General features: G+C 28.6%; 3 protein-coding genes across 5 annotated transcripts; 1 reads left to right on the top strand and 2 right to left on the bottom strand.

Annotated features, from left to right (window-relative positions):
* Positions 1–25,027: 25,027 nt before the first annotated feature.
* Positions 25,028–40,435, bottom strand: LOC129292740 (uncharacterized). 3 transcript variants are annotated; one of them, XM_054930369.1, is made up of 5 exons: positions 39,971–40,435; positions 39,764–39,880; positions 28,905–29,317; positions 25,605–27,190; positions 25,028–25,528 (listed from the first exon to the last, which is right to left on the bottom strand). In XM_054930369.1, exons 4-5 carry the CDS (start codon positions 26,392–26,394, stop codon positions 25,035–25,037), a joined length of 1,284 nt encoding a protein of 427 aa, XP_054786344.1. In that variant the 5' UTR covers positions 26,395–27,190; positions 28,905–29,317; positions 39,764–39,880; positions 39,971–40,435; the 3' UTR covers positions 25,028–25,034. The 3 variants fall into 3 exon arrangements, with proteins under 3 accessions (XP_054786344.1, XP_054786345.1, XP_054786343.1); XM_054930370.1 differs by having other exon boundaries at positions 39,764–39,842; XM_054930368.1 differs by lacking the exon at positions 28,905–29,317.
* Positions 26,654–27,588, bottom strand: LOC129292324 (L10-interacting MYB domain-containing protein-like). Its single transcript, XM_054929897.1, has 2 exons — positions 27,310–27,588; positions 26,654–27,190 (listed from the first exon to the last, which is right to left on the bottom strand). Exons 1-2 carry the CDS (start codon positions 27,586–27,588, stop codon positions 26,654–26,656), a joined length of 816 nt encoding a protein of 271 aa, XP_054785872.1.
* A 6,904-nt stretch (positions 40,436–47,339) lies between the features above and the next one.
* On the top strand, positions 47,340–50,588 carry LOC129292626 (uncharacterized). The gene is made up of 4 exons (XM_054930206.1): positions 47,340–47,471; positions 48,782–49,062; positions 49,418–49,741; positions 50,411–50,588. Exons 2-4 carry the CDS (start codon positions 48,801–48,803, stop codon positions 50,569–50,571), a joined length of 747 nt encoding a protein of 248 aa, XP_054786181.1. The 5' UTR covers positions 47,340–47,471; positions 48,782–48,800; the 3' UTR covers positions 50,572–50,588.
* The last annotated feature ends 21,501 nt before the right edge of the window (positions 50,589–72,089 follow it).

Raw genomic sequence — 72,089 nt, 5'->3', positions numbered from 1 at the left:
ATACTATATTAGCAAACAACAATCAAACAAGACTACAAATTAAACAATCAAACAAGGAGAGATGAGATAAATATCCAGTACGAGAGGTCACAGTGATAGAAAAGTAAAAGGGGATATTTGATTAATTTAGGTGCTGTGTGGTCCACATGCTCTTTGCTCCTTCCCTCTCTTAACGTTTCATAATCGCTTATCATATAATGAGAGAAAAAAAAATTCCCTTTTAGTTCGACATTCTTCTTATACCTTCTATAGCTACCAAATATTAGTCAATATAAGTTGTTAATCTCTCTCTCACACCACAATTTTTTAGTTCAGTGTATCATATTTCACAAGGTAGATTCGACTTAAACTCAGATGGCCCTAGCACTTAAAATCAACTCAAACCCACAAACCAACAGAACGATCAAGAGAGAAATTACTATGCGATTAATGCGAGAGCTTCAACGGCAACTCCTTAAGAATGAACTTCAATCAGCGTGTCGCACTTAGAGTACTTTAACTTAAAGTATTTTGATGAGGCAGAGAGAATGAGTACAGGTTAAAAATGGCAATGATGAAGAGCGGTGCAAGTGTTTTTTTGGGTTAGCTTTAGTTTTTAATAAATAATAAATTATTAAATTAATTACAAATTTAAAAATAAAATATATATCTATCTCAAATTTAAAAAAAGGCATAGAAACATGATGTATTTTTCATTACATTCTTAAATAATAAAATAATAACTTAACTAAAAAAATTATAAGGAAAAAAAATAGTGCCAAACTGAAAAGGCAAATGGCGCGCAAGCGGGAGTATATTTTCAAGATGAGAAAACAAAGAATGAATATTTCTTGAATAGGGGACAATTGGCAAATGTTACCTATTTAATAACTGTTGCTTATTTTGAAAGTTATATTTCAACAGTTCAAAAGTGTTGCCTGTGTTATCAGAGGCAACACTTTTGAACTGTTGGTTAATATATGTATTCTAAAGTTATGATTAATGGCAACACAAGAAAAATGTCCCCTATTCATTTATAAGGCAACAATTTTAGAACTGTTGTCCAAAAAAATGTTGCCAAAGACTAAAATTGTTGTAGTGGTTCCTAAGAAAGATGGATCATAGTGCATGTGTGTAGATTATAGAGCTATTAACAAGATAATTGTTAAAAATAGATATCTTATCTCTAGACTTGATGATATGCTTGATGAGTTACATGGTTCCTACTTGTTTTCAAAAATTGATTTAAAAGTGGTTATCATCAAATCAGAATGAAAGAAGGTGATGAATGGAAAAATGCTTTTAAGACTAAAATTAGTTTGTATGAGTGGTTAGTAATGCTATGTGGTTTAACTAAAGCACCTGGCACTTTTATGAGTCTTATGAATTATGTTCTTCATTCTTTCATTGGAAGGTTTGTTCTTTTTTATTTTGATCTATAATATATCCTTAGAAGAGCATGTTGAACATCTAAAAGTTGTCTTTGAAGCATTAAGATCCCAAAATATATGTAAATCTTAAAAAAAATGTTCTTTTTGCATGGATTCTGTTATATTTCTAGGATTTATTGTTAGTGCGAATTGCATAAGTGTCAATTAAAGCAAACTCAAGGCTATAAAAGATTGGTCTACACCTACCAACACCACTGAGGTAAGAAGTTTTCATGGTTTGGCTAGTTTCTATAGAAGGTTTGTTAAAGACTTTAGTTCCATTGCAACACCTTTGAATGAGTTAGATAAAAAGAATGTTGTGTTCAAATGGACTGATGTGCATGCAAAGGATTTTAACCTTTTTTAAGAGAAATTGACCAGTGCTCCTTTACCTAGCTTGCCTAATTTTGACAAAGCTTTTGAAATTGAATGTGATGCTTTTGAAATAGGCATAGGTGTTGTTTTAATGCAAGATTCTAAACCTATTGCTTATTTCAGTGAGAAATTTACAGGAGCTAAATTGAATTATGCTACCTATGATAAAGAACTCTATGCTTTAGTTAGAACCTTACAAATTTGGCAATGTTATTTGTGTCTTAGGGAATTTGTCATTCATATTGATAATGAGATTTTAAAGTTCCTAAAATCATAGGGTAAACTTAATAAAAGGCATGCTAGATAGCTAGAATTTATTAAAAATTTTCCATATGTTATCAAACATAAAGCAAGAAAAGAAAATGTCATTGCCGATGCCTTATCTAGGTGATAATCTCTACTAACGTCCTTGCAAGTTAAATTGCTTTGTTTTGATCTTTTAAAGAGCTTATATGCAAGTGATATTGATTTTGGAGGATTTTAAAAGCTTGTGAGAGGTTTGGTTTTAAAGATTTTTATAAACATGGTGAGTTTCTCTTCAAGAACAATAAGTAATGTATTCCAAAATGTTCTATTCAAGAGTTACTTATTAAAGAAACACATGGTAGAGGTCTAATGGGTCATTTTGGCATGATAAGAATCTTGAAATTTTGAATAAATATTTCTTTTTAGCTTGGTGTGAGACATGATGTTCAAAGCATATGTGATTCTTGTATTTCTTATAAACAGGCTAAATTTAAAATTCAACCTTATGGTTTGTATATGCCTCTACCTGTACCTAGTCATCCTTGGATTGATACTTCTATTGACTTTGTTTTAGGATTACTTAGGTCTCAAAGTGGTAAGGATAGCATTTTTGTGGTTGTTAATAGGTTTAGTAAATGGCTTACTTTATTGCATGTGTTAAAACTAATGATGCCACCCATATTACTCTCTTACTCTTCGATAAGGTTATCTGTTTGCATGGTTTGCCTAAAATTATTGTTAGTAATAGGGATATTAAGTTTCATGGTCATTTTTAAAGGACTTTATGGAATAAGCTAGGAACTAGAAAATTGTTTTCTACTGTTGCTCATCCTTAAACTGATGGACAAACTAAAGTTGTTAATAGAATTTTAACTCAATTGTTGCGTGCAATCATTCAAAAGAATTTAAAGTGCTGAGAAAATTGTTTGCCTTATATAAAGTTTTCTTATAACAAAACTATACATTCTACTGCATCTTATCCTCCTTTTGAAGTTATTTATGGTTTTGATCCTTTAACTCTATTAGATGTTTTACCATTACCTTCTCATGAATACACTAACCTTAATGGAAAAAGGAAAGTTGAGTTTGTGTAGGATTTCCAATCCAAGGTAAAGGCTTTAATTAAACAAAGAAATGAGCAGTATGTTAAGTAAGCTAATAAAGGGCATAGGAAAGTTGTCTTTGAACTTGGAGATTAGTTTGAGTACATCTCAGGCCTAAGAGATTTCTAAATCTAAGAAGAAAAAGTTGCATCTAAAAGGTGATAGAACTTTTCAAGTGCTAGAACGAATTAATGACAATACCTATATGATAGACCTCCCTAGCTCCTTTAGGAATGTATCGGCTACATTCAACATTACAGAACTATCTTTATTTGATACATATGATTTGAGGGTGAATCCTTTTCAAGAGGGAGGGAATGATAGGAATCAAAGGATGAGTCAAAATCTAACATTCAGTACCTTTGATTTGTTATAGGGAATTGGAGGACAAATGACTAGATCTAAAGTGAAGAAAGATAAAAGGAGCCCTATATTCATTAATTAATTAGGGATGTTCTAAATGATCAAGAAGTTCTAGAAGACCGAAGAAATACTTTTTGTATATTAGACCTAACCTAAGATATTCACACCCATGAGTCCAATTAGTTTACTTATTATTATTTTCTAAAATGATAAGAATCAAGGGATGAGTTAGAATCCAACATTTAGTACCTTTGATCCGTTGCAGGGCATTGGAAAACCAATAACTTGATTCAAAGCTAAAAGGATGGAATAAGTCTTAAATTCCTTAATTAGGGATTTTCTAAATGATCAAGAAGTCCTAAAGGAAAATGGAGTTCTAGAAGACCAAAGCAATACTCTTAGCATATTAGACCCAACTCAAGATATTCAGGCCCATGAGTCTAATTAGTTTAGTTATTATTATTTTATTAAGTTTAGAAAATTTGTTTATTTTATTTTATTTTATTTTAAATTTAATTTTATCAAAATTAGTTTATTTTGTTTTAATTCAAATAAGGATAAAATATATCCATTAGGATATGATCTATCCATTTGGAACTCTAGATTAAATAGGATTGTGTCATTTAGATTTTTAAAGTCTATTTAAATAGTTAAGCCATTTGTATTTTTTTAAGACTTAAATTTAATTATGAATTGAATTTTTTCAATTGTAAGGATAATTCAATTAGTATTGCTCTCCGTGAGATAACACACCATGGGATTCTGAGTTATTGTGAGCTATTGTTTGATTTCCCTATATCATAGCCTAAAATAAACACCTGCATCAACATTGGACAACACTTCCCAAGGTTCTAGAACTTCAATAAAGTCTAGAAAACAAGCTAGAAATTTGGATAGCATAACACCCAAGACAAAAACCGCATGCAATTTTCTAATCTTATGGTTTCTACCATAATCTTCAACATCCAATACAATAAACATCCAAAAATCAAACATTTCTTCTATTAAACATGCTTGGAATTTTTGGCTAGAGGGAGATCATGTCTCTGTAACTTACATGCAATGCTTAAATCAAAGAGGAAGTGAAAGAAAAACATAAGGAGAATTATAGTTCCCTTTGATCTTTGGCATTGATCCTCCAAGTTCTCTTCTCTTCTTCTCCTACTCTTCACACCTTCAAATTTCTCTCCCTCCATTTGTTTAATGGATGACCTAAATGAACCAAATAGAAAGGCAAGGGAAGGGCTTCTCCTTATAGAGAGAATAGGTGATAGCATCCTTGTAAATATGCACTTGCATGGTGACCAATTTTTAAGTTATTTTCTCTTACATTTTCTTAATTTAAATAATAAAATTCTAGTAATATCCTTACACCACATGTCATGTGGCATGATGCAAGAGAAAGGGTGTAGGATTTACTTTGACTTCTTAACCCAATTTTCAACTACGGGGCTACTTGTCATCTTTTGCCAGATACATTTGGAATCATGCTTACAAATGTATGTTTTTTCACTTACTTACACAAAATTTGATTCGGATAATTTTTCTAGAATTTTATTCAAGTTAGACCTTACCTTGTTTTGCTTGCCAAAGCATTGTGTAAGTCCCTATTGGAACTTTTAGGTGCGTTGTAAAATATATACTTATATTATGTGCATGAAAATAATATTTATTTCTCCTTACTCATACACATTAATATTTATCTCTTTGCATTGTATAACATATATTAAATTCTATTTTCTCATTTCTTGTTAATTGCTTGCTCATAAAGCATGCACTCTAACTTTACTCATCTTTATGTATACTGGAGGTTTCTCATAAGGCTTGCAGTCACTTGCAACTTACAGCATAGAATACTATACTTTGGCACATTTGTGCCTTACTCTAATGCATTAAATGTAAGGTGCTACATTTCTACCCCTTAAATTAAATTTCATTCTCAAAATTTAAGTCATATCTCATAGTGATAACTCTGGATACTTTCTCTTCACACTTGCATTTGTTTCCTAGGTAACCTTTTCTAAACTTAGGCTTATTTCAAACAACTTTCACTAACATATTTCCCTGATTTTTTAATTTTGTTAACCTTAGGTTAACTATCTACTATGGTATAACCTCATAAGAGAGATTCTCTTTTACTTCTATTATCTCATATTCAAGGATATGAAAGGCATCTGGATAATACTTTTTTAACTAGAATACATGAAATACAACATGTAATTAGCTGAAGATAGGTCGAAGAGCTATCCAATAAGTTATTAGACCTTCTTGGTAAATAATATAAAATGGTCGGATGCACTCTGAATTTAACTTTATGCTTATTGACTGACTTTTATTTGTAGTAGGAGAAATTTTTATCTCCAACCTAAAACTCTAACAACATATGTCTCTTTATTAGCGTAATTTTTCTATCTTCTCTAAGCTGTGAGTAACTCTCTTTTTAGCATTTCTACTTTCTCTAAAGTCAAGTCAATAATCTCTAAGCTATATAATTTTTCTTTCACCAAGTTCTATCTAACATAATGGGTACTTACATCTCTTTTCATAGAGAGCCTCATAAAGAGCCATCTAAAAGCTAGAATAATAATTGTTATTATATGTAAACCTTACTAATGGTGGGTGCAAATCCCAATTCCCCTTAAGCTTTAACACACATGCTCTTAACATATCTTCAAAGTCTAGATTGTTCCCTTGCTCATCCCGTTAGTTTATGGATGATGAGTTGTGCTAAAACTTAACTGTGTGCCCTTAGCTTCCTACATGGCTATCCAAAAGTTCAATGTGAACTTTGGATCTCTATCTAAAACTATACTCATAGGAATGCCGTGGAGCCTTACTTCCTCTTCTTCATAAAACTAGGCTAACTGGTCCAATGTAAAGGTAATCAAATAGGTCAAAAAGCCCTACTAGCTTCTAATACTCCATTATAGCTCTTGGGCACATCAAGCACTTAACCACAAACCCTATTATCTCCTCTTTTATACCAAGCTACCAGAGCAATCTCTATAATTGATTATACATCTTTATGACACCTAGTTGTAAAGTATATATGCTTTTATGTGCCTCCTCTTAATATCTTCTCTTAAATATAGCTTTAGAGGGATATAAGCTCTCTACTTGAATTTAAAAAGTTCATTATCTCCAAGTTCAAACCTACATTGTTATCTTTCGTTATATTTTATTTTATCAGTTTAACAAACTAATCTCTCAATTGAACTTCTTTTACCCCAATCTCAAGATCACTTATAGGTTTCATCTCATGAAAGCTTCCACCTCCCATTTATAACATTCATGTGAGTAGCATAGATCATGTTTATATCTCTAAAATCCTCAAGAAATTCTTTTAATTTTTGTATCTTCATAGTGAGATTGGTTATATTATCTCCTCTTAAAAAGAGTTCTCATGACATTAGATTTTGAGAAGGTCCTTACTAGAAATAACTGAGATCACATGCCTCTTACTCTTGGCATATCTTTGACAAAAATGTCAGCACCTTCTCTTATAGGCTTTACTAGCCTAACTGGTATTAGATCAAACTTTCTAACATTCCTTCTATTGAGTCTTCTTGTAGAAGAACCTCCCTGCCTTACATAACATCTATCAATTTGTTCCTCTAGTCACATGTATCTTGTAACATTAGTTTCTTCTTATCTTTATAAGAAACTGCAAGAAATAATATCAATTGTTGCATTAAACTTAAAGAACTTCTATATACATTGACATTTTAAATAGAGGCATCTCTGACTTTATGACTTATTTGAACAATAGCCACTAAACTTTTAACTTTAAGACATTCTTAAGGTTAGTTCTTCTTAATACTTTTACCCTCTACTAACCTAATCAAAGCAATGGTCTTAGCTATTTGCTAAAACCTCGCTCTAATACCACAAATGACATATCTTACCTTTTATACTCTAAGCTAACTAAGAAATAGAAAGGTAGGGTTTTAAAGAGTAGTTAAGAAAGAAACTTATTTTAAAAAAGTTTTGTTATGGATGCTTTGTAAGTGCTCTTTTATTAACCTCCTACTATTTAATAGCATATTTAAAGTATAAAAGGTAAGATGTGTCATTTAGCATATATGCCCCATTCAACAAAAATGACTCTTTCACTTCTGTTTTCTATTATGTTGTGTTTGCACATTTCTATATGCTTTCATTCTACATAAATATCTATTTTGAAGTTCTAAACATATTTTCTACTATTTAGGATCCCAATCATTCTTTAAATGATTTATTTTTATATTTTTAGTATTTATGAATTGTAGTAATTTAGGGATACAGACTCTTAAGTACTTTTGTGTGTTAGTATGGTGATTAATAGTAATGTCAAGGTGGACATTATACCAAAAACCTTCTAGCTCTTAAAGTAGAGCTTCAAGTTGGGGCCTAAGCATAATTATAATAAGTGCAAGCATAATTATTCTTCAAATCCCATTTCCTTAACACCTTAACCAATATTTCAAGGTATCTTTACCACTATGGATGTCTTTAATGAGTGCAAGCTACTGGGTAGACATGGTGAAAGAAAGAAAAAGCAATGTAGATTTCTTCAAACAAAAAAAAAGTATAAGTTGGAATAGAACATGTATGGCAATATATAGGATGCAAATGGTAGGAAATGTTACTTTTAATTTGAATAAGTAAGCTACCAATGAAATGGAAGAAATTAGCATTTTGGCATAGAAGTTTGACACAATTTTTAATAAACATGGTTGTCGTAATACTTATAGTTAGGGTGTTTATTGAGTAGAATCATGTGAAGAAACAAAAAGAAGAAGAGGCATTGACAAAGTAGGGAGTGGTTGTCAGTCTACAAAATGCACAATGTACCTTTGATAAGCATCTCGTTTCTACTACTTAGACAACCTTGTTCCACCTAATTTACAATTCGACAACTAATACATACTAGGAAAAAAAGAAAGAAAGCTTTATCTTAAAACTAAGTTGTTCCAACACATTTACACACATTGTAGATAAAAGCAAAGAGACTAAAAAATATTCATAAAGTCCCAATTAAACACCAAAACATCTTAGTAAATAAAAAGATAAAAGGAAAGAAAAACCTTTTTCCATCAAATGTAATCACAGGAAACTCAAGAATAGTGATGCACTGACACCTAGAAATAAAAACAAAGTAAGAAGAAAGAAAATCATCCTAGAAATATGCCATTTTTTTGGCTTAAATGAAGCTTAATGTAAGAATAAGCATGCCACTTCCTAACTAGGCCGTTGGCAAGAGCATTAAAGACAAGTACTCTACTAATAGCCAACTGCTCCACAAATTGATAAAGTGCAAACTTTAGTTCCCAAAATAGGTCATGACCTTTCCAAACCTCACTAACTTGTCAACAATGCCTTTTACCTATAATATAAGAAACATTTTCACAATTAAAGCATGAGTAACAGAGCTATATGTCTCACTAAAGGTTATACTATAGAATGTAACATCTAAGTAAGAGCTTACAATATCCATTGGAATACAAAAATTGAAATTATCAGCACCATCAAAATAGCCCGTTATACTTGAGTAAATTCATATAGATACAAAAATTTTCAAGTGTTGTTGACAAGGATGTCGTCTCTGTCATTTCAAGCAATGCCCTCTTGATTAATATGTGTCAAAAGGAGGTATCTAACCTAACCACTAACCAAATTAACGAGAAGTGATATTTGCTATCACTAATCCCTTAGATAATACCTTAGAACACTCCTCGTACTACTTTAGATCTTCTCACTTTCTTCCCCCACTTACTTAGATCAATTATTTTAGGGAGAAGTCAAGATAAAGAGTGAAAGAGAAAGAGACAAATTCTCTTATAATGAGTGAGGATTAGGGGGTGCCGGTGACTGTTGAGATCAAGACAATTCTATTGAAATCAAGGGTTAAAAATATTTACTCTTTTGCAATTGAGTGATGAACTTAGACTGAAGCTACCGATGGAGCAATAAATGCATTTATTTCATGCATTTCGAACATAAAGACTTAAGGATAAACCATTAAAACAAGAAACCAAGGAGACTCAAGAAACTCAAGAACATATACTAATCAAATGCAATCGAATGCTCTAAAGTAGCTCCAGTTAATGGTGAGAGGGCTCTAGCATTTATGCCATTGATTTTGAATAATAAGAGGATAGGTGGTTGCTCAGAGAAGAATTAAATGAGATAAGGGAGATGATTTTCAAAATGGGGAGAAAATGAAGGAAAGTATAGTTTAAACCTATGGATAAAACCTAGCATCACAAAGTTAAAGCTAGCTGTAATGTTTACCTTGACATTATCAGAACAACACTCACACATCATTGTAATAATTAGGATTAAATAAAATCTCATAAAGAAGTTATCACAACTGAAGAGTTTAAAGATAATTAGTTTAAAATATTAAGATCCTAAAAAACCCTTTTAAAAATATTGTTTGAGCTTAAACCATGATTAAAAATTAATTTAAAATAAATATAAAAATATGGGAAACAAACCATATTAAAATTAGGCTAGAATGCCATTTTTCTGTAAATTTTGGTCCGTTCACCGTGGCAGATGGCACAGAAGGGCAAGCCCCTCAAAGGCCCCATGCATCGTGGCATGACAACCACGTGCTGCAGCATGCACTTACTATCATGACAATAGATGATAGCCCTTCAAATTTCCGGAACACATTGTTTCACCATCTGACGTCCAATTTGGGCGATTCAAGTGTCTACACAAAGCTCTTTGAGCCCTCTAGCTAATGGCACCAGTTTCTTACTTAAACAGTCATCCATTTAAAAGATGATACCTAAATCCAAATTGGTTTGTTTTCCCAATAAAACACACACTAAGGTGTCCAACTCATAATACCAAATGTCATTAGCCCCAAAGACACTCTGACCACCTCAAATGGACCACACCCAACATAACAATTCATTTATATCATACAAATAAGTAGTCTTACTCAAAATGAATACCAAAACCCCATTTGGTAATAACACAAAGGGGTAGATTGTATTTAGCACACACATTAGCTTGGTCATTTTAGCCACATAATTCACTTCAAATTTATCACTTATAATTGTAACTTGGCCTAATACACACACATAATCCACACATTAACTTTAGACCAAGATACGCACACTTATAACAAGTCCATACAAGTGGTGTCCAAAAAAATGTCATGTTCCTAAGTTGACATTATATATTGACAATATTCATTACAATACCCAAAAAGGAAGAAAGGGAAGAGCCATACTATGATGCTTTTCACTCTTCAAATGCCCTTTCTTTCCCTTTGCCCTTATCGGAGCCCTTACTTGTAAAATATAACCATGGGGTGAGTTAAACATCTCAATAACCAATATAGTTTATCAAATGTTTATTACCACAAATAACCATAATAAAGTATAAAAACTATAGTAATAACAAGTATACCATATTTATGAGATAAGTGCATCTTTTCACAATAGTTTCACACTAGCATAATTATTTAACCACCGAACTTTCAATACTCCCCGATATAAAATCATAGGCTCTCCTGGATCAACCACTTGTTGACCCAAGCACACTTTTGGTGATAGAAACACCCAACTAAATGTAATCTAACCCACCTATAGACTATGATTTGTCCCTCTTCATACACTTGTGATAGAGACATCGTTGACTTCTAATTGTACCCTAACAGGTACTAGAGAGTTGCCAAATTGCCTAGATATCCCATGGTAATAGTCCCATATAATGCTATATCAGATGTCCCATGGTGCCAGCCTGACTATATGGATTTTTCACTAACATATCTCTACACACATATATCCCCACATATCTCAAGTGAGCTCCTACCCCCTATGATCATGCTCTTTCACAATTTCTACTATTTTTCTTCACATTTCCATATCACAAACTATTATACATAGTATATACATATCAATTAAAATCAATAACCTTTTACAAATCGATTTTCATGCTAAAATCATTTACAATATCAAATTATACACAAAACTCTTTAAAACCATAACTTTAACATTTGTAATTACTTATACATACTTATAACAATTAATAAACATAATAATCGATATGGTTATCTCAACCCTTTGTCACACAAAAGGGTTACCATGGCTCAACATTAGTTCCACATATTCTATATACGCAATAAGGCTCGAGCAACGCTTAATCTACACAATCAAATGACAATTATCAATTATCACTCTAGTTAACTCCGAATTCATTAGGTTCTAAGTGCCTTTATCACTCAATTTTCTTTTCTCACAATATCAACCATTTTTAAATACTCTAACCATCCTATTAAACATCCTAACATATCAAATTCACTAACCAATGTTCCACATTGTCTCAAAATCCTTGAATTATACTTAGGGTTCATCCGAACCCTTACCAAAAATTCCTAATCCCCATAAAACTCATAAACTTAGGGTTAGATGCAACTTACCCAATGGTGATTTAAGCTTCAAATGCCTTCAAAGTAGCCTAGGGATCATGCCCCAATAGACCACAAGCTCTTCTCCGTCACTTTCGCATTATCCCTCTTTCTCTCTTCTATTTCCGATCTATTTTTCACGTCTGATAAGTGCAGATTTTACACGTATGCTGCGGTGCATTGACACACCCGCCGCAGCACATGGCACAGAAAATCTCACAAAATTTTAAACTCCCTTACGTGCCATGGCTTGCTTAAACATCAACCTAGCTCTCTTTTAAGGCTGTCCAAGGATTCAAAAACCATATTAGTCTCCTATAAACCTCGCTAAATCAATAATTTATCTAAATTGACCAAATTATCCTTAAAAACACTGATAATTACTAATGAAAAACTTACGATTTTACATTAATAGGTAGATAAACTTAAGCAACTTGATAAACCATACATTGACTATCTAACTTATCTTGCTTAAACCCACTTATAAGGTTGTACTGTGGCACTCTTTTAACTATGACTAATTGGGTTAGTGACTAGAGTCTTGCCTCTTTAGTAAAACAGTACTAAGTCTAACCCTAAGGGAGCAACCTAGGTCATTTCTCAAGGGAGTAGTTAAATATGTGTGTGAGGTTATTAAGGCTACAAATTATCCTAAGTTGTCAGAGTTTGATCACATTAAACTATCAAAAACACTAGTGCAAATAAAGATAGTAAAATGAATGAATTACCCTAATAATAAGGGTGGAGATCCCTCAAAATTTGATGTTGGAGATTTCATTACCCAATTAAATTGTTAACTGAAAACTCATCTTCACTAGATCATGATGCTCCTAGATTCAATTAAACCTAGTTAGATTAGCTAGCCAACCAAAACCAAATTCCCTAGATTAAGGCGAACTAAGTCTTAGTCATTAACCTAACAAAAAGTCCTACTATGTTCTATCTATCCTAGCCATGACCAGTGCATGAAAGAGACATAGGAGTATTATAAAATTATGCAATACCCTAATATAATTCAATAAATCAAACTACAAGATTATGTAAAGGTAAATCCAAGACAAATCATACCAATTCAATACAAGATTATGTATCAAATAGACATGGCCAAATATAGCATGGAGTCAAAGCCAAAGAATATAACCAAACAAGCCTTCTCTCATTATAAAGATGATAAACTCAAATTAGAGTCAAGAGCCAATCAAGTTGCAACCTAGATTTCGAATTACAACAAGAAGTAAAATGAGAAGAAGCTAGGTTTAAAAAACTTTTAGCTAAGTGTAGATTATATGGACTCCATCTCTTTCATCTTCATCCCAAGAATATTCCTTGATCTCTAGCCTTTTATCTCCATTATTGAACACACCAAGCTCTTCAACAATTGGCTAAACCTAGTGACTTCTCTTATGGTTGATTTGAGCCTTTAATCCTTAAATAAATGATAGGGTTTGGACAAAAATTGGAAGAGGAAGAGTGTAACATCCTAAATTTCTTAATCATATGATTAGTTGTTAGTTAGGTGCAAAGTAGTAATTAGTGTGGGATTAGATATTTGGATAGCTATGTAATGATTTGACTCATTAGGATGTTGTATGAACAGATATGAATGGAAGGATCACATTTTGGGTTGCAGCAAGTATGCGTGGTGAGAATTATTCTCACTGTGTCACTCACCGCAGCTTGTGCTGTATGCGCTGCAACGCATAGACCAGAAAATGCAATAAGTTATATATGGCATGTGTGCATCATGTTTTCATCAAGCATCACATCGAAATATATTTTTGTTAAAGAAAATAAAAGTTGATTTTTATGTAGAAACTATGAAAATATTAAGAAAAGATAAAACATTAAGTACTTTTTGAAAACAAATAATAGGAAGCGCAAAGATATAAAATGTGTGCCTATAATAAAATGTAAAAGAAGTTGCCTATAATAGTAAAAAAAATTAAAATGTAAAAGAAAATCAATAAAAAGCACAAGAAAAAAAAAACAGAGAGAGAGAATGCAATAAATTATATATCTCGTGTGCATGGTGATTTTAACAAGTTCCACATTAGAGATGACTTTTATTTAAAAATTGAGAAAGATATTAACTAAAATATAAAGCATGCATTAAGCACTTTTTGAATACATATGTAAGCTAAATTAAAAAAAATATAAGCATAGACAACAAAATAGAGATAAGCAATAAAAAGTACAAAGTTTAAAAAGATGTTCTACTATTAGGGGGAAAAAATCTTTAAAATCTAAGCAAAAAAAAAAAGAACATAGGAAAAAACAGAGAGAGAGAGAGAGAGAGAGAGAATGCAATTAGTTACATATGCTATGTGTGCATGCTTGTTTCCTCAAATTCCATATAAAAAGTATTTATTTATAAAGAAAATAACTTAAATGCTTGATAATATGATACCTTTTTATGAATATATAATGAACATTCTTCATGAATGATGAATTTTATTTAAAATTGCAGAAGATATCAATAAAAATATAAAGCAATAAGCATTTCCTAAAGACATTTAGGTTAAATTAAAAAAGTTTAAACAAAAAATATTGATAGAGAGAATAGGAACTGAAGAGATTAAAAAGATATGTTTATAATGTAAAAGAAAAACTTTAAAATGAACCAAAACATTCAAGAAAAAGAAAGGGAAAAACAAGAGAAAGAATCCAATGAACCAAAACTTTCTTTGTTTTTAATCTAAATAAAAAAATAGATAAATAATTGGAAGTCCAAACATTAAAAAGGTACGCTTATGCTTAGAAAAGATTTAAAATGTAAAACATAAAAAAAGGCACAAGGAAAAAAAAGAGAAAGAATGCAATTACTTATATTGTGCATGGTGATTTCATCAGCTCTCACATTGAAAATATATTTTTAAAGAAAATAAAAGATGACTTTTACTTAAAAACAAAGAAAGATATTGAGATAAATATAAATCATCATGTACTTTTGATAACAAAAAATAGGAGAAAAATTCAACAAAAAGAACAAGTAAAAAAATAGAGAAAGAATGCAATGAGTTATATATGATGTGTATGCAAGTAGTTTCAACAAATCTCCCATTAAAAATATATTTTTTTAAAAAAAAAGACAAGATTTTTATTTAAAATTTGAGAAAGATATCTGGATAAATCTAACCCATTATGCACTTTTTGAAGACATATTCTAGCTAAATAAATAAAAAATCAAGTATGGACAAAGCACTTTTTGAAGACATATTCTGCTAAATAAAAAAATTAAACTATAGATAAACAATAGAGGATAAGTAATAGGAAGTTTAAATATGAAAAAGATGTGCTTATATTAATAAAAAACTTTAAAATGCAATTACAAAATCAATAAAAAAACGAAAAAAAGAGAAGAGAAAATGCAGTGAGTTATTATATGCTGTGTGTACGTGTTTCTTGCCTCAAGTCCCACATCAAAAATATATATTTTTAAGGAAAATGCCTCAAATGCTTGATAATATGATACATTTTTTTAAGAATATAAGGTTAACATTCTTCATAAATGATAAACTGTATTTAAAAATCGAGAAAGGTACAAATAAAAATGTCAAATAAAATAAATCATGTTTAAAAAAAAAATATGGATAAGTAATAGGAAGTGTAAAGATTAAAAGATATGCTTATATTAAAAAAAAAAAGTTAAAATGAAAGAAAAGAAACAACAAAATGCAAGAGGAAAAAAAGAGAATGCTATTTTTTTTTAAGAAAATGATATATGATTTGTATTTTAAAAATTGAGAAAGTTATCAAGACAAATATAAAACATTAAGCACTTCTTGAAGACAAATTTAAGCAAAAAAAAAAAATCAAGTATAGGCAAATATATATATATATATATATATATATATAATACAGAGTGCAAAGATTAAACAGACATGCTTATATTTAAAAAAGGCTTCAAAATGTCAACCGAACAAAAAATTAACAAGGAACAAAGAGGAAGAAAGCAATGAGCTATATATGCAGTGTGGCATGCATATTTCCTAGGTCCCGCATAAAAAATATTAAATGCTTGATAATATGATACATTTTTATCATCATACAACTAACATTATTCATAACTGATAAATTTTATTTTGAAATTGCAAAAGATATCAATAAAAATATAAAGCAATATGCATTTCTTGAAGACATATTTAAGTTAAATCAAAAGAAGTTTAAACAAAAAATATAGATAAAGAATCTGAAGTGAAAAGATTAAAAAAATGTAATTATACCTTTAAAAAAACTTTAAAATGAACCAAAACTTTCAAGAAAAATAATTGGAAAAACAAGAAAAAGAATGCAATGAGGCATATATTTGGTGTGTCGCTGGTGGTTTCATCAAGTCCCACAACAAAAATTCTTTTTTTCTTTTACAGAAAATAACAGATGGCTTTTACTTGAAAATTGAAAAAGGAATCAAGAAAAACATAAAGCATTAAGCACTTTTTAAAGACATATCTAATCTACGTAAAAAATCATGTTTAAATAAAAACAATAGATAAATAATTGGAAATCCAAACATTAAAAACATGCGCTTGTATTTAAAAAATCTTTAAAATGAAATGAAAAAAAAAAAGAAATAAGAAAAAAGAGAATTAGTTATCTATGGTGTGTATAACTGGTAGTTTGTTCAACTCTCATCGAAAATACATTTTTTATTTTTGAGCAAACATACCGAAAATATATTATTTTAAAGAAGTATCAAGATAAATATAAATCATTAAGCATTTTTTGAAGACAAATAATGGGAAGATGTGCTTGTAATTAAAAAAAAAAGCTTTAAAATGTAAAAAAAATATATTTTGTGTGCGTGACCAAATCCCCCATCAAATATATATATATATATATATATATATATAAAATGAGAAGATTTTTATTTAAAAATTGAGAAGGATATCAAGATGAACACAAATCATTAACCTCTTTTTTGAAGACATATTCTAGCTAAATAAAAAATCAAGTTTAGACAGAAAATATAGATAAGTAATAGGAAGTGCGAAGATGTGCTTACATTTATAAAACAACTCTACATTCAACAAAAACAAGAGAAAAAAGATAAAGAATGCAGTGAATTATATATGCTGTGTGTGCATGCTTCTTTCCTCAAATCCCACATCAAAAATATATATTTTTAGGGAAAATACCTTAAATGCTTGATAATATGATGCACTACTTAAAAACGATTACCATTCTTCAAAAATGATGGGGTTATATATGATGTGTGTGCATAGTAGTTTCATCAAGTCATACATCAAAAAATTATTTTTTAAAAAAATAAAAGATGACTTTAATTTAAAAATTGAGACAGCTATAAGCACTTTTTAAAGACACATCTAAGCTAGATATTAACATTTTTTCATAAAGGATGAATTTTATTTGAGAATTGAAACAGATATCAATAAAAATATAAAGCATTAAGTACCTTTTAAAGACATATTTAAGCTATATACAATATAGGCAAAAAATAGAGATAAATAAAAGGAAGCGCAAAGTTTGAAAACATGTGATTATATTTTTAAAAATAGCTTTAAAATTTAAGAAAAAATCAACAAAGAACAAGAAAAAAAAGAGAGAGAGAATGCAAATTGTTATATACGCTGTGTATGCATCCATGTTTTCTCAAGTCCCACATAGAAAATATTTACTTTAAATGCTTGATAATAGGATACATTTTTTTAAGAACATAAGAAAAACATCTTTCATAAACGATGAATTTTATTTAAAATTGAGAAAGATACAAATAAAAATGCTAGGCAATAAGCATTTATTGAAAACATATTTAAGCAAAATAAAAAATCATGTTTAAATAAAAAATATAAATAAAATAGGAAGTGCAAAGAAAGAAAGATCAACAAAAAAAGATCAATAAAGGTTAAAATGAAAGAAAAAGATCAACAAAAAAAGAAAGAAAAAAGAGAAAAAAATGTAATAAGTTATATAGTTTGCGTGTATGGCAGTTTTATCAAGTCCCACAGCACAAATACATTTTTTAAAGAAAATAAGAGATGGCTTTTGTTAAAAAATTGAGAAAGATATCAAGAAAAATATAAATCACTAACAACCTTTTGAAGACATATTTAAGCTAAATAAAAAAAGTCAAGTATAGGAGAAAAATAGAAATAAATAATAAGTAACATGATTAAAAAGATGAGCTTAGTAGATCCCAAAAAAAAAAAATACATGGGCTTATACTTAAAAAAAGGCTTTAAAATGTGGTGGGGGGGTCGACAAAAAGAACAAGGAAAAAAGAGAATATTTATTTTTAAAGAAAATACTTTAAATGTATGCTAATATGATGAATTTTTATTTAAAAATTGGAAAGTTATCAACAAAAATATAAAGTAATAAGCATTTCTTTGTGCAAAAAAAATCAAATTTAAACTAAAAATATAGATAAAGGACTTTTTGAAGACATGTTTAATCAATCACCTTTGAACAGAAAATCACCTAAATAATAGGAAGTGCAAACATTTAAAAGATGTGCTTATATCTAAAAAAGCTTTAAAACGTTAAAAAAAAGACAACAAAAAAGCACGAGAAAAAAAAAAAAGAGAAAGAATTCAATAAGTTATACGTACTAAATAAAATAAACTTTAAAAAAATATAGATAAACCACTTTTTGAAGACATATTTAATTGAAATTAAAAAAATCATGTTTACACAAAAATATTGATAGATAATAAGAAAGGCAAACATTAAAAAGATGTGCCTATATTTGCAAAAATCAACAAAAAGATATCAATAAAAATGATGGATTTTATTTAAAAATTGAAAAAGACATCAATAAAAATATAAAGCAATACGCATTTTTTGAAATCATATTTAAGCTAAATAAAGTTTAAAAGAATAACATGAATAAAGAATAGGGAGTGGAAACATTAAAAAGATGTGCTTATATTCTTGAAGTGTGAAAATAATCAAGAAATAGAATAAGAAAGGAGAGAGAGAAAGAAAGAAAGCAGTGAGTAGCATATGGTATGTGTGCATAGAGGTTTCAACAAGTCCCACGTCAAAATATTCATTTTTTACAAGAAAATGAGATGACTTTTATTTAAAAGTTGGGAAGTATATCAATAAAAATGCAAAGGAATAAGCTGTTTTTGAAGATATTTTCAACCTAAATAAAAAAAATCAAAGTGTTGACAAAAAAATAAAAACAAATAATAGGAAGTGCAAAGATTAAAATATGCACTTATATTAAAAAGAATCTTTAAAATGTAAGGAAAAGAAAAACAACAAGAAACAGGAGGTAAAAAAAAACAGAGAAAAAAATATAATGAGTCATATATGTGGTATGTGGGTGGTTTTATCAAGTCCCGCGTCAAAAATTATTTTTTTAAAAAAATAAAAGATGACTTTAATTTAAATATTAAGAAAGATATAAAAAAAATTTAAAGTATTAAGCACTTGTTAAAAAACAAAGTATTAAGCACTTTTTCAAGACATATTTAAGCTAAATAAAAAAAATCAAGTTTAAACAAAGAATACAATGATAAATAATAGGAAGTTAAAGATAAATAATATGCGCTTATATTTAAAAAACTTTAATATGTAAAAAAAAATTAACAAAAAGCGCAAGCGAAAAAGAAAACAATACAATGAGTTATATGTATGATGTGCGCGCATGGTGTGTGCACATCAAAAATAGTTTCTTTAAGAAAATAAAAGATAACCCCTATTTAAAATTTGAGAAAAAATATCAAGAAAAGTATAAATTAATAATCACATTTAAAACATAAAATTTAGCTAAAAAATCAAGTATATATAGGCAGAAAAGAAAGACAAATAATACGAAGTGCAAAAATTAAAATGATGTACTTATATTTAAAAAAAATCCTTAAAACAAAGAAAGAAATCAACAAAGTGACCAAGAAAAAAATGCAATAAGTTATATATACTATATGTAAAAATATTAAAAATACGTGCTTATATTTAAAAAATATTAAAATGAACGAAAACAATCAAAAAAAGAATAAGACAAAAAAAACAGAGAAAAAAATGCAATGTTTTCTATATGGTGTAGGAGTATGGTGGTCTCATCAAGTCCCAAATCAAAAATTTATATCCTAAAACAAAATAAAAGATGCCTTTCATTTAAAAATTGACAAATGAAACAATAAAAATATAAAGCATTAAGTAATTTTTGAAGATCATGATTAAACAAACAATATAGATAAATAGTAGAAAGTGAAAACATTAAAAACATGTGCTTATATTTAAAAAAGAATTAAAATATAAAACAATATATAATGTATGAGTATGGTGGTCTCATCAAGTCCCAAATCAAAAATTTATATCTTAAAACAAAATAAAAGATGCCTTTCATTTAAAAATTGACAAATGAACCAATAAAAATATAAAGCATTAAGTAATTTTTGAAGATAATGATTAAACAAACAATATAGATAAATAGTAGAAAGTGAAAACATTAAAAACATGTGCTTATATTTAAAAAAGAATTAAAATATAAAACAATATATAGTGTATGAGTATGGTGGTCTCATCAAGTCCCAAATCAAAAATTTATATTTTAAAACAAAATAAAAGATGCCTTTCATTTAAAAATTGACAAATGAACCAATAAAAATATAAAGCATTAAGCAATTTTTGAAGATAATGATTAAACAAACAATATAGATAAATAATAGAAATTGAAAAAAATTAAAAAGACGTTCTTATATTTAAAAAAAGCATTAAAATATAAAAAATCTACAAAAAGTGCAAGGACAAAAGATGAATGCAGTGAGTTACACATGCGTCCATGGTGGTTACCTAAAATCTCACGTCAAAAATATATTTTTTTAAATAAAATAAAAGTTGATTTTTATGTTAAAACCGAGAAAGTTATCAAGAAAAAATAAATCATAAAGCACTTTTTTTAAGACAAATAATAGAAAGTACAAAAATTTAAAAGATATCCTTATAATTGAAAAAAAGATTTAAAAAGTAAGAAGGTAAACAAAAAAATGTAGATAAATAAAAGAAGGTGAAATGACTAAAAGGCGAGTATATATTTAAAAAAGTTTTAAAATGTCGGAAAAATATCAAAAAGATAAAGAAAAAAACATAAGAAAAAAGGAGAAATAATGCAATGAGTTATATATAGTATATATGCAAGGTGTTTTCATCAAATCACACATCAGAGTAAATTTAAAAAAAAATTGACAACTTCATAAATGATGAATTTTATTTAAAAATTAAAAAAGATATCAATAAAAATGTAAAGCAATAAGCATTTTTTGAAGACATATTTATGCTGAATAAAAAATAAAGTTTAAACAAAAATATAGATACAAAAGTGCAAAGATTAAAAGATGTGCAAATATTTAAAAATACTTTAAAATGAAAGAAAGAAATCAACAAAAAGCAAGAGGTAAAAGAGAGAATGCAATGAAAGTTGGTTTCATCAAGTCCAACATCAAACATTTATTCATTTTGAAGAAAATAAAAGATCCTTTCATTTAAAAATTGAGAAAGGAACCAAGAAAAGTATAAAGCATTAAACAACTTTTGTAGACATATTTCATCTAAATAAAAAAATTATGTTTAAATAAAAATATGTAGATAAATAATAGGAAATGCAAACGTTAAAAAAAATGTGCTTATATTTAAAAAAGAATTAAAAGTTGATTCTTATGTAAAAGTTAAGAAAGATATCAAGAAAAAAATAAACCATGAAGCACTTTTTGAAAACAAATAATAGGAAATGTAATGATTTAAAAGATGTGCTTATAGTAAAAAAAAAAAAAAGCTTTAAAATGTAAGAAGGGCAAAGAAGATGCTTAGAAAAAAAAAATGTAGATAAAAAAAGAAAGTTTAAAACAAAACATATGGATAACTAACAGGAAGTGAAATGACTACAAATATCTGCTACATTTAAAAAAAATTAAAATGAACCAAAACTTTCTAGAAAAACAATTGAAAAAACAAAAAGAAAAAATGCAAAAACTTATATGCTAGATGTGTAAATGGTGATTATATCAAGTCCCACATCAATTTTTTTTTTAACAGGAGATAACGGATGGCTTTTATTTGAAAATTGGAAAAGGAATCATGAAAAACATAAAACATTAACCACTTTTTGAAGACATATTTAATCTAAATAAAAAAAATCATGTTTAAACAAAAACAATAGATTCTGTTTGAAAAACAAAAACAATAGATAATTAATTGGAAGTCCAAACATTAAAAAAAATTGTGCTTATTTTAAAAAAAAGCTTAAAAATGTAAAAAAAAAAAAAAGACAAACAAAACGCATGAGGAAAAAAATGGAACAAATGCAATTAGTTATATATATGGTGTTTATCCATGGTGATTTCATCAACTCTCATATCAAAAATATATTATTTTAAAGAAAATAAAAGATGACTTTTATTTAAAAAATAAAAAAAGATCAAGATAAAAATAAATCATTAAGAACTTTTGAAGACAAAATAATAGGAAGGATGTGCTTATAAAATGAAAAAAAAAAAGCTTTGAAATGTAAGAAAAAAATTCAACAAAAAGAAATATAATGAGTTATATGTGGTACGTGTGCATGGTGGTTTAACAAGTCCCCATCAAAAATATATTTTTTTAAAGAAAACGAGAATACATTTATTTAAAAATTGAGAAACATATCAAGATAAATATAAACCATTAAACACATTTTTGAAAATATAGATAAGTAATAGGAAGATCAGATATGTGCTTATATTTATAAAAAACTTTAAAATGTAAGGAAAAAAATCAACAAAAAAGAACAAGAGAAAAAAAGAGAAAGAATGCAGTAAATTATATATGAGCTGTGTGTATAACAGTTTCATCAAGTCATATTTCAAAAAATCATTTTTAAAGAAAATAAAAGATGAATTTAATTTAAAAATTCAGAAATATATAAGAATTTTTTAAAGACATATTTAAACTATTAACATCCTTCATAAATGATGAACTTCATTTAAAAATTGAGAAAGATATCAATAAAAATATAAAGCATTAAGTACTTTTTGAAGATATATTTAAGCTAAATAAGATATAGGAAAAAAGAAATAGAGATAAATAAAAGAAGGGCAAAGTTTGAAAAGGTGTGATTATATTTAAAAAAATTTAAAATTTAAGAAAATTAAAATCAACAAAGAACAAGGAAAAAAGGAGAAAGAATGCAAAGAGTTATACATGCGGCGCGCAAACACGTTTCCTCAAGCCTCACATAGAAAATATTTATTTTTAAAGAAAATACTTTAAATGCATGATAATATCATACACTTTGTTAAGAATAGAATATAGTCAACCTTCATAAATGATGAATTTTATTCAAAATTTATTTAAAAATTGATAAAGATACAGATAAAAATGTTAAGCAATAAGCATTTATTGAAGACATATTTAAGCAAAATAAAAAAATATATATAGATAAGTAATAGAAAGTGCAAAGATTAAAAAAAGTGCCTGTGTTTAAAAAAAAGGTTAAAATGAAAGAAAAAGGTCAACAAAAACAAGAAGAATAAAAAGAGAAAAAATGTAATGAGTTATATATAGTTTGTGTGCATGATGGTTTCATCAAGTCCCACATCCCAAATACATCTTTTAAATTATTAAAAAAATTGAGAAAGATATCAAGAAAAATATAAATCATTAAGCACCTTTTAAAGACATATTTAAGCTAAATAAAAAAAATAAGTATAGGCAAAAAATTGAGATAAATAATAATAATAAGTGCAAAAAAAAATAGATATGCTTAGAAGATCCAAAAAAGATAAAAAAGATGGGCTTATATTTAAAAAATGCTTCGAAATGTAAGGAAAAAAATCCACAAACTGAACAAGGCAAAAAGAAGAAAGAATGTAGTGAGCTATACTCCTTTCATTTAAAAATATAAAGTATTTTTAAAAAAATTGAATGTTTAAAAATATGCAAAAAATTAATCTTTCAAGATGTATCATTACTTTTTCTCCAAAAGTACCCCTATTGATAATGACTTTATATTTATTATAAGTTATTTAATAGAAATTAATATGAAAAGATAGGGTTAATTTAAAAATAGGTAACTACTTTATTAGGAAGTAAAATTTGATTAAAAATACCTTATATTTTATAATGGAGAGAGTATATGTTATGTGTGCATGCAAGCTGACATAAATATTTATTTTTTAAATAAAATATTTTAAATGCTTGATGATATGATACAATTTTTATGAATATATGATGAATTTTATTTAAAAATTGAAAAGATATAAAAAATATAAAAGAATAAGCATTTCTTGAAAACATATTTGTGCTAAACAAAAAATTCAAGTTTAAACAACAACAAAAATATAGACAAAGCATTTTTTTCAAGACTATTGCTGAAGTATAATTATTAGTAAAAGCTTATTTTAAAGAAGGAAAAAATTCACCAATAGAATTATTAATAATTGATGAAACAATAATAAGTAGTGTTGAAGATAATATTTTAGAAATATTAACTGAAAATTTAATATATCAAAAACTAAAATTTACAGTAAATACTAACTTTTGTATTTTAAGAGCTGATGAAAATATGAATAAGACCTTGTTAATATATCATAAATTAGGAGGAATAAAATTATTACCAAGATCAAAAATAATAAATATAGTTGCTATGATAGGATTAGTATTTACAAATGAATATAAGATTTATAAAAGAAATAAAGGTAAATTAACAATTGACAAACATTTTATGCCTGTATTACGAGAAATAGAATTAGACCCAACTAGAATAACAACACCTAAACAATTAAGGGACCATTTGGATTTCAATTGGGCATAATAGATTATGAAAATAATTGATTAAGTGATAAATTTTAATCATAATTGATTATGTTAGAACACAATCTGTTTGAATACTGTTTTTTTAAAATTAATTTTAACAAAACTGAAGATGTTTGGATAATTTTTTTAGAATCAATTTTAACTGTTTAAATTACCATAAAGGACATAATTTTTTTATACTTAAATTATTGATAAATTTGTATCTAATAGTATTAAAGATGTTACATTTTATTTAAAAAGCAAAATATATTATTTAAACTACATATATAATTAATTAAAAATTTAAATTATATTAATATTAACATTTAAATTTATGTAAATAAATAACTAAATATATCTTACTTAAAATAAATTCAATAAAAGACTAGAAAATTAAATTCTTAAATATAAAACAGTAATTTTACAACAACTAATGAAGATGATAATATACAAGTTGGTCCTAATAATATCATGAATACTAGTCATAGCTAATGAAGAAGATGTCATGGATGAATATTCATCAACGCCATGGTCTTCTTGATCCTCATAGTCTTCTTGATCTTCCCTCTCATGACGCATAAAATCAGCATCAGAGTTAGAGTGTCTTCTAATGAAATTATGTATCGCCATTGATGCAACAACGATTTGAACTTGTATATCGTAGTCATAACTAGGCATGTTGCGTAAAATTGCAAACCTCTTCTTCCAAACTCCAAATGTTCTTTCTATTGTGCACCGTAAACTTGAATGAAAATAATTAAAGACCTCATTATTACTTGTAAATCCAGTTGATCTTCTAAAATCAAGAAGATGGTAGCGTTCCCGTCTATACGGACCAAGATATCCATTTGGTGTTGGATAACCAGCATTCACCAAATAATATTTACCTTGTAAAAAAAAGATTACTATTAATGCCTGTAAGCTGGAAAGTCTAATACAAATAAATTGAACAAACAAATATACCTGAAGGCGAGTATGGAAAGTTCATGGATCGAGTTGTCAGGGCATGTTGAAAAATGCAAGCATCATGCGCAGTCCCCTCCCATCCAGCCAAGACAAAAGTAAAGCACATGTCCCAATCACACACAGCCATTACATTTTGCGTAGGGATTCCTTTTCTTCCAATATATTTTGATTTTTCACTAGCAGGGACTACACATGGAATATGTGTGCGATCAATTGCTCCAATGGCATTTTTAAAGAATGGCCAATATCGCTTATCATTTTCTATTTTGTTTGATACATGACGAAAGGACCTGTCTTGTGGTTTGATATATTCCATTGCAAGTTTCAAGCAAGCCATTAAAACTTTATGAAAATGTCTGTGAATAGTCTCTTCTGAATGTTGAAATCTTTCTTGTGCCATCCTATTTCCTAACCCATGTCCAATTGTATTTAAAAAAATTACAACCATCTCCTGTACTCTCATTCGCCTAGTATCCTTCAATCCATGCCATGTCAATTCACTGCATAATTGATGGAACACATGTGGTTCCATTCTAAACATTTCATAGCAATGAACTGGATGTTCTTCTAAAATTTCATTCACCCACAAATGACCTATATATTCACTATTTCTTCGTGGTTCTTTGCACAAACCTTTTGTTGCATACAATCCAATGAAAGCACTAACTTTTTGGGCTCTATTTAGCCTTTTTTTAGATGACTCTTCCATATGTCTTGCTATCTGTAGCCAAACACATAAATAATACGTGCACTTAATTTCAATTATAGATACATCTAAATAAGTCATCTATAAAAATACCAATGATTTTTCCACAACATTGTAATACTTGATTACCATATATAAAAAGTACATAAGTAGTTCAAGAGGCTACATAAGTTAAATTCTACAATATAATACAAACATGTTAGACTACTCTTTAAGTAAGATCATATATTCATAAGTTTTAAAACTCCAATAATCAACTATTTTTGTAACATTCATATCTCAACCACTCCAAAACACTTTCTTTATTATCCTTCATCGTCAAAAACATCACCCTAGCCTCTCAAGACATGAAGAGTGACATGCATTGTGAAACCCAATATTTGTCAATTGCAACTTCTTCCCATTGTTTGGCTATTGACATGACTTCGGGAATTGATGTTTCCTTAGCCTGTTGAGATTCTTCCTTTGTTGTTTGAGCTATCACACTCATTGCATCTGCTATTTGACTTATACTAGGTAACTTGTTCTTCTTTCTACCGTTATTGCTTTCGCCCCTCTTCCTCTTACCACAGCCTCTACTTAAGGTTCTTTGAGAAGCATTTAGAACTACTCTATTAAATTCACCGCTTACTCCAGTAGTTCCTAAGATCTCATCACTATCTCCTGAACCTTCCTCCAAACCAATACCCTCATTTGCCATATCTGGCCGATACACCTCTTCATCCTCACCTTCATTCCTATTGTAAATGTTAGGTAAAACTCCACTTGAAGGTGCCAGTGCTCTAAGTCCATTGGCGATAGTACCTTGGAACAACTCGATTAATTCATTAACAAATGGTAATCCTTTATGTCTGAATTTCTCGTATAATGGATTTTCCTGCACATAAATTATCAATAATATTACAAAATACACAAATAAATAAAATAAATATAAAGCCTCACATAATAACATCATACCAATATCTTCTTCACCTACCAATCATCTGAAGCATCCACAGTATTGTTTGCATAATCCCAACCCAATCCTGTCTCACTTGAAACTAACTTATCACACAGTACCCACTCTTTTCTCATATTATCCCACTTATTCTTGAATTGATGTCTCTCATATTTCTGTCCACTCTTCTCATTGAAGGTAGAAATTATGCTGAGCCATCCTACTTTGGTAAAACTACCACCATTTCTTTGCGATTTTCGAGCTTGGTCTAAACAAATGTCAATGAAGATTCTAATATTTCTTCGATCCCATGAAGCTTTTGGCTTATTGTTACTCATTATACTATATAAAAAACTAACATATTAATTATAGGAATTATAATTAAAATATTACATGACAAAAACTTGGCAATTTTCAGAGGAGCCAAATTCAATAGAGACTCACATAGCAAAAAATTCGACTAATGACCCCTATATATGCAAAACATATTGTTTGAGAATAAAACTCCAATAATCAGTGATCACAAACCAAAACCATCAAAGAGTTCAACTTGGCACAAAATTAACTTTCAACAGCTTTCCCACAATTTACAAATGTATAAAATTTTGACTAAAATCAGGTTTCAATAGCTAAAAAGTTAACTTTTAACAGGTCTCCCATTTTCAACACAGAGTTCAACTGGGTACAAAACTAACACAAAAATAGCATGAAAAATCAACTTTCACCCATATTATTATTTGTAAATGTTCAAGAGTTGTAAATGGTTCAAACCACACAAAATTAAGCCAACAATTGTGAGAACAAATCCATTCGTGCATAGATCAGAGTGGAGAGGAAAACAGAATTTGAGCGACCTTTCTTAAATATGAGGGTCTATTTCTACACTGTATTGCTAGAAAAACGTGTATTGTTGCAATGCATCGTTTTACTCTGCTGATTAGTACAGTGATAAGGTTTGGATCCGTGCTTTGAAGTCTCTATCTGTGTATATTTCATTTCTTATTTCAAGTTTTTTATGGTCTGTAAGATTTTATTGTTTCGACTGTGTAATCATCTTATAATCTGTTGATAGGGAAACGGGCTTTCATTGGCAATCAAAATTCAGATGTCAACTATAATGGTTTCAGTGATGCTTCGAATCAATCTTAGAAGATTTCAATCATTTTGTGCCTGAGATATGGAAGTTCCTAACAATGGAGGTGTTGATCGCAGAATTCAGATTATTAAAAGCCCTCTTTATAAACCTCGTGCCAATCTATCATCAGCTTGGTTTGACCTGAGTTTTTTATGTGAGAAATTGCAATTTTCAGGTGGATGAATCAACCCCCAAGTTTCTCACTCTTAATCATATCCCTTGAAACCTTGATACACTTTTAGAGTTAAATGGTGTAAGTAGCAGCATGTACTCGGATGAGCTGTCTTTAGTTCTTAAAAGAGACTGGGTAGATAAGAAATCTGAAGAAACGACCTTTGTGAGCACGGATAGTATACAGTTGACAGGAAGCATGAAATTTAAGGTTTATGATAAAGAGATCGTATTCTCCCGGGACTTCTGGAGATGTCCAATAGCATCAGAGTGGAGAGGAAAATAGAATTTGAGCAAGATCAAACTTGACCAAGATCGTCCAAAAGAAGGTTAGAGAAGATCATTTACCTCTGAGTTGGACCGACTGAAGAGGACCATGAGCAGATCAGCGACGGACGGCCGACTATGAGCAGATCGAGGAAACAAAGTATAGATAAAGCTTACTGCATCCTCGACTATGGCAGGAGATCACCACCACTGGAAGCAACTCAGAGACAGCAGACGGAGGAGGCGACGCCACGAGGACCACAGATCTGCACAAAGTTGGCAGATGGCCGAAAGATCCTTGCCTCTGTAAGAACCGACTGTGAGATGGCACACCTGTTGGAGGTAGGTGGACGACGGCAGGGACGGCACGATGGTGAGACGATGGACGGTGACTAAGTTGGGGATGGCTGGACGACAGCAGAGAGGCGACACCACCGTGAGGACTGACAGGTGAGACCGAACGAGAGAGGAGATCAGAAATGAGGAAGCCGCAACTGATGAGAAATGAGACAAATGAAGATTAGAAAGAAGAGAGAAAAATCACGTGAAGGGCAACATGGATTTTTCAGCTTTCACAGAGAAAGAGCACGTGAATAACGGTAAAAAGCTAAAAGCTAAAGCTGGTTTGGGTAGATTATGAATTAACGCGCGTTTTACCTCTTTAATCGATTATTGCATTTTTCTTGTGTTTGGGTAATTTCAATTAAAAAATCGATTATGGGCTGCAAAATCAATTTTTGTGTCTATCCAAACACACTAAGATTAGAATTAGATAATATAATAGGATATTATGAAAACGAAAATAATTCAAGAAGACTGATAATCAATGACAATATAGGACAAAGAACATTAAGAATAAATACACCAGCATTAAATATAAATATAAATCAACCTAATACTAGAAGAAGTTTTAGTTTTGAAACAAGACCCAGTACAAGTACAGGAATGTCTAGACAAGAAAGATTATTATTAAAACCTAGAACTGAAAGACCAATAACTTCAAACTTAGAATCAATAAGACATGAAACACTAACAGAAAATAATAATTATATAGCTATACAAGTAAAACAAGATGCTAATTAGATAGATGTAATGGCCTTAGTAGAACCAAGACAAGAAAGAAGTACGATACAATTAGGATTAACAAATAATACTCTTAAAGTAACAAATGAAGGAAATAGAACAATATCTTCAATAAGAATAAATAAAAGAAATGTGTTAACTATAAAATTCTGGGTAATAGATGATAATAATAATCAATGTAAAATAATCTTAGGAATAGATTTCTTAGAACAAGTAAAACCATGAAAAATACAACAAGAAAGAATTATGATAAATATTAATCATCAAATAATAGTAATCCAAGAGATAAAATTGATATGACAAAATTATATTACATATTGATAAAATTTAATTATCAAAAATATAGATCTAGAAAATATCATGCTTTAGTTGATATAGGAGCAAATATTTCAATAGCAAAAGTAAATATATTACCAAATGAATTATGGAAAAAAAAAAAGTACTAAGAATGCAAGGGGTAGGATAAGAAATTAATTGTATTGAATTAGAAGGAAGAGAAATTATGGTACAAATAGAAGAATATGAATTAAAAATAAGAAAATTGAACCAATATAATGATAACTCATGTGATGTAATATTAGGAATAGATTTTATTGAACAATATTATCCTTTACATATGTTTGAAAAAGCAATAATATTAACAACACTTTGTAAACACCAAGTATGGGGAGTAAAAGTAACTAAACCTTATAGTATAAGAGATGAAAAACATTTAGAACAATTTATAGATCTTATAAAAAAAAGATTAAATATATCACCTAAAAAAACTGAATTAAGAAACGAAAGAACAGGATTTTTAAGATAGTACATAACCAATAATGGAATAGAATTACTAGAACATATTAGTAAGAAAATATTAAAATTTGAGGATATTAAAAATAAAAAAGAACTTCAATCATTTTTAGGATCAGTAAATCAAGCTAGAAACTATATTCCAATCTTATCAAAATTAACAACAAAAGTAAATAAATTAACTAAAGAAAAGACAATATAGATATGGGATAAAGAAAAAGAAAAAATAGTGAACCAAAAAAAAACTTTATGTCAAAATCTACCTAAAGTAACTATTCCAGTAAATAATAATGTAATATGAATAATATACACAAATGCTAGTGAAAATTATTGAGAAGCAGCTTTATATCACATTAATGAAAATGAAGAAGTAATAATTAGATATGCAAATGAAAAATTTAATGATTCTCAAACTAAATATCATTCAAATTGAAAAGTTATTAGCAATAGTAAAAGCTATACAAAAGTTTGAATTATTTATTATTAATACTAGATTCATTACAAAAACTGATAATACTCAAGTAAAACATTGATTAAATAAAGAAATAAAGACAACTCAGTTATGTAATAAGATGTTAATTAAATGACAATTAGATATGTCTTATTATAGTTATGAAATTGAATATATTAAAGGAAAAAATAATCTTGTTGTTGATTATTTGTCCAGATGGAGCCAAATAGAAGAGAGACTAATATAATGACAAGTACTAGTGATGGTGGTTCACCTACAAGACCAATAATAACCCCACTAGACCAAGTAATTATGAAGGTAAATATTCTGAAAATGAATATGAACCTTCTTGTTGGACAACTAAATAACAGTATGCAATCATTATCTGAATCAATAGCTCATCTCAGAAATAAGGTGAATATTTTGACAAGTAAAGTGAAAGACTTAAAGAAATCTAAAGGTCCATTATCTCAATCCCCTGAAATATAAGTAAAACAAGTAATTGAATCATCTACTCAAACTCCTGAATCATTATTCCAACCTCAATCTAGAAAAAACTGACCCAATAATTCCTTTCACTGAAATAGTAAAAGAAGCCCAAAAGTCTAAAGCCCAAATAGTGACAAGAACACTTCAAAATAGTGTATCTACTTCTACCTCTTTTAGAAGGAGAAGTCCAAGCCCAGTAACTTCACAATCCTTTAAGACCTTAGACTAGTATAATTATTTCAAACTTCTCATCAATAAAACTAACCATTTTGTCCTTCCTAATACCAGTAACATTAAATATGTTTCTCATTATTCCTTCAACAAAGTCATTGTCTATCCAAACACTAACCCTAATCTTGTAAAAACCTTTTATATTTATGGCCTTATTCATTCAATATATCTTTCTAATGATATGTCAGAAATATCAAAACTTCCAGAGTCAATCAAGAAAGCTGCCAAACATTATTTTAGAATAGTAATTCAATACCGAATCTTCATTCGGTGTTACTCAACAATAGCTGAAATAACCTCTGATAAATTCTATCCTCAAATTAATTTGATTAAGTTTGAGACAACAAGGAGACTATTTGAGTATGAACAAGAAGAAAATGAAGATATTATGAATGATGAAGACCTCAGATACAAGATCTCCACTATCAGAGCGCAAGAAATACATTTAATTTTTCAGGAACTCAATAGGACAACTACAGCAGCATAAGAACAGTGGACATACTTCACTGGCCCAACAACATGTATATTCTTAGTAGTAAGAAATAGCAGAAATTCAAGAAGCTTCAATAATTGGTACCAAAGAATAAGAAATAATTTAATGGATAATGACGAAGGGACAAAGAAGAAAATATGTCAAGTATTATCAGAGTAGGCTATCCATAAATATAAATATTGTGATAAAAAAAGAAGCTGACAAAGATTATGAAGACCCTTCTATCAACATGAATATTCTGAATTAGCCTACCGACAAGTAAAAGAAGACTGAAGAAGATGGAAGAAGAAAACGTAAAAAAGATTGAGGGCTAAAAAGAAGCCTAAACTTATATTGTTTCTTGTAATAATTACTTTAACTTTTCATTTTGTCAAAAAGCCTAAGAAGCTTAAGTATTACTTTTTCATTTTGTCAAAAGTAGTTTTGTTTTCTTGTAATTATTAGAGTTAAAATTAACCAAACTTATATAACCAGGGTTGAAATGCCAACTTTATAAAAAACCATGTAATCTTTGAAGCAACACACATCTGAGAACCTTAGAGCTTTCTTGAGCACTTAAGTTATCTGCCTTCTTGTGACCTTGCCCTCTTACTATCAATAAAAGTATTCTGTTCATTTATTTTCTCCTTTGCAAGTATTGAAGATTAAAAGGTATAGCTGAGTAATTTCTCTTTAGGGGTTAAGGGGGGATTATTATCTAATACTTAACAAAAGTTTTAAATTTTCGCAATGATCCTATAAGAAAAATTACTGATTATGTGTTGCTATGGCTACACCCTCAGTAAGAAACGAAAGAAGGTTATGCTGTACTGGTCTGAAAGAAGTGGTTCTATGAAAGGTCTATAACCAGGCTTGAGAGACTACCGGCTTATTGATTTCAGTATGAAAGAGAATTGAAAACCTTTCATGTTCTGCTATGACCCGAATCAGTGTCGGTCAAACCTTATAACAATACATAGCCAATTGTTTTAGTTATGGTATTAGAGCAGAAGAACAAAATAATATTAAGAGGAAGATAATATGAACTTCGTAATCCCTGAAGTTTATTGTTGTTTTACTCAGTTACCTACTTTCCTGCCTTCTCTATTTATTTACTTGCTTTTATCTATTGTTTTGAACAGTTTGAATATTTTGATAGATAGTTGATTAGTTTGGCTAATAGTATTGCAATTGGGCGAGTAGTTATTCAAGTAATAAGTCAAATAATGTTGACTACTTTCTCTCAAAGATTATATTCTTATCATTATTTGTATGATAATCAACAAATAGATAAAACTAGATTATAACAATTAATTGTAAAATCTATTAGGTTTGAAACAATAGAATTTCTAAATAAATCAGAAGTCAATAGAAATCATATAGAGTACTGTTATTGTCTATATTTACGCATTATAATTATAGAAGCATTAAAAATGAGGTGAATATTTTGACAAGTAAAGTGGAGGACTTAGAAATATCTAAGGGTCCATTATCCCAATCCCCTGAAAGACAAGTAAAACAAGTAATTAAATCATCTACTCAAACTCCTGAATCATTATTCCAGCCTCATAGTTCAGAAAAAACCGGCCTAAAAATTCCTTTCCCTAAAATAGTAAAAGAAACCCAAATAGTGACAAGAACACCTCAAAATAGTGCATCCACTTCTACCTCTTTTAGGAGAAGAAGTCCAAGCCCAGTAACTTCACCATCCTTTAAGACCTTATAACTGAAACATCTGACTATGTATTGCTACAGGGTTTGACCGATACTAATCCGGCTTATAGCAGAACATAAAAGATTCTCAGTTCTCTTTCATACTGAGATTAACAAGCTAGCAGTCTCAAAAGCCTAACTATAGACTTTTCACAAAACCACTTCCTTCAGACCAGCACAGCACAGCCTTCCTTCATTTCCTACTAGAGGCATAGCCATAGCAACACATAACCAGTAATTCCCCTTATAGGATCATTGTGAAAATCCAAAACTTTTGTTAATTATTAGATAATAATCTCATCTGAATCCCTAAAAAGAAATTACTCAGCTCTACCTTTTAATCTTCAATACTTGCAAAGAAGGAAATAAATGAACAGAATACTTTTATTGATAGTAAGAGGGCAAGGTCACAAGGAGGCAGAAAACTCAAGTGTTCAAGAAAGCTCTAAGGTTCTCAAATATGTGTTGCTTCAGAGATTACATGGCTTTATATAGAGTTGGCATTCCAACCCTGGTTACATAACCTTTGTTAATGTTAACTCTAATAATTACAAGAAAACAAAGCTACTTTTGACAAAATAAAAAAGCTATACTTAGGCTTCTTAGACTTTTTGATAAAATAAAAAATTAAAGTAATTATACAAGAGACAATATAGATTTAAGTTTCTTTTTAGCTCTTAGTCTTTTTAACTTTTTCTTCTTCCATCATCTTCAGTCTTCTTTTATTTGTCAGCAGGCTAATTCAGAATATTCATGTTAATAGAAGGGTTTTCATAATCTTTATCAACTTCTCTTTTTTCATCATAATATTTACATTTATGAATAGCATACTCTAACAATACTTGACATTTTTTATTCTTTGTCCCTTCATCATTATCCATCAAATTATTTCTTATTCTTTGATACCAATTATTGAAGCTTCTTGAATTTCTGCTATTTCTTACTACTGAGAAGATACATGTTTTTGGGCCAGTGAAATATGTCCACTGTTCTTCTTCTACTGTAGTTGTCCTATTGAGTTTCTAAAAAATTATATGTATTTCTTGTTCTCTGATAGTGGAGATCTTATATTTGAGGTCTTCATCATTCATAATATCTTCTTTTTCTTCTTGCTCACTCTCAAATGGTCTCCTTGTTGTTCCAAACTTAATTAGATTAATTAAAAGATAAAATTTGTCAAGAGTTATTTCAGCTATTGTTGAGTAACACCGAATGAAGACTCAGTATTGAGTTACTATTTCAAAATAATGTTTGGCAGCTTCCTTGATTGACTCTGAAAGTTTTGATATTTCTGACATGTCATTAGAAGGATATATTGAGTGAATAAGGCTATAACTATACAAGATTTTTACAAGATATGGGTTAGTGTTTGGATAAACAATGACTTTGTTGAAAGAATAATGATAAACATATTTAATGTTATTGGCAAGTAAAAGAAGACTGATTTAAGGCAAAATGGTTGGTCTTATTGATGAGAAGTTTGAAATAATTATACTGATTTAAGGTCTTAATGGATGGTGAAGTTACTGGCCTTAAACTTCTCCTAGAAGAGGTACATTTTTTATGGATATATGATGCATTTTATTTAAAAATTGAAAAGATATAAAAAAAAATATAAAACAATAAGCATTTCTTGAAAACATATTTGTGCTAAACAAAAAAAATCAAGTTTAAACAACAACAAAAATATAGACAAAGCATTTTTTCAAGGCATGTTTATTCGGAAGAGGTGCTTATTTAAAAAAAATTCTTTAAAAATCAGCCAAAAATATCTATAAAAATGATGAATTTTATTTTAAAATTGATGATCTTCATAAATGATTATTTTATTTAAAAATTGAGAAAGATATCAATAAAAATCTAAAGCAATATGCATTTTGGAAGACATATTTAAACTAAATAAGAAAATAATGTTTAAAACAAAAATATAAATAGAGAATAGCAAGTGAAAAGATTAAAAAAAATATTCCTATATTTAAAAAAATTAAAATGAATGAAAACAATAAAGAAATAGAATGAGGAAAAAAAGATGAAGAATGTAATGAGTTATATATGGCAATGTGCATGGAGGTTTCAACAAGTCTCACGTCCAAATATTTTTTTTAAAAGAAAATGAAATGACTTTCATATAAAAGTTGAGAAAGATACGAATAAAAATGTAAAGCAATATTTTAAAGACATATTTAAACTAAATAAAAAAATCAAAGTACAGACAAAAGATAGAAACAAGTAATAGAAAGTGCAAAAGATTAAAAGATGTGCTTATATTTAAAAAAACAAACAATGTTTAAAAATGTAAGTAAAAAAATCAACAAAAAGCAGGAGGGAAAAAGATCAAGAATATAATGAATTACATATGTAGTGTGTGCAGAGCGATTTTGTCAAGTCCCGCATCTAAAATTTATATTTTTAAAGAAAATAAAAGATGAGTTTAATTTAAAAATTGAGAAAGATATCAAGAAAAACATATAACATTAAGCAATTTTTGAAAACATGTTTAAGCTAAATAAAAAAAATCAAGTTTAAACAGACAATATAGAAAAATAATAGGAAGTGGAAAAAAAATAAGATGCAATATTTAAAAAAAGCTTTAAAACATAAAAAAATCAACAAAAAGCAGGAGCAAAAAAGAAAAAAAAAACATAATTAGTTATATATGAGGGGTGCGCATGGTGTGCATACATCGAAAATATATTTTTTTAAAAAAATACAAGATGACTACTATTTAAAAATTGAGAAAGATATCAAAAAAAATATAAAGTATTAAGCACTTTCAGAAAATAAAATTAAGCTAAAAAATCAAGTATATATAAGAAGGAAAAAAAAAGATAAATAATACGAAGTGCAAAATTAAAATGATGTGGTTAAATTTAAAAAAGCCTTAAAAGAAACAAAGAGATCAACAAAGAGATCAAGGACAAAAAATAAAGAATGCAATGAGTTATTCCATCCATTAAAAAATGTAAGACATTTTTAACTGAATCTTACCCCCAATAAAATAATTATCTACTTTCACACTAACCCTATCTTCCCATATTTATCCCTATTAAACACCCTATAATAAATATAAAGTCATTATCAATAGACACTTTTGAAAAAAAAATAATGATTATATCTCGAGAGACTAAAAATGCCTCACATTTTTTAACATCCAACTCTTCAAAAAATGTTATATTTTTAAACAAAAAAAGTATATATATATATGTGTGTGTGTGTGTGTGTGTGTGTGTATGTATGTGCATGTTTCCTCAAGTTCAACATAAAAAAATTATTTTTAAAGAAAATACTTTGAATGCTTGATGATACGATACATCTTTTTTGAATATAAAATTAACATTAATATGAACATTTTTCATAAATGATTAATTTTATTCAAAAATTGAGAACGATATATTAAGGCAATAAACATTTTTTTTAAAACATTTAAGCTAAATAAAAAAAATAAAGCTTTAAAACAAAAATATAGATAAAGAATAGGCAGTTTAAAGATTAAAAAGATGCGCTTATTTAAAAAAAAAACTTTAAAATGAATGAATAAATTAAAGGAATATAGTGAAGAAAAATAGAGAAGGAATGCAATAAGTTCTATACGGTATGTGTACAATACATGAAGGTTTCAACAAATCCCACATCGAAAGTATTTGTTTTTAATGAGATGGCTTTTATTTAAAAATTAACAAAGATATCAAGATAAATATGAAGTATTGAGCACTTTTTAAAAATATATTTAAGCTAAATAAAAAAATTCAGGTATAGAAAAAAAAATAGAAATGACTAATAGTATGTGCAAAGATTAAAGAGATGTGCTTGTGGGTTACATAAGCTGTGTGTGCATGCATGTTTCCTCAAGTCCCACACAAAAAATATATTTTTGAAGAATACTTTAATTTCTTGATAACATAATACATTTTTATGAATATATGATTAACATTAACATTTTTTATAAATGATGAATTTTATTTAAAAATTAAGAAAGATATCAATAAAAATATAAAGCAATAAGCATTCTTTGAAGACATTTAAACTAAAGAAAAAATCAAGTTTATAACAAAAATTTAGATAATTTACCACAAAAAAAATATAGACAACGAATAGGCAACTTAAAGAATAAAGAGATGTTCTTATTTTAAAAAAAAATTAAAATGAAGGAAAATAGTTAAGAAACATAATGTGGAAAAATAGGAAAAGAATGCAAAACAAGTCCCACATCAAAAATATTTTTTTAATGAGATGACTTTTATTTAAAAATTGAGAAAGACATCAAGATAAATATAAGGCATTAAACACTTTTTGAAGACACATTTAGGCTAAATAAAAAAGTCAAGTATTGACAAAAAAAAAACAAAAGAAAAGAAATGAGTAACAGTAAGCGCAAAGATTAAAAAGATGTATACTTAAAAAAAATTAAAATATAAGCAAAAAATCAAGAAAAAGAACAAGGAAAAAAGAAAAAGAATGTAATGAGTTTTATGTATATAGTGTGTGTTCTCAAGTCCCACATCAAAAATATATATTTCTAAAAAAAAATACTTTAAATGCTGATAATATCATAATTTTTTAAAGAATATAAGATAACATTTTTCATAAACAATTAATTTTATTTAAAAAATGAGAAAGATATCAATAAAAATGTACAAACATAAGCATTTTTTTTGAAGACATATTTAAGTTAAATAAAAAATCAAGTTTAAACAAAATATATACATAAATAATAGGAAGCGCAAAGATTAAAAGATGTTCTTATATTTAAAAAAAAAAACTTTATAATGAATTTAAAAAATAACAAGAAGCAGGAGGAAAAGGAGAGAAAAGATATAATGAGTTATATATGGTATGTGTGCATGGCAATTTCATCAAGTCATAGATCAAAAAATTATTTTTTAAAAGAAAATAAAAGATGACTTTAATTTAAAAATTGAGAAAGATATAAGCACTTTTTAAAGACATATTTATGCTAAATAGATAAATAAAAAAAATAAAGTTTTAAAACAAAATTTTATATGTTTTTAGATTGACAAAAGAAGTGAACAACAATACAACATGATGGATGGCCAACGGTATCAAAAATATGATAAACTCACTCAACAAACAAAGTAACCATCATTTCGAAACTATATATCATAAAATGTTAGAACAATAGGAGCTCTCGATCATAAGAAATCACAAGTAATGTTGGAATCAAATAAAGACTAACCTAAAGGCCATTACATAAAATCTAACATTGATGTTGACTAGAAAAATGAGTAATGCAAGTTATACCTACATTCACCCTCATACGATCCATCTAGATAAATATATGATAAATTCACTTATAGCAATTAACAACATCAAATATGTGATGAAACTACTTTCTTCATAACAGACGAAACATCCTTTTGGAGCAATCTATGGTATGACGTTAGAACACCAGGAGCTCTGGTACATATACGCATCCCACTAGTATTATTGGAGTTAAATCAACACCTATCTATCACCTCCTAAGTCCTTAGTATATATCTTATATTTGCTAGCACACTTTCCTCAAATCCATTTAATCAAAGCGTCTAATTCTAAACATAAAAGCATTAACAGCGTCTCCACTCAATCATTAACAAGGTGACGCTTGGAAGGTAAAAATGTGCACTTAAACTTCAAAACGAAAGGAGATCAGCAGAAATTTAAGGAATAGTATATCTGCTATGGGTGTTGTGAACAATAAACAAACATTACCTCGATACGAGCAGTGGCATTTTTACCAAACTGGAGAAGCGACGCAACGTTTCGCCCTAATCTGCCTCGCCATCGCCATCTTTTGCTGCCGTTTTGTTGATTTCACCAATTCGTGACCTAATTCCGAAATCAAACCAGAAACATAACTAAAATTTCTAGATTGAGGAAGATAATGTGAGAGAAAACTAATAATAAGCGACAGTATACCTTCAAGCCCTTAAAGAATTGTGGGAAAAAAGAAGCACTTGGAGAAGTTGAAGCCTCGACAGAAAGATAGATAAAGAGCACCGTCAGCTACAGTCATGAGTGAGAGAGCAATAGAAAAACAAAGTTATAATGCCTGAAACCATTTTCTGATTACAGAAAACCCTTCTTCGATGCCGTTTGAGACTCTTCTTTGTGCTTTCCTTTCTTCCCTTAAGCTTGGACTGATCGATTCGACGCCATCTTCACTCCCTACTTTTCCTATCTGCTGCTTTGTGCCACTGCGACCCGCTAAGATGCAACCTTGATTTTTCAATGATCTGATCTTGATATGTAATCTCCTCTCCAATCTTCATCGTGATCCTTCATTTGTCGGAAGAATAACAAGAGTGAAGAAAGAAAGACCAAGAGGCAGAGCAAAGAGACGCAACCAGTGAAGAATTTGAAGAAGTTTGAGCAGAGAGAGAAGAAAAGAAGGCCTTGGGAGTCGGTAGTGAAAATGGAAGTTGCGTATCTCAAGCACTTTGGTCACAAAAATTCAAAAATTAATAAATTATTAATTAATTATCAGTTTTGGAATATCTTTTTTTATGGTACCCTGGGATTTTTTTTTTTAATCATGCCTTGACGTTGGAAGATTGAATTAGTGTGTGTTTGAATTAAAAAAATTTATAATTGAAGTTAGTAAATTAAAATTAAAAAAATTTGTGATTCTAATATAATTTATGTTTAAATAATTTTTTAAAAGTCAGTTGAATAAATTAAATTTTATTTAAATAATTTGATTTAAAAATTAGTTAGGATGTATAGTGATAAAAATAAATATGAATTTTCTTGTTTATATTTTTACAACTAATTTAATATTTTTTCAAAAAAAAAGTTAAACATATAATTACAATTTTTTAAAAAAAGTAGATTAAAAGATAGAGTACAAATATAAAATAAATTAATAAATCATAATTCACATAATATAATTATAATTATTTTTAATTTTATAATTTAGAATATTTAGATTTATAGAAATTGTTACAATTTTATAAATATTTATTAACAATAATTATATTTAAGTCATATGTATTATAATATAAATTATAATATAATATTAATAAGTTATAATAATTATAATATTATAATATATATTTATAATATTGTAATAATTATATATTAATAAATTATACTATAATTTTGTTTATATAATTTGTTTAAAAAAATTATAATATAATATTTTCATTTACCTTCTCGTTTTGGATGTCTTTTTTTCACCCCTATTCACGGCAGCCCTAAATCCCTCCTCCCCACCCTATTCCTTACCTCTTTTTTAATCTTTTTTTCATCTCCACTCATCGCACTCCTCTCTCAATCCTCATTACAATTAACAGTAACTCAATAGGTTTTGATCCGTTTCAAGAACAAATCCAACATGTCCTTACAACAGAATGGAGCCTTATTCATGAACTTGCTATCCTCGTCAGTAGTGTGCACGATTAGCTCGTCGACCTCTATTGGCACCTCCTCGAATGATGACAACAGCAAGGAGAGGCGACAGTTGATGTGCTTGTGAAGATTGAACAAAGACAGAACAAAGAAGATGAATAGGACCTGAACATAGGACGAAGACGGGTGAGCGATCTGGTGAGATGTTAGAGGATATGAGGAGAGAGAATCTAACAATTTTTAACCTTCAATATCCCTTGACCTTTCTAAGAAGCGTTGTGTTGAAAAGCTCCATCAATCAGCTTTTATTGTAACGCACGTTTTGCTTCAGAAGCTAGTTCAATATTTTTTTATCCAAACAAGATATGATATACTATAATGACCTTCTTACTCCTCAACTGAGGTTGGGATCACCCTTAACTTCAGTTGAGGAGTAAACCAAACATATCCTTAATTGTAAGATTTGATTTCATCTAAGACAGGAATTAAAATATTAATTATTAAATATTTTAATTATGTTTATGTATTATTTTTGTTAACATGCTGTGTTTATTTTTTATACTTTTGTTTATATTTTTTTAAAACTTATTTAACATAGTATTGTTACATAAGAAAAATTAATCATTTAGTACTTATAATTTTAATTCAATTATAACTTAATTATTAAATTTTGACTCGTTATAACTCAATTCCTGAAACTTTGACTTAATAGTAAATTAGTTCTTAAACTTTGCCTCTTGCAATTTAATCTTTGAAGTTTTAAAATCTTAAACATTGATCCCTATATTTTAAAAAATAAAATTATAAAGATTAAAAATATTTTAAAATTTATTACTAATATCTTAAATTACTAAACTGCTTTAACCTTATTGGCCTTTATATAAGGGACTTTATATAAACCCTGTAGCATTATTTCTTTTAAGGGACTTAATCCTACTAGCCTACCTAGAGTTTTGGGTAAAATTAATCTTGGGTATGACACTCCATAATATATGATGTAGGGGAAATCGTGTTCATAAATGATTAAGGTAACCCTGACTTTATTGCCCCTCATGATATGATTAAGGCCTTAAGTAGTCTTACTACATGAATGATCTCTTTCGGTTGTTGGCTCATGAATTTCATGTTAGGGGAAATAAGAAGGGGTACAAGGAAAAGATTAATCATGTATTTCATTATTATTATGACATTTGAGTGATTGATGGCTATATTTGAAACTATGATTGTAATTGTAAAAATGAGAACATGTGGCAAATATATGAACAATGTATATGTGGCCACTTATACCAATTTTGTATGAATGTTCAGTTCTTGTGGACAATCATGCTAATTTTGCACTTAACTTTATTCTTGAGATTATTCACATAACTTAGACGTTAATGTGATTAACATGATCTTGATATGATTGTTTACATGGTCATCTTAATGAATTTATTAACCACTTGCATTCATAATTAATTATCATGTATTTGTATAACTTAAATGTACCCTGGTTATTGAATAGTTGTATTTATCCCTCTATTTTAATATATTTTAAGAGTTAGCTCATTTGAAACGAACAAAAAAAAAAAAGAAGCATCAAGCCAAGTGATGATGATCACTTATGTAGGCCTTTCTCCTTTTATTTTAATATGTGTGTTTAGTTTATGATATTGCTAAGTATGACAATATATTATTGATCCACTTGCATTATAGATTTTTTGTTTGGTATAAGTGTATTTTGGGCTCTTAAAAATGTGATTTGGTGCTTATGTTTGTATTAGTGGGCTAAAATACTTATGCAAGTAAAAATAGTTATTATTTGCTTGATTTGAGAACTTGAATATTGTTATGGCCTTCTTTTGTATTTTTTATATCCAAGGATGAGTAGTTAATATTAACTATACATGAATGAAAAGGAAAATTCATGTAGATGATGAGCTATTGATGAATAGATCATGCATAGAGTATGATGACTATGTAATAATTATTATGATAAATGTGATTGAGATCTTGGCTCCCTGTTACTAGTTATGGAAGAATTTGAATGGCCAAGTATTATATTAATAAATATATTTATATATATGTGTGTGTGTACTATGTGGAGTAAGGCACAGGGAGAAAATAAGGAAAAAGTTTTTCTCCCATCTTGAAATGTGTTTTTTAATACTTAATCAATCCTATGTTTTCACCCAAGTTTAATTGAATGGTGTGACTTATTGAAGTATTTTAAAGACTTAGGATCCCTTTGTTTTAAATAGTTTGTAAAAATATATGTTAAGGATTTGTTTAGATTAATTTTTTATAGGATAATCCTTTTGAGTTAGTCTTTAATTAATCATGGTTAGTGTAATGATTTAAGTCCTAATTTAGGGCACCTTTACAAAATTTATATTATATATAAACAATGAATTATATCAAAAATAAGAAATTGAGAAAAAAATCTAATATTTGATTGTATATATTTTCATGGTCTAGCTACTTTATATGGTGTGGATAGTTTTATAATTCACTTTAGATTTTGTAAATAGATTTAGGATCTACTTTATCTATAAAAATAATTTTAGGATCAACTTTATATTTTATATGAATAACTTTAAGATCTATTCTATTTTATGTATGGATAACTTCATGATTCGTTATACACTATGTGTGAACAATTTTAAGATTTACTTGTATATGGATAACTTTAGAATCATGCTTCTTATTTTTGGATGTAGCAAATAATACATTGTTATTTGATTAATTAAGAGAGAAATAAAATAATGAAACAAATAAAATAGATAAATAAATAATATATAAAATAAACAAGGGTGATGCGTATGAGATTTTCTCAATATTTAACAAACATATAATTAAGATTTCAATTATTATTAAAATACTTATATTTATATATGACATTTAATAAGGGTGTAATAGAAAATATATACAAATTTTTTTAATATTAAAGTTTTAACTAATTTCTTTTTTTGAAATATAAAGTAATTGCAAATGCCCTATAAAATCGGAGGGAGATAAAGTTTATTTTTCATCATTTGAGTTGCAGCTAGTATATATAATCAACGTTTATTTAAGTATTTAAAAAAACTAAATTGTATTTATATAATATTTAAATATTTATCGTAGTCTTCTATTCACTTAAGTATTTAAAAATTAAATTATATTTTTATAATATTTATATATTTGTCATAATATTCTATTTAAATTTTCAATTTACAAAGAAATATAAAAAAAATATTCTAAATATAAATTTTTTATATATTATTTATATTTTTAAAACTAATATATTAAATGTATAATTTTTATTTAAATATTTTTATTGATTTTATTTTTTTCATAATTATATGTAATTATTATATTATGATTTTTTATAAAATAAGATTATTATTTAAAAACAAAAAATATAACCAAACAAAATATTATTTTAATAAATTTGGCCCGCCTTCCAAATTGTTGCTGTTTCTATAAATTTCTATAAATATACCAATTAAATTAAATAAACTATGTAAGATAACAATAATCAAAAGATATTACAGAAATAAAAAGATATTGAGGGAACCTTCAAATAAAAGATATTACCATGACTTTTTAATTTTTAGATAAGTGATTTTATGATAGATATGAAGCACGTAATATTTAATATATCTTGGGATTTTTATTGTAATGCATGACAAAATTTATCAATAATAATTTTTATAATTTCTTCCATTATATATAAAATAAAAACAAAATCTAATGATATCAATTTTTTAAGACCAATTGTAACATTATTTTATTGAAAATAAGTAGATTCTATAACAATTACTTTCTCCGTTCAAAAATATAAGGTATTTTTAACTAAATCTTACCTCAATAAAATAGTTATATACTTTCAAACTAACTTTATCTTTTCATATTTATCCCTATTAAACACTCTATAATAAATATAAAGTCACTACCAATAGGACACTTTTGAAAAAAAACAATAATTACACTTTAAAAGATTAAAAATGTCTTACATTTTTTAACATTTAACTCCTCAAAAAATACCTTACATTTTTTAATAGAGGAAATATATATTTAAGTTACTAAAACAATTGAATTATACATATATAAAAGACTATTATAGAATTAAAATAAAAATTTAATTTCTCAATATTTCTATAATGTGCCAACTTAAGAGAATCAACAATATATAACTTTTATATTTTACCAAAAAAATAAAAAGTTAGGAGGACATTTGGTGAAGGACGATGATCTAATTTCCAATATTATCTAAATCACCCTCAAATCTTACGTTGGCCAAGAAGGGCATCCTCTTCTAGGGTTTGAAGTTTTTTACCTCTGCTGTCCAACTAAGTTGGAAGGTATTTTCTCATGTTTTTTTTAATGGTTTTTGAACTTTCATCCATGTTTTATTTTTTAAATTTCTATTAGATATGTGTATTGAAAAAAATCTATTTTTTATTTAAAATTACCCATATTTTTAATATCATGTATTTTCTCTTACACTTAATATTGGACAAACTTAATAAATTTTATGCTTATTAAAAAATAAAAGCTATATAATTTAAATTGTTAAAAAATGTAACATTTTAATTTTTTCTTTCTTTATAATTAATAATTATATTAAATTATTTTCATTGAATTTAAATCTTCTTAGTAAATAAGAGATAAAATTAGAAAACACAATAAGGAAGAATTTCTTTAAAATCCATAGAAACTAGTTAAATACTCTAAAATTTTATGAAATAGATATATTTAATAGGAACAAAATTAAAAAATTATTAAACTTATAGATAAAATAATAAATTTTAAAGTTTTTCTTTATTCCTGTAAAATGACTTATAAAAAAGAGTGTATAAGAAGTTTGAGATTTTAGAAATATTTATATATTTCATGAGACTTTAGAATATTTCGCTAGTTTTTAGAAGTCTCCCCAAAAATAATTAATTACTTTAAGCCTTATATTACATACCAATTTTTTTCTTCAAAAATTGCATTATATTAATACAAACAAATTTGATATGCTTTGAAACAGCTGAAATAAAGTTATAAACAATTTTTTTATTGAGAAAACAATGAAACTGATACTTATTAATGAAATTATAAAAAAAATTAATATAATGTATGAATATTTATTTTAATGCATTTAATTGTATTATACTCCCTCCACTAAAAAATGTAAGACATTTTTAATTAAATCTCACTTCTCAATAAAATAGTTACCTACTTTCCATTTAATCCTACTTTTCATATTTACCCCTCTTAAATACTCTATAATAAATATAAAGTTATTATTAATAAAGATATTTTTTTAAAAAAAGATAATTATTATACTTTTAAAGATTAAAAATATTTTATATTTTTAAATATTTAAGTTTTTAAAAATATATAATATTTTTAAATGGAAGGAGTATTATTTTACACGCTTGCCATGATCCTTTATGCCTTTTTTGGTTCAGCGTGAAACACAGATGACGTTGGGTATGGGTTTCGGTGTGCCATCTCTCCCTCTCCCTTCAATTGTATTATGCATTGGTTGGTTACTTTATAGTGTGACTTCTTTTTATATATATATATATATATATATATATATATAGTTATTTATAATAATTTTTAAATTATGATATAGTAAATAAAAATTAAAGGTTATAAATGCTTTATAATAAGGCAGGTGAAAATGGAATCAGCATTAAAAAATATTCTTTGCCAATCACAATATCAAAAATATCTTTTAATTTTTTTTAATTTAAAATGTAAGGCATTGATTAATTTTTATAATTATATAAATAAGTATGATTTTAAATTTGTAAGTAATTTTATTTTCTTATTTCCTTTGCATTTTATCCATATTAACAATTTTAATCTTCTGCTCATTTACAAAAATTAAATTCATTAAAATATTCTCTCCCCTATATTCGTTATATCCCTCCCAGTCGATCGCATCTCTGACCCCTTCGTTTCAGTCTTCATTCATCATTCTTCAATTGGCCACGTTCACGAGAGCTCTAGGCACCTCGGCACCTCCGTCATCGGCTTGCTCCCAGAACTCTGCAGAGATTGTTGGACTCCGCTCCTCAGCACCTCGATCGACTCTTTCTCTCCCCAGGTTGAGTTCTCCTTCTCCATCGTCGTCTCTCTCTCTCTCTCCCCCCCAAGGTTGAGTTCTCCCTTCTCTATCGTCGTCTTTCGCTCTCTCCCTCCCAAGGTCGAGCTCGGTGTTCTCTATCGATGTCTTTCTCTCCCCTCCCCCCAAAAGTTCCCCTGTTCTATCCGTGCTCGTCTCTTACAGTGTCACCCTTTTCTCCCAAGATTCGTCTTTCTAATTGCCTATTTGCTTCATTTAATCTGCATTCTTGCCTTGACTTGCCTTCACTTACACAAATGTCTGCTTGTACAGAGTCCATTCTTCCATCTTTGTGGTTGATTCTGATTATTTCTCATTTAGTTATTTGAATTTTTATTTGTTTAAATTTAAATTTTTAGTGATTATTTATAATTTCTGGTCATCACAATTTATGGATTATCGGATTTAGTAAGTGTTATTATCTGTAAGTGAGAGTTTTAATTTATGATGTTGGATTGTTATATTATGGATTTGGTTGTTACATTATGGATTTGATATTGATATTTTTAATTTTTTAATTTTAAATAACATTTTTATGCTTATATGGTAATTTAATTATTAGTTTTTAAATCTATATTGTTTAAAATATACTAATTTATTGTTAATTGGTTTGATCCTAATTCCACTACTAAACTGTGAACTACAATCACCAATTTGATGATCAGTTCAATTTTTAAAACTTTAATAATAGGATCATTTAAATTTTAATAGACATCAAGTTCAAAAGCCACATGGCTTTTTTTCGTTCAACCTAAAACATGTGCTACATTAGTCTGATTTCTTTTATATATATATATATACACATATATTATAATAACTTTGAAATTATGATATAGTAAATAAAAATACAAGATTATAAATGTTTTATAATAAGGTAGATGAATATGGAATCAATACTAAAATATATTTTTTTCCCAATCACAATATCAAAATATCTTTTAAAAACCTTTCTTGATTTGAAATGGAAGGCCTTGAGTAATTTTTATCATTATATAGATAAATATGGTTTCAAATTTGTAAGTAATTTTATTTACTTATTTCCTTTGCATTTTATCTATATTAACAATTTTAATCTTCTGCTCATTTTAAAAAATTGAATTCATTAAAATATTCTCTCCTCTCCATTAATTAGTTATTCACTATATTAAACAAAATCTAGTTGATATTTTAATTTTGATATCTATAGTCATGCCTATACGCAGACGCATGCATACACATGTATTCACATCCCATAAAAGGGAATGGTACTATCATTGTCGGCCTTGATCCTGAATTTTGACTTCAATTTGCAGCTGATTTCAACTTTGCAAGATGTTGGGAAAGAACTCAATTCATAAGATGAGCTCCTCCTCCTTTAAGAAGAGGTCTGATAAGAAGAAGATGGCAATGAGGCTGTTGATCACAGTTAACGTCCATGGAAGTGCATTGCCTTTGAGGTTTTTGGTCAATGATGATGATCTGGTTTCTGAGGTCATTCAAACCACGCTCGAATCTTGTGCTGGTCGAGAGAGGCATCCTCTTCTAAAATTTGATGCTAAGGATTTTTATCTCTACTGTCCAGCCACGCTGGAAGGTAATTCGTTTAATTTTTTTTTTTAGCTTTATGCTTTTATCCATGTTTTATTTTTTTTAAATTTTTTTTATTAGATATGTGAATTGATACAATCCGTTTTTGTTAATTTAAAAGTTTTTTTTAAATTTTTTTGATATCTTTTGAAACAGCCTGAAATAAAATTATAATTAAACAAACTTTTTTATACAAAACCCAATAAACAAATTAAATACCTGCATGAATATTTATTTTAATGCATTTAATTGTATTACATTACGTTATACGCATCCTATGCTCCTTTATGCCTTTTTGATTAATCATGATGTTTACGTTTAAACATATGATGATGATGATGTTCTTGAGCGTGTTTTTGTAGATTTAAGTCCAACGGAAACCATAGGATCTTGTGGAGAAAGAGAATTCGTGCTGATAAACAAGAACCTAAATGTTGCTGAGAAAGATGATGACACTCAAAAGCATAAGTTCTTTAAGGGGAAGAAGAAGGTGACAAAGAATTTAATCTTGGTTACAGTGAATGTCCATGGAAGTGCAGGGCCTTTAAGATTCTTGGTGAAGGACGATGATCTGGTTTCTAATGTCATCCAAACCACTCTCAAATTTTATGCTCGTCAAAAAAGACGTCCTGTTCTAGGGTTTGATGATCGGGATTTTTACCTTTACTGTCCTACTAAGTTGAAAGGTATTCGTTCAAGTTTTTTTTTTTTAGTTTATGTTTTTTGAATTTTCATCCATGTATTGTTTTTTTATTTTCTGATAGATATGCATATTGATAGAATCTAGTTTTTTATTTTAAATTGCCTATATTTTTTTTATCATGTATTCCCTTAATAAATTTTATGCTTATTAAAAAATTTGATAGTTATATAATTAAAATTAAAATTGTTAAAAAATATGTAACTACATAAGTTTGAACATATAATTACCAAATTACCCCACAAAGTGACTTTTAAATAAAAATATATGAAGGGGTTGAGATTTTAGTGATATTTATATATTTCATGAGACTTCAAAATATTTAGCTAGTTTTTACAAGTCTCCCAAAAAATAATTACTTACTTTAAGTCTTATATTAAAGTCCAATTTTTTTCCTTCAAAATTTTCATTATATTAATATAAACAAATTTGATATGTATTATGAATTATAAACAACTTCTTTTATAGAAAAAACGATGAAACTGATATCTATTATGAATTATGAACAAGTTAATACCATGTATGAATGTTTATTTTAATGCATTTAATTGTATCATATTATTTTACACGCTTGCTATGATCCTTTATGCCTTATTCATTAATCATGACTTTTAAGTTTAAGCATTTGATGAAGATGATAAGTGTGTTTTTGCAGGTTTGAATCCAACGGAAACCATCGGATCTTGTGGAGCAAGAGATTTCATAATGATAAAGAAGAACCTGGACGTTGCTGATAAAGATGATGATAACCATAAGCATAAGTTGTCCATGTGGAAATCATGCTTTGTCACTGAACCAAAATCTGTCCTCACGTAACTGGATTGTGCTCGCCAAGAAAGGTAAGTGATTTACTTTCTTTCCATTTTTGAATACAAGTAAAAGTTAATTACCTCATCTGTTCTCAAAAACTGTCAAATGGTAGTTAACTTCTTAAAATTACCCCAAATCACAATTATTTTCCTGAATTGCTCCCAACAAGTGTTTTAACTTATTTTCTTGTCTTTAGTCTCTCATTAATTAGTAAGGAGTATTGAAGGGAAAAAATCATTTAATGATCCAGACATTCTACATATGACTTAATTTGGGATAATGGAACTCTTCATTAACTTGTATTCAAGATGGGATGTATTCATTTTTAACCTTTCTTTTCATTTAGTGTTTTTCTTCTTAGGGTCATTTTTTCCTTTTGAAAAAGATTGTCCTTTTTTCGAATTGGTATTTCTAGAATATATTATAAGTCTTTTGTTTTAAACATATGCTCCATAAGTTATATATTAAGGTTTGAGTATTTGACTTATATGTATTCATTTTTAATATTTCTTTTCATTTAGTGTTTTTTTTTTGTTAGAGTCTTGTTTTCCCTTTAAAAAAGGTTTTTTGAGTAGGTATTTCTAAAATATATACATTCTGAGTTTTAGGCGTCTGGTTTGAAAGTTACATATAAAGATTTGAGTTCTTGACTTATACATATTTATTTTTAACCTTCTTTTCATTTAGTGCTTTCCTTGTTAGGGTTTTACTTTCCATTAAAATTTTTTTTTTGAATAGGTATTTCTAGAATATGGTATAGGATTTGCATTTTAGATACTTGCTCCATAAGTAACATATCAAGGTTTGAGACCCTGCAGGTTTGACTTATACACACACGTTTTTTTAAAACAAAAGACAGAAAATGGACTGCAAGTTCAATAATATACATTCAAAAAAGTATTAGCTTAATGGCCTTTTATCCTAATACAGCAAGAAGTGCAATTATACTTACGGGTAAAATAGTGCTGTGGCGTTTTATGAGGAAAAAAACATTATATAAGCGTTATATTTTGAACTGATGGATGGCCTGCTTGACTGAGTTTGAATAAGGCTTTGACATTTGATGCGAGTCTTATGATCCTTTATATATTATAGAACGTCAATAGAAAATCAAAGGTTACAGGGAGAAAGTAATTTGGGGCAGGCGGTGCTTAAATTTCCTGTTTCGCTTAAACTGTTTTGGGCAAAATCTTTTGGATTTTCATAGAGGAGACAATGTGGCGAAGCCAGCCGGAATTTGGTGCTGGACCATGTCACCGCTACGATTCTCGATTGGCCCTACGTGAGTAAGCCGGTTGGAGACTCACTCGGTCAAATTCATGAGAGACAATGTTGGAAGAAAATCTTCGTCGCAGCTGTGGGGCAGGTAGCTAGGCACCGCGAAATCTGTGCTGGACCATGTCACCCTTGCGATTCTCTCTAGGCCCTGCGTGAGTAAGCCTTTTGGAGTCTCACTCGGCCAAAGCTGGACCATCAAATGATTTTGTTTTTGTTTTAGTGTAATGGGAGACAATAGAGGAAGAAAGTCTTCATCGCAGCTGTGGGGCAGGTAGCTAGACACCGCAAACATTGTGCTGGACCATGTCACCTTTGCAATTCTCACTTGACCGTGCGTGAGTAAGCCTTTTGGAGTCTCACTCGGTCAAAAAAAAAAAAATTGAAGAGACAATATAGGAAGAAAATCTTCATCGCAGCTGTGGGGCAGGTAGCTTGGCACCGCAAAATCTGTGCTGGACCATGTCACCTTTGCGATTCTCGCCGGGCCCAACGTGAGTAAGCCTTTTGGAGTCTCACGCGGCCTTAAAGAAAACAAAAAAATGAGAGACAATATGGGAAGAAAATCTTCATCGCAGCTATGGGGCAGGTAGCACATGCATCCGTGCTGGACCATGTCTCCCTTGCGATTCTCTCCTGGCCCAAGGTGAGTAAGCCTTTTGGAATCTCATTTGGCCAACAAAACCGTGAGACAATATAGGAAGAAAGTCTTCATTGCAGCTGTGGGGCAGGTAGCTAGGCATCGTGAAATCTGTGTTGGACCATGTCACCCTTTGCGATTCTCTCTTGACCATGCGTGAGTAAGCCTTTTGGAGTCTCACTAGGTCAACACTACAACAAAATCAAATCTTTGTTTGTTTCAGTACAGAGAGAAAAAAAAAAAAAACGAGACAAAGGAAGAAAGTCTTCGTCATAGCTATGGGGCAGGACATCCTTGTCACCATTCCGGTACTCCATAGGTTGTTGTGAGTGAGCCTTTTGGATTCTCACTTTACCTTATTGAGGTAAAAAAAGGGGTTGCCCATAATAGTTTTTGCCACATTCAGGGACACCAATACAGCCATGTCGTTACCGTTACAAGTCCCTCTGGATGAGCTGAGTGAGCCTTTCGGATTCTCACCTCATCCATCATCAGTCCTTCTGTTGCGTTCAAGTATTCATTTATGTGATCACTAGAATACGCGCGAACTTTAAGGCTATTTTTGAATTGTATTTGAGTGTGGAAGTCCAACAGTTCACAGTTTCTTTTGGGTACGTCCAGCTGAATATGGTACCATGAGCTAGAGGCTGAATTTCCTTTTACTGTTATACTTTTATATTTTATATTACAGCATCGTTTTACCAATTGCGCTGGCTGTTCTTGTTGATCTCTTGAACTTGGCCTTAAGCTAATGCTTACGATATTTTATCCTTTTAAGTTTTTACACCATTTTAACACCTGCAAGGCCTCAAATGTTGATATGTAGTTTGCAGGTGACGATGACTTATTGGAGTCTTGCGTTAATGTTTTGCATTAGTAATTTTGTTTCTTTATCCTGTCGATTATAAGTTAGTTCAGCAGGTGTCCTGTTTGATATGTAGTTGCTTCATGAATGCCTATCTTTAAATTTGGGGGTTCTGATCTTTTAAAACTATTCTATTTTTAAGTGGTGAAAATGCCAAATCGCAATTTTATTTCAACTAAGATTATTTTACTAATAGCTAATTTTTGCTTTATTTATCACTTATACACTCCGCCTTCATCCAAATAAAACTCACGGTTTTTTCCTTCAAATTTTGGAGGTTCCCTGTGAGCTTTCACCAATCAAAAGGTGGGGGTTTTAAAAGTGTCGTTGCGTTTTGAAAATAAGTTCACACGAAAATTTTCTTGTTTATTTATCACTTAAAAACATCCACATCTTCTTCCAACTAAAACTCATGTTTTGTTGCTTCAAATTTTGGAGGTTCTGAGCTTTTTTTCCCTATCAGGTTGAGATTTAAAAAAGTTAATTATCATTGTGTTTTGAACAAATAATTTCACAAAACAATATTATACTCTCTTAATTTCAATTATTTATTTATTTATTTGAACCCCGCTATTCGGATGCATAGAGGCTAAGAAATCAAGTGTTAATGCATCCTAGGAACTTGAAGCTATTAGTAAAAGGCGGTGAGGAATTAGAGATGCCATAACGCAATAAGGATCATAGAGGTTTATGTATAAGATGGTTTTGAAGGTTTGTGTAATGTTTTAATGATGAACAAAATGGTCATATATAGAGGGAAATTAATCAGGTTGATAAATATTGATAGTCCATGGGTGTTTGAGGATAGTACAAGTTTAGTTTAGTTGCTAAACAGTAGTTAATTATGAGTATAGTTAGGACGGACCTATGTTGAAGCTTGCCACAAGCCAGGAAAATATTGCATAAAAAGACTCCAAAACTTTTATTTGCCCCCATTAGAAAATTTCATTTTGCTCCGTCATTTCAAAAAAAATTCACTTGCCCCCTTACAAAAATTCAATTGTCCCATATAAAAATTAATGATCTAAAAGACTAAAAAATTTATCCCTTTTAAAAATATTTTATTATAATTTTATATTTTATGCATTCCTTTTAGCATTTAATTTTATTGTTATATCTTTAATACAAATTAGTAAATATTTAAAATTATTTTTATAAAAAATATTATTATTTATTTTAAATATAAATTATGCTTCCACTAGTTCATTTTTTGGGTCCATCACTAATAGTTGATAAAATATTGATAGATCATGGATGATTAAGGACAGCAGAAACCAAGTAGTTGGACAGTGTCAGTGGTGGGCTACATTAATGAATGGTGAAAGTTTGAGGATAGTTGAAGTTTCGTGGCTGAACAGTTGTTAATTACTGGGTATTTTTGATAAATATTGATAGTTCATTGATGATTAAGGATAGTAGAAGCCTTGTAGCTGAATAGTGGTAGAGTATATTTAGTAATGGTGGATTTTTGAGGATAGTTGAAGTTTAGCTGCTGAACAGTTGTTAATTAGTGAGTTATAGTTGATTAATATTGATAGTTCATGGATGATTAAGGATAGCAAAAGCCTAGTAGATGAACAGTGGTGTGGTATATTTAGGAATGGTGGATTTTTGAGGATAGTTGAAGTTTAGTGGCTGAACAGTTGTTAATTAGTGAGTATTATGGACAAATATTGATAATTGATGGATGATTAAGGATAGTAGAGGCCTAGTAGTTGAATAGTGATTGATTATGAGTTTATTTGATAGTTATAGTTGTTTATAGGATAGTTATAGTTGAATATTGGTGTGCTATTCTCAAACATACATTAGTTGTAGTTGTTTATAGGAGGGGTAGCACAGGGTGTAGAGATATTTTCCCTCATATTTTCTATGTTTTAGAGATTATATATGGTGATGAAAATTCTATTCCCTCAGGTCACACCTCGAATATTTGTGAAATTATATAGCCCCCCTGATTAATCTCAAGTCTGAAAAAACGTCTTAGGCAGGGGGGTTTTAAAAACCATCTAACTCATGTTTGCCTCAAAGATTGCTGTTACAGGAGGAATAGTCTGGTTCATTTGGAGATAAACGTTGATCAATGGCCAAGGCATGGTACTGAATGATTTTTAAGTAAAGGGAATTTTTGAAATAAACAATTATATGATATTGAATTATTAAAAATGCCTGCATCTTCTGTTTTTGTTGAGCATAATATCAAACACCTAAAAAATATAAATAAAATTCATCCAAATAATATTGTATGTCTTTGTGATGCAGAGGGAGTTTGTTACTTGCGATGCACCGAAGCAGTTCAGAAAGATGCAGAAGGACATTGATTCAACGAAAATATCTAGAAGAAAATGGGAACTTGCTTTTGGTAAAGCTCTGTCCATGGTGTTTCTTGAAGAGTACAATTTTGGTATCCATGCTAATCTTTTCCCCTTATTTTTTATAATGATGTTGTGAGTGATTGCATGTGTTGCTAATCCTGTGCCAATTGCTGATATCTTTATTTGCTGTTATTGGGATTTGGCAATGAAGTCAGATATTTTTGGTCTCTCATGTGCTTACAGTCAACATGAAATGGTTTTCAATTGGATTCCTATTAATACTTGTTTTGGTCCCCCCCCCCCCCGGGATGATCGGAGTTTAACATACAAATTGCTGACAAATGGCTCAAGCCCTTAAGTATGATTGCTGTTATGGGCATAAATCTCTTAACTGTTGAATTGAAAGTTTCAATTTTTACATAAGTTATGAGTGGTTTTCTTCTTTCTCTTTTCTGAGATTTATTCTGCCTTTCTTTTAGTTGGTTTAGTTGCGCGAATATGAAATTTTAAATGGCTGGTTGTTTTATTTACTCTACAAACATTATAAGGTGCTGCACATAATATGTTATCGTCAATTTGCTAACTTCTGGTTTTTTAAGTCTGGCTAGCATTATTCCCGTGCAATGCATATGATCTGAATTTAAACAAGCAGATCAACAACATATGATTCTGTTTTGTTATAGTATATTGACATATTGTTTGATGGGATGCTCTGGTGTTGTATAATAGGTACTATGATCTTCAATGTCTGAGTAGGTGTTGTGTCTGGAAACAAAGCCACTAGCAATATTGTTTTAACAAGTTCAAGAACATCAGGATGGGGAAAAAACTCATAGAATGTCTTATATTATGGCTGTCCAGGGTTCAAGGTTCAGCTATCGAGGTTTGGCCTCTTCCTGCCCAATATTTAATGTAATATATTCAAAAAGGCCCTTTTTTCCTCTGTACAGCAGGTTCTATTGAAACTAGTTTGGCTGAGTCTGCATAGCTACAGTCTGCAGGTGATTCTGATGAAGATGAGGATGCACCTGCAGGCACAAAGGATTAGTTTTTGCACAGCTACTGACAAGCGAACAGGTAATTTCTATTCCTACTTCATGGACGCCTATTGTCCAATGAAGAGCCCATGACTGCTAACTAACTGCAAACATGCTCTTTAAAGTTTTTTGCAAGGAAATGTTGTTAATTGATTGTCTTGTTCATGTCAATCTACTTCTGGGAGCTATTGAATTCTCAATACTTTCCTTAATAATTCTTTAGTATATTATGGGGGCATTAATTGTCTTAGATAACTTCCTAACATTCTCATGGAGTTCTTGTTGTAAATTACTGTTACTTATAGGCCTGTAAATAGATGTACCATTTGCTTGTAAAAAAAAAAAAAAAAAAGAAAAAGAATATAGTACATGATTCTCAGCTCCTTTCTCAGGAGCTATTATATCTTAAAATTCTTAAAATCACTTTCAGCTGCTCTCAATTCCATTTTACTACCATATTAAGCCTCTAATAATTCTGAATTTCAGTTGATAGCCTCTTGGTCTTCCATGGGGAAAAATATCATGTCTTTAACTTCTGTTCGAAATTTGAATCATTTTCCATTCAGGGCTTGTGTTGTTTATATATATAATAAAAGGTCGTTAGTTATCTTATGTATGAAAGGTGATGCACCTATAATATGCTCCTATTCCACAAGATTCTGTAAATTGTAAAAGTTGGAAGTAGAAGGCAACTGTAATCGAGAACATGAAGTGCATAACTTTGAGATGTGTTATCCATCAGTAATCTTTAGATGGCTCTCTTGCATCGGCCATTTATTAGGTCCTCACTTTATAAAATAAGGAAAATCAGTTGGAAGGATTGATGTAATATGCGAAAAATGAAAATAAAAAGAAAGTTCCTTATCTTGATCATAATTGAGTATGATAACGAGAATGATTGTATTTGGTTTTCTTCCTTTATGTTTTTTTATTACTGTCCGCTGCAAGGGCAGACGGTAGGAATCTATAGCTCCTCTTACAGGGTTGAGTTCCCATGCAAAATTGTGCTCAGTCAAATCTTGTTTCTTGCACAATATACGTGAGTGTACTTATATATATATATATATATATATGTTTTACTTTTTATCTGCCTTTTTCCCCCCAGAACAGATAGCAGTACTACTTGCTGATGCTGAAAGAGGATAGCTCACAGAAGCTTAGTGAAGCCAACCAAGCATAATCGGTTCGCAACAGACAGGTCAGCGCATACATCAGATAATTTTTTTTATTAAATATATCAGATAGTTTTTAATTTGTTCTTAATTTAAAATCGGGGTTTCTACGTGTCATAGAAAGTTTGGGGTTTAGACTATTTCTCAAGGGTCGGATTTTCGTCTCAATCTTCTAAACTATTTAATGAATTAGTTAGACTAGACATTTGTTTTTCATGGTTGATTCTTTTCAATGGTTGACTAGATAAATGATTGGAACGTTGGAAGAACCACACTTCAAAAGTTGGCTCATGAGGTTGAGGTCAATGAGAATTCCACATTGGAACCCATCCTTCCCTATATGGGACTCAAAGAGGAAGAAGCATGTTGATAAAGGAACAAGAGTGTTGACCAGGGTCAATATTTTGGGAAGCGCAGGACGTTGAGGTTAGTGGTGAACGAAGATGATATCATTTTTTTTTTGTTTGGGCCTAAAATAAAGTGTATTTCCTCCGTTTTTATTTATAAAAGAAATTATCACTTTTTTTTTTATATAAGCAAAATTGTATATTTTAATAAACATTTATTGCACATTTTCTAATTTTTCCCTCATAATTTACATTAACAAAAAATAATTAATGCATGCTTATGTTGATTAACATAGAGTATTTTAGTCCAATTTCTTTATTTTCAGACATAATTATTGTGGTTAACTAATTTTTTAAAACTGTATGATAAAAACTATTTTTTTTAAATATAGAAAGAGAGGGAGTAGATTGATAGAAGCCCAAAGAAATAAAAGAGAAAATGTCAAGCTTATTGGGCTTGACATTTAAGATAAGGCCTGGTCCACTTCGAGGCGAGCTTCCAAGCTAAGCACGTGTTGAGTTGGCGAGAGTTAGCCTTAAGACTTAGAACAACTAAGCATGGAAGGTTGTTATTTGGGCACGAGGCCATTACCTCGGCATGCCCCATATCTTGTGAGATTGTGCCATGCATAACAGATATTTTGACATACGGGCTTTGGATGTTATGGGACCAATAGATTCAAACGAGCAATACAAATAGATGCGCACCAACAAGCTCATGATATATAGGCTCCCATTCATTTATTCAAATTTACTTTGTATTCCATACTTGGGTTATAGTCATTTTTTTTAATTCTAACGCAATCTTTACAATACTTGTAATATAACATAGTTTCAATAATCAAATTACATTTTTCCATTTATCCTTGCATCTTTGCTTCTGGATAAATTGAGTTAAGAGAACTCATGGATCTTTTATTTATATTTGAGACTCCGCATCTTTGACGCACTTGATAATCATTCAGACCACCATGAACAATGTTACTTGCACTACTCTCAAGTCTTGTGTTCCCTTAAAAAGGCTTCCTCTTTTGGGTTCTGATGCTAACCATTTTCTTTACTCTTCAAATGTCTCCTTCCATGGTATTATATATTGTTATTATTGTTAATTATTTGTTCTTATTTTTTTATTTTTATTCTATTCTTGTTTTCATTAATGTAGTTGCCAAAACACCTATGTCACACTTCTCACCTTGCCCATGCATATGTTAATAACTATATACTCTTTTCAAATTATAATATAAGTTGCTTTCTAGAAGCACCCTAGTCCAAAATATAGTCCAAAATATAGCGCTGAGTAAATTTTATGTTTTCCCTATTTATACCCTTGTTTTGATTTTTTTTAATTCCTTGTCTTTAAATACTCTATTTGAAAGACTATACATGTGTCACTAGAAAAATTTAAGACGATAAATGAAAAGATGTGAAAATGTTTAGGAAAATAAGATTTCAACTAGCATTTTTAATAAATCGTAAATTAATTAACAATGATAAATATTGTAGTTCAAAAGGAGTATATTATAATCATATAATGCAATATTGATGTTAATTTTTCATTCAATCTTTTTCGAAACACCTAAGCGTGTTGGGCAAGTATTAGAAACAACTAGTAATTCACTAGTGCAATGCACGGGTCCTCTTATAAGAACTGTAATAATTTTTAATTCAAGTTGTATTAGATCTTATAATACCACCAATGTCGTCAAGTTCCTCACTTGATTTTGCCACGTTACTCTTCACTCCATCAGATGCTATAAGACCACCAATATCATCAAGTTCATCACTTGCTTCTACCACCTCACTCTTTACTCCATCAGATGCTATAAGAGATGAGAATCTAATTTGTCTTTGATTCTAGTTCAAGCACCTCTTCACAGTGGTAGTGTAGACAAATTCTGGGGGAGGACACCACCATATAGGCGATGCTCTTGAGCATTTGAGGGCGAGCAAGGCAACTTTCTCAAATAACTCATCAATGATGGATTCATGGTGAGGATTGAGGAATAATAAGTTCTTGCCATCGTTAGCATACTCAGTTTTTATACATGAGACTTGCTATCCTTCTCCAACAACCTACATGATCACATAAACACCCACATTTACAACTATATGGGAGTAGGGAGATAATGGAACATGGGGAATTCACTTTATTTAAATGTATAGCTGATTGATGATGAGAAATAATATAATTATATAGTCAAAAATACTTGTCAAAGAAATTCTATAATTAGAAATAAATGATGTATATAAAACCATGTTTATTAAGATTAATAACTATAAGGCATCACATTTAATAAATATATAATTGACTCCAAAATGGGAAAAGTTTAAAATTTATATAATCAAATAAATTTGTAACTACCCAATTTTAGTGAAATGTAAATACATGTCAAGAAAAAAGCATTTATTAACAATTAATTAACTATATAAGATAAAGTTGATATAATAATTGCACTATCTCTAATCAATATTAAAATGACACGGGTAGAATTTTTTTATAAAAATTTTTTAAAATTTAAATTCACACTAAAGCCTAGTCGTTAGAAGGAATTTATATAGGAAAATCTTGCTTAAATTAAATTCCATAAACATAGGGTTAACTATTATTAGAAGGGTATGGTATAAATTAAATCAAGTGACATGGGGATCATGGTATTATATCATTTTTAATCAAATACATTAATTTAATAAATTATATTTGACTCCCAAATTGACAATTTTATAGATAAAATTACATTAATAATTTTTTTTATAAAAACTGATAATATGTATCAATTTGAAAAACTTCCAAATTGAATCAAACATCAATCGTGGAGTCTAGAAAGTTAGTGGAATTCAACCAGCTGCATATAAAACAAAATCTAAAATTTAGAATCAATAATTCAAAGTGATTTGAATTAATTTAATTTAATAAAAAACTTTAGCACCATGATCCTGACATTAATTGACTATAAAATGCTCTTATATATGTAAATTAAAAAAATTAAAATAAATCCAACTTGAATTGTGGAGTGACGAATTTATTCGGATGTTACCAACTAACATTTAAATCTATTTAATGTATAGAATCAATTCAAGTTAATTTGAATTAATTAAAAGAGAATTTTATATTAAATTATAAATGTAGTCATATATATGGAACAAGAATTAAAAAATTAAATTAAACCAAATCCTACATGAATTGTGGAGTTAGGAATTGATTAGAATATTACCAACCAAAGTTTAAATAACCGTCAGAGTAGGATATTATTGGAATGAAGGATTAATGGAATAAAATTATATTCACAGGCTAAAATTAATTTTGGAAGCAGAATCCTGCATGGCTTTATAGAATCGAGGTATTTGAAATATTTCTAAACTAGCAAGTATTTATCCACAGAAAAATGCTTGTTCTTCCCAAATGCATAGATATGTGGATAGGAATTTTAAAGTGTGAATAATTTATTAAACTTTTAAAATGCAAATATAATTGAAATCAAAATTATATAAATATAAAATTCGTGAGTAGAGGAGTAATTAGGAGAAGGATGTAATAGACAATATTATGCAAATGAAAAAATTATAAAACATTATGGTCAAAAAATTAAAAATCACAGTAGATCATGGAGAGGAAGTTATAAAACTAAGTAATTGTAGACAACATTTTATTCACTATTAATATTAAACAAAGAAGATATAATGATAGGAATCTTGTAAACATGATTATTTTCACATCCCAAAAGAATTGGAAAACATTTTTTACAGTTATTGAGTCTAGTATAAATTAATAAAAGAGTTAAATCATAATGAGAGCTTGCATTTTTTACTGTTATTTTCTCTAATATATATTAGAAAAAGAAGATAAATTATTTCAAATATATACTTAAATTTTTTTAATAAAATAAAATTCAAATTAAGTTATACAATATCCTAAAGACTTTTAATATTTGAATAGTAAAATTTATACAATATATTATTCATCATATACTATTTTACACGAAACTAAAACCCTAAGTTATTAATTTTATTTAAAATTAATTAAATGAAATTTTATCAAAAAATTATATTTTAAAATACTATAATCCAGTGCATTCAAATTTTTTAAATATATTTTCACTCTCCGAATTCCTAAAATTATTCTGTGAAAGTTATTTATTTTAAAATAAATTTCAAATTATTTTACAAAAGGAAAATGTGCAAAGTTTAATATTTAAGATAAATTATAATATAATAACCTCACATAACTGGCAAGAATAAATTGACTAAGGGCTGAGATAAAAATAAAATTGAACAAAGGCCACATGATTTTGAGCAAAATAAATTAATTCAATCAATAGCAGAACATATGACTCTAAAAACTACATTAGAGTAAAATAAAGTAAAGTATAAATCACAAAAAAAAATGGATATGAAAAAAAACTAAGTTCAATGGTGTAAAATAAAACAATAATAAGCTTGCTCAAAGGAAAGCCTGATAGAGAAAAATTTAACTGAAGTCTCACAAAATTAGCAATTTTTTATCACTCCTCATTTGCCTCCACCTTAATCTTCTTCCCCATGTGCAAGTAGTACACAATATGAGACTTTCCAACATGCCCACCACCATTGGCAAATCCAACATCAATAACTTCTGATAGAGCAAGGGTTGAGGAATTATCTTCGATAGATTTCTTCAATAAAAATAGCATGGATATGATACATGAGAAACCAAAAAAAAAAAAAATCCCATAATATCTATTTAGGGCAAAAAGAGAACATGTAGTTTTCTCAATTGAGGGTTTTTGTGATACACATTTAAGTGAAGGCACTTGTTGATCCCATTCATCTACAAAACTATTCATAGTGTTTTCATCATCAGTCATTCCATTTACTATAATACCATAAGGGAGGCCCTTAGCATAATCCCTTGGAATTTTGACATGGAAAAGGAACTTTTTTCCTATTATCTTGTCAAAACCATTATCTTCAAATACACCAGTGACATCCATCTACAATGCACAATCATATAAAATGTAATGTGTAATATAACTAAATATATATAAGAATTAGATTTTGCTTCTCGTTAGCTCGTACTTCACGTTCTGTGTATGTAGTTATGTTCTTTGAGTTGTAAGACTTAAGTCTATTCTTTCCAACAACATATTCATCCTTACGTGTCTTAAGCATTCTATTCACCGAGTCCCAATGGGTGTGCTAAAAATTGTTAGGCAAAAATAAAAGGGAGGAGTCGCGAGACGTGCTAGAGACGCGAGGTCTCAAAAGGATGGAATAACATGACTTGTAATCAAATGCAGGGAACTTGGGCTCCCTTACAACAATTCACTTATATGTAAGAATGCAAAGTGAAGAAAATTAATATAGACACAGAAAAACAGAGATGCATTAATTAAAGAAAGAGGTGGCGAGGCTATATCGGTTGTACAACGAAAAATAAAGACTAAAATTACATAATAAAAGGAAAAATAAAATAAAATAGCAGGCACGGAGTTTGAAACTAGTAGTTTGTTGATGCTTATCATCCTTGTTGAGAGAGCGCTCCTTTATTTATAGATGATCCTGACTTGGTGTCCAAGCCCCATGATCGCCAGTTTCCTTAAAATTAAGAATTACTTCCTCCATTGTGGTTATTCATCATGAGTGGAGTGTGGAAGGTCTGGACTTAATAGCTAAGGCTTTATAAATATTTTTTTCTAATTATTTTAAAGCCAATTAAGTTGAATTGAGCCTGGGGCCTTCAAATTCACAATTTAGGTGCAAACACATAGATAACATATACTTGCATTACTTGACTCATAAGTAATATATTGACATGTTACAAGCTCATACATCATACATGGACTATGGAACACTTAAAAACAGAGCTTCAAACATTCATTGATGATTCATAGAATCAAGAAAACAAATTATACATATCATCATGCAAGCATAAATACCAAGCCTGTAATGAAGATATGTACATGTCTCAAGGCTAGGTTTTAAATCATATTTCATAAACTTAAATGCTTAACTAATAATTGTTTAATTCTCTCAAGAATTGGGTAGCATTTCCCCTTGAAAATTGGCCATCCAAAAATTACATCAAACTTGAAATCAAGATACCTTTCATTAATAATCAATAAATAACATCTATATGACCATTTCTATGCCCTTGCCTACCATTGCTTAATTCTCTCAAAAATTGGGCAACATTTCCCCTTGAAAATTGGCCATCCAAAAGTTACATCAAGCTTGGAATCAAGCTACCATTCTTTAATAATCAATAAGTAACATCTATATAACCCTTTCTATGCCCTTTCCAAGCTACTTTCATGCTTCATGTGTACATGTCTCAAGGCTAGGTTTTAAATCATATTTCATAAACTTAAATGCTTAACTAATCATTGCTTAATTCTCTCAAAAATTGGGCAGCATTTTCCCTTGAAAATTGACCATCCAAAAATTACATCAAGTTTGAAATTAAGCTATCATTCATTAATAATAAATAAGTAACATCTATATGACTATTTCTATACCCTTTCCTACCATTTTATCATCAAAATAACAAATCTTATTATTTCAATGAAACAGGGAAGCATCTCATCATAACAAAAATTCAAGCAAAAAATATGAAAAATAGTTCAAAGAAGCTCTTCCATATCTCTTCTCGATGCACTAACTTATTCTTGCTTTCTTCACCACTTCCTCCATCTATGCCAATTCAAACTCATCCTTTTGAAAAACTAAAACCATAGAAATGTTCCTCTTGATGAGAGGAACAACTTTTGTGATGGGATTTTGAGGTAGAAATGTAATTTTGATGGAGATTTTGATTGATTTTCCTTTTCTCTTTCTAAACCTCCCATGCGAATCTATGGAAGAAGCTTCAAAATTCTCTCTTTTCTCTCCTTAGTCTGACTGAAAATGATGAAGATAAAATGGGTATAATGGTGTTTGAGGCTTGAGTGGAAGATTTAACCATTTTTGATGAAACTTGGATTCCAAATTATCTAATTTTCCATTTCTATTCTAACCAATATTTTAATCAATTTCAGGCCATGGAAATGCCTTACTTCTTCTTCCATTTCAGATCTAAATTAACGCCACAACTCCCTCCGAATGGACTCTTGATAAAATTAACTTCTATACATAGGAAAAATTAGTATTATTTTAAGCTAATGCAATTTAAATTGTAAAGTAATTCTTTTGAGAAATTCCGAACCAATAAAATTGGTATAATTCATTCAAATATTTTTTTCCTTTCATAAACTTATTTCTTTTAATTCTTCATGAATTTTGGGTAATTTTTTGTAATTACAGTTTAAGACACAAACTATCAAAAATTACACTTTAACCCTGATTGAGCTTGATATATTCGGGTTAACGTTCACTCTTTTTTAACTCTAGCTACTTTTTCATACTCTCATTATATTTAATTACATATAATTAATTTTGAACATTAATAATTACTATTTGGCTCCTGATAGGCTATTATCCTTACTTGTTTTTCTTCTCTTTCCTTTCTTAGCCTTAATAATAGTTGAAATATCTAAGAAAAAATCAATGGTACTCTCTCTATAATAGTTGGCCAAATTTAAGATGTCTTGGTATTTTAAATTCATCCTAGATCATCATCTTTCTAGAAAACTATCGTATATACTGTGGCTCAATAACTTTTTACTAATTCCTTGCAACCATTAGATCTAATTGTAATCTCATTGAGCCCTTTTTAAATCTATTATGATCCATAGGATCTAACTGCAATCTTTCTATAGAAAATTAAGGACACAAGGGTAAAGTTGTCAACTAACTCTACCTCTATTTAATCCGGCAACTTTGTTGATTATTCTCCAAAACTAATCTTAGATAATTTTGTTACCTTCTTAGACCTTATTTATTCCCTTTTTATCCTATCATGTACATTTCTAAACTTTAACTTGCTCATTTCTTAGTTTTGAATGCTTTCTTGAAGTTTTTGAAAATATTATGCTTTGGCTAAAAAAACTTTAAAATTATGATTTGGTCCTTGAGAATCATTCCATCTTTTTAGGGCACTTTAGGGACTCTTGACTACTTGAGCTTAGTAGTTTATTGAATTCTTACATATTCTTGAGCTATTAGGCCTAAAATTCTGGAATTTTAGGATTAAACCTCTTTCAATATCATTCTTGATAATATGTATTCTTTACTGAGAAGCTTACTAAAGAGAAAATCTTTCTTGTTACTCTTCTAACTTCACTTTTTGCCTTTCTATTTTCACAAATTGAGGGAAGTTTTCTTCTTACAATTTGTCTTTTTCATACTTTTGATGCATAAGCTCTATTGCTTTTGCTATTACTTCTCCTTTACTTATTGACTTTTACCATATTATATTATCTCTTTTACTTACTTTGCAACATTCTTCGCTTAAGTACTCATCTTTCCATTTGAGTTATTGCTTTCATACCTAATCATTTTTCACCTTTCTACTTCCACCTTGGATTTGACTTGAAATTTTTGCTTTCCTAAGTCCATTTGTACTCTTTCTTTTCATATTTTTTTTATTACTTTTCCATGTCTTCCCTATTTAAATAGGCGCTTTTAACTTTTTCTTGGAGCTTTAATTTTTTATACTCCATCTATTCACTTATATTTGTAACTCATTTTCATTCTCATCTCATACTTAGCTTGCTTGAACACGTTTAAATCAAGACTTATAGCTTTAAACTCTATCAATTCTTACTTTTATTGGCTTGCTCAACATATTTATTTCATTTTCAATAGGATATTGAGTTGTTAATTGGTCTCAATCAGGTCATATTTTCTCTTTCATACTTTTCTTGATGAATGAACACCGCTTCTATAACCCATTTGATTTTCTTGTTCTTATTAACTTAGACATCTTGTCTACTTCATTAGCTTGCTAGCTTCTTCAAGCCTTCTTATTTATTCTTTTATTGTGTGTTTATAATTCTTAGCGATTTATTTATCTTTGTTGCCATTTGACTTAACAATATACTTATGTCATGCTTGCTTGGCCTAAGTGATACTTCAACTCTTACAAGTCTTACAACTTCCACTAAGTATAAACATTGTAGATATAGAACTCATTCTATTGCCTTCTCAAGGCTACCTCAACTCTCTTGAGATTTAGGTCACCACTATACTTGGTAGTGGAGCCACGTTGATGTGAGGGGGGACAAATGCACCCCCACACATGGGGAGAATTGCATGTATAGTATGAAACATTTACAAACTTGCATCCTATTTTTTTAGTATTTTAAACTCTCTAGACTCAATAAAAAATATTTGGGGGTCCACATTTAAACTTTATACCAACATTCTCAATATATTTTTGGCAAAAAGAAAAAATCTCAATATGCTTTGCCCTAATAAAAATATGTATAGTTTTACTTATGTTGTTTTATTTTTTGCCTAATGTAATTAACTTTAAAAAATCAAAATATTATTGTTTAATTATTAATTTTTAAATTACATTATCTTGCACTCCCTGACTTAAGGTCCTGGCTCCACCGCTAACTCTTCTTTTGTGCTAAAACACAAACTCATACCCCTATTTGGCTTACTTAACTATAAATTATATTAATATGTAGTCATTGCCCTCTAGTGGGGAGTCTTTTAATTTTGAGTTAGTGATTATCTATACTTTCTCATGAGGAGCTGTCATTGTATGCCTCTCAACTTGACTTATCTTTTACTGTGGTAGTGGTATTTGTCTAGCAGCTAAATATGGCTGTGACTTGATAGTTCTGTAAATTCAATATCACTTCTTTTATTGGAAATCTTACACATGGGCATGCACATTTTTTTATGTATAAAAAATATATTCATAAATAATTATTATCTAGCCCATAATGCTAAATCAAAATCACAATTTAAAATCAAATTACTAAAGATAAAGATTAGGAAAATCATGGATAATAACCAAAAATCCTAACAGACTATAATATACATAAACCTATTTTTTATGAATTTACTTGTATGTATAATATTTTTTATGAAAAAACCTATTTTATTATTATTTTAAAAAATCCAACCTTCTAATCTTCTATACCAATAGTTTTTTTTTGGGGTCATTACAACGATTTTTATTCTATTCACAGATACATGCAAGCTTCCCATGATTAAACTGAACTTTAATCAATTTTTTTGTAGATTGGATATTTCAATTTCAATTTCATATAAATGACAATTGGCAAATACATTTTTGATATTATCATTATATCAGCCTTGATTCTGAATATCTGAATTCTATCTTCATCTTAGCTGATTTCCTCTTTGCAAAATGTTGGGAAAGAACTCAATTCGTAAGATGTGCTCCTTCTCTTTTAAGAAGAAGAGGTCTAATAAGAAGGCGATATTTAGACTCTTGATCACTGCTAGCATTTATGGAAGTGCATTACCTTTGAGATTTTTGGTGTATGATGATGATTGTTTCCAATATCATTCAAACTACCCTCAAATCTTATGATCGCCAAGAAAGACATCCTCTTTTAGAATTTGATGCTCCAGATTTTTACCTATACTGTCCAGCCATGCTGGATGGTACATAATTCATTCATATTATTATTGTTTTTTTCTTTATGGTTTTTGAGCTTTCATCCATGCATTTTTATTTTCTATTGGATGAGCGTATTGATACAATCAATTTTTTTAATTTAAAAGTGCTTATATTTTTAACAGGTTTAAATTTTCCAGTTAAATTAAATTACTAATACTGAAATAATTTTCAAATATTACCAATTAAATTAAATAAAAAAATATAAAAAATAATAAGCAAAAGAAATTAGAGAAATCAAAAGATATTGAACAATCTAGAAAATACCAACATTCGAGTAATTTTCTAATGTTACAATAAAGTAAAATAAAATATATAAGATAAAAATAATCACAAGATATTATGAATAGGGTTCACATCCCTCTTTTCACATTTTGATATATTATTTTTATATTTATTTTTTCAATCCATTCCTTTCTATCAATCAAAGGTGACCTTAGTCTTCTATTCTTAATATACTTTTATCCAATAAAATTAAGACAAGTAGATTTTAATAAGAGTTTATTATAGAATAAATAATATACAAAAGATCCACTTGTCTTGATTTAATTAAAAGTCAAGAATAAGATTTAGGTACTTAGTCTTATATACTTAATATATATATATATATATGTATATATTTATCCAATCAATTCAAGACAAGTGGATTTTAATGTATTAATAATATTAATAACAAGTTTATTATAAATAAAGAAGAAAATCTTGGGAATACGTTGATTAATAATATATATATATATATATATATATTATTTATTTATATATGTTCAACTAAAACAAACCAATCCTGTTGACCAAAAAAAAAAATCGTGGAAATACGTTAATTATATATACATACATACATATATATAGTCCCTACATTTAAAAAATATAAGGTATTTTTAATTGAATATCACCCCCTGATAAAGTAATTACTTACTTTCAAACTAATCTCATCTTTTTATATTTACTTCTATTAAACACTCTACAACAAATATAAAGCTATTCATTAATAAGGACACTTTTGAAAAAAAGATAATGATTACATCTTTAAAGATTAAAAATACATTACATTTTTTAATATCTAACTCCTCAAAAAATACTTTATATTTTTTAACAGAGGGAGTATATATCTAATCAATTTAATATTTTATATATATATATATATATAATGAATTATATCAAAAATAAGAAATTGAGAAATAAAATAGAAAAATCTAATATTTGATTGTAGATGTTTACTTTATACTATTTCACAATTTCCTGAATAGCTCCAAAATCTGCTTTTACAATTTCAAGACCCATTTTGTATTTTATATGAATTATTTTAAAATTTATTCTATTTTATGTATGAAGAACTTCATGATCCAATATGTGTTATATATGGATAATTTTAGAGTCCACCCTATACTATGTATGATCCAATATATTATTTATGATTCAACATACAAAATAACAATACAGACAAACAATAATTACATAAATAAAGCAAAACAAAATGAGCATACCTCCAAATTTGTCCATGAGAAAGTACTAACAATCAGAAGAACCCAAATACACAGTAATGATAAGTAAATACATATATAAATAAGCAAGTAAGCAAATTATAAAATAGACATAATCAAAATAATGTATACTTCGAAGAAAACTAAATGAAGATGACAAAATTTAATGTAAGACAATCGAAACACTATTATTACTTGTTTCTCTTCAATTGGTGTATCCATCAAGTCCCACGACAATAATTTATGTATTTTACCTTCTACATTCTCTGCAATTTAACTTCCCACAAATTTTGCATGCCTTCTCCTACTGCTTCAAGTCCAAACCAAGAAACGAACAAAGAGATTCTAAAGTTTTCTTATCTATAAAGGAAAAGAAAAAGGTATATAGAATCTGATTACTAAATAATAAACAAATAATGAATCTTTAAGGACGTACCAGTTAATGTAGCTGATAAATAATCTCGTAAAATAATCATAAAAATTAACCAAGCAAAAATAATTAAACAGTGCATATAAAAATTAACCAAATAATCAACAATGATAAATAAATGAATTAACCAATCAATTAAAAAATATATGCAAGATTCATAAATGAATAGAAAAATAATTAAACAAATGAATTAAACAATCAATAGGCAGACAAATAATGAAAGATTTAAAAAATTGATTAAATAAGCAACTTACAAATTAACCAGTAAGATGATCAATAATTACATAAATAAATAAAGTGAGTGAAACAAAATAAATATACCTCCGAATTTATCCATGAGAAAGAACTAACAACCAAAGGAATCAAATCCAAATACTCACTAATAATAAGTAAATAAATATATAAATGAGCAAGCAAGCAATTTATTATAAAGTAGACATATAAGCTGAGCAATCAAAATAATAAATATTTAGAAGAAAAACACATTAAGGAGATGACAAAATGCAAAATTAGATAATTGAAACACTATTACTGGTTGCTCTTCGATTGGTATCTCCATCAAGTCCAGGAGCTCCAACGACAGAATGACTTAATAATAAGTTAATAAATATAAAAAAATGAAATGAAAGAAATAAATATATCAATTAGAACAAACACTAATAAATAATCAATTGAATTAAATAATCAATGCACAAGCAAATAAAAAAATGTGAAAATGATTAAAACAAAATTTCAACTTAAAACGAAAAAGGTTAGATAGAAAGAAGCGAGAACAAGCAATAGAACATCATTGAAGAAATAAATAAATCAATGCACAAGAATATAAAAGGAAATAAGACTTTCTAACCCACCAATGTGAAAGTTAATCGATAAATAAAAAGGAAAAATGCGAAACATATGAAGGAGTTAAAAAAAAAAATTGACAAGAAAATAAATATTAAAACACATCAACAAATTTGACCAATGAACTACTATACCCAAATCATAAAAAAATTTAACAAAATGACTTAATAATACATTAATAAATATACCAAAATAAAAGTAAAGGAAATATATTTATCAATAATAAATACAAATAAATAATTAATTGAATCAAACAGTCAGTGCACAAGCAAATAAAAGAATGTGAAAATAATTAAATCAAGAGTATAACTTAAAAGGAGAAGAGTTGGATGGGAAGAAGCAAGAACAAGAAATAAAACGCCAATGAAGAAATAAATAAATCAAGCCACAAGAATATAAAAGGAAATAAAACTTTCTGAGTCACTCACATCCAAATTAATCAATAAATCATTAAGAAAAGGAAAAAAAATACGAAATATAACAAATAGGAGTAGTAACAATTCTAGCAAGAAGCCCGAAACATAACTACTAAGTACATTAGCAAACAATATTGATTTTAGAGTCCACCCTATATTATGTATGACTTCTAGATGATGTGACACACAA

The sequence above is a fragment of the Prosopis cineraria genome, unplaced genomic scaffold, assembly GCF_029017545.1.
Source record: "Prosopis cineraria cultivar Desert tree isolate PC_DT_omini unplaced genomic scaffold, ASM2901754v1 PC14, whole genome shotgun sequence".
In the NCBI taxonomy this organism is placed as follows: domain Eukaryota; kingdom Viridiplantae; phylum Streptophyta; class Magnoliopsida; order Fabales; family Fabaceae; genus Prosopis; species Prosopis cineraria.
The sequence above is the reverse complement of the archived record's forward strand: the minus strand, read 5'-3'. Positions and strand labels throughout refer to the sequence as shown.

Excerpts from the sequence above, each read along its gene's own strand:
- LOC129292740 (XM_054930369.1), bottom strand. The coding sequence starts at position 26,394 with ATGACTTATTTAGATGTATCTATAATTGAAATTAAGTGCACGTATTAT. Across the intron at positions 25,529-25,604 it reads CTTTCCATACTCGCCTTCAG|GTAAATATTATTTGGTGAAT; the intron begins GTATATTTGTTT and ends TTTTTTTACAAG.
- LOC129292324 (XM_054929897.1), bottom strand. The coding sequence starts at position 27,588 with ATGAGTAACAATAAGCCAAAAGCTTCATGGGATCGAAGAAATATTAGA. Across the intron at positions 27,191-27,309 it reads GGGATTATGCAAACAATACT|GAAAATCCATTATACGAGAA; the intron begins GTGGATGCTTCA and ends ATTTATGTGCAG.
- LOC129292626 (XM_054930206.1), top strand. The coding sequence starts at position 48,801 with ATGTTGGGAAAGAACTCAATTCATAAGATGAGCTCCTCCTCCTTTAAG. Across the intron at positions 49,063-49,417 it reads CTGTCCAGCCACGCTGGAAG|ATTTAAGTCCAACGGAAACC; the intron begins GTAATTCGTTTA and ends GTGTTTTTGTAG. Across the intron at positions 49,742-50,410 it reads CTGTCCTACTAAGTTGAAAG|GTTTGAATCCAACGGAAACC; the intron begins GTATTCGTTCAA and ends GTGTTTTTGCAG.